The sequence below is a fragment of the Cnephaeus nilssonii genome (assembly GCF_951640355.1).
Source record: "Cnephaeus nilssonii genome assembly, chromosome: 3".
Classification (NCBI taxonomy): domain Eukaryota; kingdom Metazoa; phylum Chordata; class Mammalia; order Chiroptera; family Vespertilionidae; genus Cnephaeus; species Cnephaeus nilssonii.
In genome coordinates this window covers 65,931,418-66,003,506 of record NC_137074.1, presented here as the reverse complement: position 1 = coordinate 66,003,506, position 72,089 = coordinate 65,931,418, and the positions used below count along the sequence as shown (strand labels likewise).

Below are 72,089 nucleotides of genomic sequence, written 5' to 3'. Positions count from 1 at the left end.
ACTCCACTACATAAGCCAAGCCCACCAGCCAATCAGGGCAAATATGCAAATTAACCCAAACCAAGATGGCTACAGCCACAGAGAGCAAGGTTTCCCAGGTAACAGAGCAAGCCAAGCTTTCCATAGCCATTGCAGGCCTAAGCCTCCACTCAAGCTACAAAGTTTCAATTATAGAAGGTAAACAAATTCAAACAAATGGCGGCAGAATGGAGCTTGAGAGAGCAGGCCAGGGTTGCCGGCGGCAACAGGGGAAGCAAAGCTTTCCTCACACCCTGGCCGGGCTCACCCGCTTAAGGCTACAAAGTTTCAATTGTAGAAGGTGAATTAATTGCCACAGAAATGGCTGCCGCCCGGAGGGAGCAGCAGGCTTGGCTCCACTCCAGGCTACAAAGTTTCAATTGTAGAAGGAAAATAAATCCCAGATACCAGGGCCTCCACTTGGGTTGTCAGGGGGCGTGGCTGGCCTGCAAACCACCACAGGCCCCTCGCTCAGGCCGCCCCACGCCCCAAGGGAACCCCACCCTGATCCGGGACACCCTTCAGGGCAAACCAGCTGGCCCCCACCCATGCACCAGGCCTCTATCCTATCTAATAAAAGAGTAATATGCAGATTGATCATCACTGCAACACATAATATCGCTGCCCCCATGTGGTCAAAGATCCTGCCCCCATGTGGACACAAGATGGCCACTACAAGATGGCCAGCAGGAGAGGGCAGTTGGGAGGCACCCGGCCTGCAAGGGAGGGCAGTTGGAGGTGATCAACCCTGCAGGAGAGGGCAGTTTGGGGTGACCAGGCCGGCAGAGGAGGGCAGTTGGAGGTGATCAACCCTGCAGGAGAGGGCAGTTTGGGGTGACCAGGCTGGCAGAGGAGGGAAGTTGGGGGCAAACAGGCTGGCAGGGGAGCAGTTAAGCATCAACCATGCTGGCAGCGGAGTGGTTAGGGGGTGATCAGGCTGGCAGGCAGAAGTGGTTAGGGGCAATCAAAAAGGCAGGCAGGCAAGCAGTTGGGAGCCAGCAGTCCTGGATTGTGAGAGGGATGTCCGACTGCCCGTTTAGACCCGATCCCACCAGGATCGGGCCTAAACGGGCAGTCGGACATCCCTCCAGGAGTCCCAGATTGGAGAGGGTACAGGCTGGGCTGAGGGACAACCCCCTGCCGTGCACGAATTTCGTGCACCGGGCTTCTAGTATATATATAAAAGGCTAATATGCTAAGTGTCCATCTGACTGGTAGCTATGATGCGCACTGACCACCAGGGGGCAGATGCTCAATGCAGGAGCTGCTGAGCTGCAGTGATTTGGCAGTGGTGGCTCTCAGGTGACACACCCTGAAACCATAGAGGAGGGAACCTGATTCCTCGCAGGGCTGCACAATTCCAACTTCGGCTGTGGGTTATGTTGTTGCTGGGGCACTGTCGGTCCCAAGAATTTGGTTTACTGTACACTTGTGTTTGTGTTCCACATCCTGTACGACAGCAACTTTGTGGAATGCTCTCTCACACTCCAGGACCCCTCAGGGGATGTCGGAGAGCCAGTTTCGGCCTGATCCCCACAGGCCAGGCCCAGGGACCTCACCTTCTGGAGGGACCCTGCTCACTCTGAAGATGTTTTTGAGCCACAGCACCACCTCAGGTGCAGCCAACTTGGGAGGGACCACAGGAGGTTGACTCCAGGGTGTGTCTGGCCCATCTCACCCAGTCCCGCCCTGCTGGTCACCTTCTAATTCAATGTGCACAAACCCATGTACCAGGCCACTAGTATTAATATAAAATTCAGATATCTTGGAGCTTAGATATGCATGTAATATCATTACTAATGTTGAGGAGGGATGGGGGGGGGGGGGGGTAGGAATGGCACCAAGTGTTAAACCCATTTGGTTAGCCAGGACCTGGGTTCGGCAACCTCAGTACTTGGGTTCTGGCTAGGAAAGAGTTGGAGCCATGGCTCAAACTGTAAGAGAACATTACTTATAAAATTACAGAAGTGGAAGAAGTAATTTTTAGAAGAAATAGGCTTAAGAAACAAGGTGTAGGGACAAAGGAAGGGAGGGCTCTTGGAACTTGGGAGTGAGGAAGGTACAGGTGACACCCCCAGGGGAATGGTGTAGGCATGCTCCTGGGAGGGAGAGCTCACTGAGTCCTTAGTCCTAGGGTTTTAAGGGTGTAGTTTTTAGGGGAGGTCCTAGGGGAAGATTTTAATAAAATATTTAGCAGTTTTCCAAGCGTGCCCTTTCAGGGTCTAGGTCTCCACTGATTGATTGGTCAGCACCAGAGCAGGGGATCAGTATTCAATGTAGCTGGTCCTGAGGTCAGCCATGGCTTTTCTTGCCTGGTTTTGCTGCTTTTCTGGGCCTGAAGCTGAAATACAACTGAGGCCTAAAAGTTATCTCTAGGAAGGAAAAATCAGGGGGTCTAAATCACATGACCAGTGAGATGCTAAGGGAGGAAAGGTCATGCGGGGGCAAGGTTCCACCCTACAATTGTCCTTTGCTAGGCACTCAGGGCTTTCTCCTTGGCCCATCCTCCTTGCTCTGCTCCTGTCTAACTGCTTACCACAATAAGACTCTATAAAGACATTCCTAATATCTTGAATCTAACAATGCCCAGAAGTGGGATTTCTCCTGTGTGTTTAATCTCTCTCCATCAGATAGAATTGGAATGTGAAGTATTTCCTCTGCCATTTTTCTATCCCATCAATGACAACAGTATTCTCTATATTTAGTATTGAATGGAGACTCTTATTAGAAACTCCTAGAAAAGAGGAAAGAAGAAAGAAGAAACATACTTGTATTTGAGGCAAGTTATTGGGTAAGGTTTTGAAAATCTTCACTGGAGGTGATTTTAATGGACAGGGTTGGGATCTAGATAATTCTCTTCCTCTCCCTTTGGATATAGGCTGTTAATTAGACTCATAGCGAGGCTGATGGAGATCAAAATATCAATATACTCTAGCCAAAAGCTGGATTGGAGAATGTAGATGAAATATGCAACTGCGACGAGTTGCTTAAATACTACACTGTCGATGTAAACTGACCCTCCCCCACAGAGGCTAGGCCTGCTCTACCACTGCCAGGAGTAGGAGAGAAGACTAGAATGAGCCTGTCTGCAGCCAGGCTGATCTAAAGTGAGAGAAACCCAGAAGTTCAGTTTTGTCTCACCAATTCACCATTCCTCTTCTCATAGGGAAGTGTGAGGAAGGGGTTGAGAATTAGAAGTGTTTTGTACATAATGTTCCCTGTTTAATGAAGTAAAAATTTATTCTCATTTTCATAAATATAAGGATCAGAGGCTGTATTTCTCCCCACATTTTGCAGTTTACAAAGAATTTTCTCATAATTATTTCCTTAGGTCCTAATAAGGTTCTTCTGGGATGTAACAAGTTGGAGGCTTGAAACAGGAATTCTATAAGTAATTATAAGCCTTGTAACACTAAGATCTATATATAGGTTTCCATGACACTAATGTTACACGGTTTGGGATTAAAATAAATGTCACATTTGCAATAACATTTCAGACCCATTTTACTTTAGTTTAGGATACTATAGTCCAAAAATAAAAATAAAACGGCATTAAAAAGTAGAGGGTGAAAAATAAGTGGAATTAGATGGGAACAAAATGACAAATGAATCACCTTCATCTTCTACATTCTTCTTTCATTAACATCAGTATTCACCCTGGTCACAACCTAAGTGTCCTTTCTCTCCTTTTCCTAGTCTCTCCTATCTAGTGACCATGTTCTGACAAGTATATACCTCCACTTTATCACTCATACATTACCTCCTCCTCAATGCCTACCACCACAGGTTTAGTTTCAGCCTCATTCCCTCTCCTCTCACAACTGCCTGCTAACTGATTTCCCTAGCTCCAGAATTTGCCTTTTCTTCTCCATCTTTTACTCTACAGATATAATGACCTTTCAAAAATATAAATCTGATCACCACCCCTGCTCACCCTCAGTGGAAGATACCATTAATGAGGTAAACCCACAGCCATTTCAATTCCCTTTATTCTTTTTTTTCTAATTTTTTAAAATTGAGATATAACTGACATTTTAAAAAATATCTTTATTGGTTATGGTATCATATAATTGTCTTCATCCCTCTATTCCCATCCCGAACCCCTCCTCACATATTCCCCCACCCCCCTGTTGTCCATGACCACTGGTTAGGCTTATAACTATCGAGACAGTTGAGTTCCCTCAGCTCCCTTGCACCTAATAATAGTCATAAGAAATTTTGTTGAGTAGTTTCCAGGAAAGTTTTACTTTTTAATAAAAAGGATCTATGAGTTAAATCCTCCCAATACTAGCCAGTGTTAGCTCTGAGATAGTTATGAGTACTATTCTCTTGTTCCCGAATGTCCTAATGGAAATAGCATGGTATTGTTATCCCCTTGTAAGTACCCTTTCCTTCTTCTATGATCTCTTACTGATTTTGATTATTACCTTTTGACACCACACTTCCCTCCATGGTTGAATTTTTTGACTCGACAGATGTACCTTTACCCACGTAGCCTTTAAGAACAGCATTTATGCTCGTGGATGCTCCTTGGCCCCACCTCCAGGAAGAAGAGTATTTTATTTTTAAAACATTTTCTCCAGCTTTATTGAGATATAATTAACATATAACATTGTGTAAGTTTAAGATGTGCAATGTGATTATTTGATATATGTATTCATTGCAAAATGATTTCCACAAGAAGGTTAGTTAATAAATCCATCCCCTCATATAGTTACAAATTTTTTTTGGGGGGGAGGGTAGTGAGAACTTTTAAGATCTCTTAGCAACTTTTAAATATACAATACAGTATTGTTAACTATAGTCACCATGCTGTACATTTCATCCCAGAACTTATTCATCTTATAACTGGAAGTTTGTATTTTTTGACTACCTTCACCCATTTCCCCAACACCACCAGCCCCTCCCCACCCATGGCAATCATCAATCTACTCTCTGAGTTTGTTTGTTTTTAAGATTCCACATATAAGTGAGGTCATACAATATGTTTTCCTTTGTGTGACTTATTTCACTTAGTATTCATGCATATTGTCACAAATGGCAGGAATTCCTTCTTTCATGGCTGAATAATATTTCATTGCATATATTTACCACATCTTCCTCATCCATTCAGCCATTGGTGAACACTTAGATTGTTTCCACATCTTGGTTATTATAAGTAATGCTGCAATTAACATTTCTTTAAGAGAGTAATTTGCTGGATCATATGGTAATTTTATTTTTAATTTTTTAAAACAATGCCATACTGTTTTTCATAACAGATATACCAATTTACATTCTCATCAACAGTGTACATGGATTCCCTTTTCTCCACATCCTCCCCAGCACTTACTCTCTCTGGTCTTTTTGGTACTTGCCATTCTGACAGGTGTGAGGTGATATCTCACTAACGTTTTGATTAGCATCAAGGAAATGCAAATCAAGTTGAGTATCTTTTTGTGTCTTGGTTGACCATTTTTTGTCTTCTTTATGTAATCTTTATTGTTGAAAGTATTACAGATGTCCTCCATTTTTTATGCCATCACTCCCCTCCACCTAGTTCCTGCCCCACCCTAGCATTCAGGGTTCCTGGTTATGTGGGGCCAGAGTCTATACTAACAGTTGGGCAGTACCCCTGTCCTGGCTCACTAACCAAGCACAGCTATAGATTCTCTGGTCAAGCTTCTTGGTTGGATGAGGCTACAGACTATACTCATCAGTTGGGCAGGACTAGGGATTTGCTTCCCTGACTGAATGGAACATAGAATGGGCCCCCTTGCTTGTATGGCTTGTTAGCTGGGGGCCAGAATGAGATAGAACTGCCTCCCAAGCTCCCAGGCCAGATGAGGCCCCCAGGCTCTGCTCTGGCACTGTTGCAAAGAAGAAAAATGGTCCCTCAAGATCCAGTTGCTATAAGCCTCAACCCTTTTCTGTCTCTATGTGATCCCCAGTGATCAAGCCTTGAAGATTTCTCCAGTGATCTCTGTGAAGAAAGACCTAAGTGGGCCTTCTGAGAAGTGCCCCACAACACTGGAGGAGCTAGTTGTATATGCACCTTGTGTGTGCCAGAAGCTAATTCCAGCATGTCAGCAGGGCTGAATCATCTGGAATGGCTGAGGGCATTTCCCCAAACCTGAAAAGGATGCATAAATGATTGCTTGAGGACATTTTAATCTACATGTTATTGCCTCCTACTGGCCAAACACCTGAACAGCCGTAGGCAGTTTCTCCAATCCAACAATGCCTCTGTATACTAAACCTTGGCCTTTGATATGTATATCTACCTTGCTTTAGGACAATTTGTGTTAATAAAAAGCAAGGGCTCCAGAGAGACAGAAGAACTTGGTTTCTTTAGCTAAGTTTTCTCTGGCTCCCCAAAATGTCTTCCAAAATTATGTTTCCTCACTGGACTCTTGATTAATTTACACACAACACCTTCTCCAAATTCCTGAACCCCTTCAAGATGCTGGATTAAGACAACCGACATTATGTGTACTCTTTTTCCCACTGGAGAAACTGTAGCCCAGGGGGACCCTCTCAGTTCCAGGAGGTGGGAGGGGAGGTATGGCCAGAGTATAGTGGTTCCTCTTACCTTTTCATGGAGTACTCCTGGGTCCCTGTGGTCCAGGGTTGTGCTTTAGCCTCATCCCTGGAATTCTGGGATTTTCTCAATGCTAGCTTTTCTATGAATTAGAAGTCTGAAGCAGCTGTCTTAGTCATAGCCCAAGCCAGAAGCTATCTTGGTTCCTGAAACCCATAAGCATGAAGAAACTTAAGTCATGCACTAATGGGCTTACAGATGACACATTACCTTTGTATCTACTGATTCATGTGAACAGAAACTACATCTTTGTCTAAAACAAGGGTGGGGAACCTTTTTTATGCCAAGGGCCATTTGGATATTTATAACATTATTTGTGGGACATACAAAATTAGCTACTTAAAAATTAGGCTGCTATATTTGATCAAACATTTAATTAACTCATTCCTAATGCTTTGGCAGGGCCAGACCAAATGGCTAGTTTATCTTCTTGTGAGAGAAACTGAATTCTGGAATAAACTGTTACCAACTTCTCAGTGTCTGTTCCAAATGTCATAGTATTTGAAAAGTAAAGGAACATAAAACTATCCCTGCTGCTTAGAAATGAAATCATATTTATAGTTAACCCAAACTTGGTTGCATAGAATGAAGTTCTGACTTACCCAAAAGTACCTTTGGGAATACACATTGTCAAAATTAACAACATGGATATTATATTACCTTTATAAGGCAATTTTAAACCCAAGCCTGGTATCACCAGATAAGCAATATAGAAAGGGTTGTGCTTTAGCCTCATCCCTTTCTGATGAGGAATTTATAAAGAACTATAAGTACATTCTCTCCATTCACCATTCCTATCTCCAGATTTTAGAAATAATTTCAGTGTAGTCCTAGCTTTACTTCCCTTCATAGCCAATCTTTTGAATAACTAAATTCAACATTTATGTTTTCTTTCAACATTTTTTGTAAAACAAGGGTTTCAGATACCATTCCACTTTTCCATGAAGCCACTGCTGTAAGAGTGAAAAGGAATGTGGAATAGTCATGCAACATTATTTATTTTTCTTTGTTCATTTCTGTATATTGGTAGAAGGAAAACCCATCTTATTCAGAAGAAATATACCCAACTGAGCCAAACTGATGGATAATTTGTTCTTCCAGGTCTTTAATTGTATTCTCCAATGTTGCTTCTGTTACAGGATGAACAAACCCATTATAGTGTAGTTTTAACCCCAGTTAAAACCCACTTGTAGCCTCCTGGGACCGCCAGTAATGGAAGAATACAGTCCACTTGCCAAATATGCACAGGGCCTTGCCCTCGATCAAACTTATTCAAGGCTTTCTTTCTTTTAGACCAGGGGTAGGGGACATCCAGCTTGCAGATAGTACAAGGCCCACAAAATCATTTGGTCTGGCCCTGCCAAAGCATTAGGAATGAGTTAATTAAAAGTTTGATCAAATATAGCAGCCTAATTTTTAAGTAGCTAATTTTGTATGTCCCACAAATAATGTTATAAATATCCAAATGGCCCTTGGCATGAAAAAGGTTCCCCGCCCTTGTTTTAGACAAAGATGTAGTTTCTGTTCACATGAATCAGTAGATACAAAGGTAATGTGTCATCTGTAAGCCCATTAGTGCATGACTTAAGTTTCTTCATGCTTATTGGTTTCAGGAACCAAGATAGCTTCTGGCTTGGGCTATGATTAAGACAGCTGCTTCAGACTTCTAACCCTCACTTTTGAGCCAGCAACTGAGAACTTTTAATAGACATGACTATACATGGATATTCTTTCTATTAAGTCACCTAGGTATTATTTGCCTGACTATATGGCAAGGCCACTGGCTATAGCCATGGAGTTTGTAAATATCCAAATAACTGCCTGTAGGTAAGAGATTTACATCAAGTCCTATGTTAAATAGGTAATCCCTAGCTCTGCCCATTGTACAGATTTTTGTTGACTTCTTCCTTTAAGGCTTCTCCTCTTCAGGATGCTGTTGATTTCCATATAGCAACATGGCTTCCAATTCAGCTAGTGAACTAGGCCTTGCTCAGCTGGGAGAAAAATCACAAGGTTCAGTGATGGAGCCAGGAAGATCCTCAGAGGCCTCTATCATTGTCCCTATAGATAATAAATCAACTTGCTCCTATATGTGCTGGATGCCCCCAGACATCCCCCTTTGGCATGCTCTTGAGTATACCACATCTACTTTATGTAAAAGAATCTGCTGAGCTAGTTCTTTTCTACTGGGCAGTCTCCTTGGCATCACCCAAAACTCAATCTGTATTACCAGCCTCAAATTAGATGATGCCTTGCCCGGCTGGTGTGGCTCAGTGGTTGAGCATCTACCTATGAACCAAGAGGTCACAGTCAGATTCCAGTTAGATTATGATCAGGGCACATGCCTGGGTTCCATTCCCCAGTTGGGGGTGTGCAGGAGGCAGCCAATCTGATTCTTCCTCATCATTGATGTTTCTCTCTCTCTCTCCCTCTCCCTTTCTCTCTGAACTCAATACAAATATATATATTTTTAAAAAATAGATGATGCTTTTCTATGGTGAGGGCAGTGTCTGGCAAAGGCCAAGCAACAAGCTAGCAATTGTTTTTCAAATGGGCAGTTTTTGAGGTTAAAACTTGAGGGGTATCATTGAGTAAGGTATTTGATTTTTGTCAAAAGCTGCAGCATGAGTATATTGTGGTTGTAGATATTTCTGATATCATCTGAGCAGTTGGTTCATAAGAACAGAATAAAACTACATGTGCCACTGCCCTTTGTAAAATTTTCAACACTTATTTCTGCTCAAAAACTCATTAAAATGCAAATTTCTTTTGGTGATTTGTGAATTACGTCCAACAAGATTTCTAGATGAGCAATATGATTTTTGCCCAAACATCTGAGAAATACTTTGCTTCTCATAGTCTGAGGAATATTGCTAGTTGCTTCTGCCCACATAGTTCCCAATTTAGAAGTGGGTCAAATTTCAGCTGCAGTTACTATTTACTTATTATAATGTTGATCAAGGCTCATAGGGCCTCTGAGCATCCTCCAAGGAGCAGGTCTCATGAAGTCAGAAATGTGGTGCTCTGACTTGCTCTTAATGGTTATCGAGTCAAGTTGAATCTCATTAAATTATGACAATACATCAGCAAATTCAAATATTTCTGCACAAAAACATATCAGTGTCAATCCGTGAATGTCACTATGCTCTAGGCTCGAAAATTGAGATGGAAAAGAAATCATTAATAAAACATAAAATGGCATACCAATCTCCTTTAGCCTTTCTGCATAGTTTTTACTGTATCAAATATTACTGAAGCTAACAAAAAAAAAAAAACAAAAACAGTTTTTTAAATCCTCCTCAGACTACTATTAATGTCCAAAAACCATCTGCCTTATGGGCTGGAGCCAGATAAAACTGTTAAGGGAGCTTGTAAGAATCAACACTTCTACCTCAATTATTTGCTTTATTAGAGCAGTTATCTCTTGATGCGTCCTGGAATTCTGGGTTGCTTAATGTTTAAGAAGGGCTAAGATAATTCCAAAGGTTTCCCATGAGGCATGGCCAATTAAAATTGGGCAAAGAATGAGGGCACCATAACTCAATCATATATAATATCATCCTAGCTATAGACTCAGGTTAAGGTGACAACTATCAAATAATCTCTCCAGTCACACTTTTCAATGTGCCACTTCCCCCCCTGCCTTGGTTCTCTCCATCTATGGCACCTTCATACCCTCCCAGTTCTGTCTTCAGGCCTTTTAGTGCACCTTCTCTGTCTCCCATGTTTATCAGGGGATTTGTCCTGCCTACCTTCTTTCTTAGTTGAGGATTCACTAGTAAATGGAGATTATGGACTGTAGGTTCACTGATTATTTCCTTCCCAAGCAGCAAATAATCATGAGCTACTCCCTTGCTCTCAGCCTGCTTCTGTCTATAAGACAAACAACACATAACCTTCAGTTATGAGATTAACTGGGTTCGGTTATATTGCCTAGGAATGGAGCCTGAGAAAGGGATCCGTATGCACACGATTTATTGAGGGAATGCTGTTCAGATGAATCTCTAGAGAGTGTGTGAAGCAGAAGAGGGAAGTAGAAAGAGGTAAACAGGATGTGACCCCTGGTGCAGAATAGCCTTGGTTGGATCCCATGGGATTGGGTGTAACCTTTTAGGATAAGAGGTTAATCTATCATATCTAGTATCAACTACTCACTCAGGCATTAGCTGTAGGCTGTGGTGGGGAAGTTGATAATATTCCCGAGAATTGCTGTCATCTGAGGACAAATTTCCCAGGAAGTAGGCAGGTAGGCAGCTGTGAGCCATTAGCAGTTCACAGGTATAGCAGCTGGGGGATGTGTGTAGCTGCTGATAAAGACAATTTGGAAATTGTGGCAAGTCCATCTAGTATACATACTCTCTTCCACCTACTTCTCAAACACATAATTGGCTGAGAATTATAAATATGTATTAAAGAGGGAATGAAATATAGTTCAGAAATGCCACTGATGAAGTGACAGGTGTATAATATGAGGGAAGCTAATGGTGTGATTTTTAAAACAAAATAGACTATTCTCTGGGTCCCCTCAGACAAACGGATGCACACGGTATGGCAGCTCACCATTTAGAGCAGAATTTTAAAAATTCTGGTGGCAGAAAAATTGTACAAGGAATTTATATAATTTGAATTTTTTAGCAGCCATTTTAAAAAAAATAATCATTACCAGTGCCCAATCAGAGATGATCTTGGAATAAAATCTGGAGCCAGCATTTCTTTGTTTCTATATAAAGATGAGAAAATTGGTCTCCAATATATACATATGCACTACACATACTTCCATCACTATGCCTCTAGTACTCTTGTACTAAATTTTCTCCACATCTCTCCTTCTCTCTTGGACACCAATCTTTTTTTTAATCTTTATTGTTGAAAGTATTAGAGATGTTCCCTTTTTTTCCCCACTGACCCCCTCCATCCTGTACTCACCACCACCACACCAGGCCTTCACTAAGCTATTGTCTTGTGTCCATGGTTATGCATATATGCATATGAATTTTTTGGTTAATCTCTCCCCTGCACTCCCCACTCCTGCCTTCTCTCTGAGTTTCCTCAGTCTGTTCTATGTTTCTATGCCTCTGAATCTATTTTGCTCATCAGTTTATTTTGTTCATAGTGAGAACATGTAATGACAACCTTTTTAAAGGTAGGGGTCATATCTTATACATCTTTCTACTTTATTCACAGTTGAAAGTCAGTATACTTTACTTGCATAAATGAAGAAATGGAGTACTGAGGAAATGTTCTAACAATTCACAGTTCCATTGGCAATAGAATCATTGCTGTGGAGATTGTGTGTAGGATCTTATAATGCTTTTAAGTTTCTCAGGAAGTGATCTCTTCTCTTCCAGTAAATATCCATCATAATTCATGGGAGCAGTTTCAGTTTTCAAGTTGTTTGGCTCACCCCATTTTCACTCTCAGGATAATTAGGGCAGATTGAGTTCTAATTATGGTTTTGACTCTCAAACACAAAGGGAAAAAGGTAAAGCCAGGAAATAAACAATCAATGAGGCTTCCTAGCTCTGGCAAAAATAAATTCTTTGGAAAAAAATAAACAATACTTAACTTTTATGACTGAAAGAATGAGAAGTGAAAGTAAACCTATTTATATTATTGAGAGAATAGTTTTTAGGGTTATTGCCACTGAATTATAGTTGTCTTGGGAATTTAATATTTCAGCTTCAGAAATAAAGTAGCAATATTGAGTGCTTCTTTAAAAAAATACACTATGTTAAAATACCAAAATGATTTGTTTCTGGAAATCTGCCTGTATTAATCTGGATTCACCAGAGAAACAGATACAATAAGAGATGTACATTTCTCTATATATGTTAAGAGAGACAAAGAAAGAGAGTGATTTTAAGTAATTGGCTTACATGATTGTGGAGGTTGGCAAGTCCAAAATCTTTAGGGTGGGCTGAAAGGCTGGAGACTTAGGGAAGAGTTCATGTTGCAGTTCTAAGCCATAGGCCATCTGATAGTGGAATCCCTCTTATTCTAGGGAGGTCAGTCTTTTCTCTTAAGGCCATCAACTGATTGGATGAGGCCCACCCTCAACTTATGAAGTGCAATCTGCTTAACTCAAAGTCTACTGCTTTAAATGTTAAATGCATCTACAAAATACCTTCACAGTATTTTTAGAATAACGTTTTACCAAATAACTGGGTACCAGGGCCTAGACAAATTGACACATGAAATGAATCATCATATTGCTCCAATCCTTTATAACCCTGTTAAGTATTTTACTCCCTCTATTCTCAAATATTCGAATGATTTCTTCTATTTTGAGCCCTGTGCATTTATTCACCATTTTATTCCTATTCTTAAATCTTCCTGTTGCTTCAGAGTATTTCACATATCAATTACTTCCACCCCTAAATTAGTTGAAAAGTAAAATTAAATACTTTTCTCCCTCACTCCCTATAGTTGAAACATAGTTATTTAGTGAATTGTGTTTCAAGAAGGCTGAGGTTAAGATGAAAAACTATGAATGAACAATCATTCTTTTCATCTGACAATGCAAATAAATGATTCACAGGCTAAAGCTCACACCACACATCACCACACACCACTAGAAGGGGAATGATTCAGAAATTTATTTGGTATGTAATTTCAATGTTTTCCCCATTCCAAGAGTTTCATTTGAGTGGGTTGCATTGGTTTAGATGTTTGAAGGTCTTTTTAAAACTATAATAAATAGAAAATAAGAGATGTTCATTTCAGTCTGAGTCTGAAGGCCTGATAAACAGGAGGGCCAATGGTGTAGTTCTAGTACAGAGGCTGGCAGGCTTGAGACTCAAGAAGAACCAATATTTCAGTTTGAGTCTGAAAGTCAGGAACAAGCCAGTGTCCTGGGTTGAAGGTCACCAGGAAGAACCCCCTTTTATTCAACGGAGGATAACCCTTTTAGTTGTATGCAGCCTTCAACTGATTAGATGAGGCACAGTGCATTCAGGAGGTCAGTCTGCTTTACTCAGTTAAATGTTTACCAATTTATATGTTAATCTCATCCAAAATATCCTCATATAAACACCCAGACTAATGTTTCACCAAATGTCTAAACACCCTGTTGCCCAGGTGAACTGACACATAAAATTAACCATGACAATATCATAGCTCTACTAAACTAAATGAACACAGACAATAGTGCAGTGAAGGCCTGGGGTGGTAGGAACCAAATGGAGAGGGAGAAAAGAGGGAAAATGGGGGACATCTGTAATACTCTCAAGGATAAAAATAAATTTTAAAAAAGAAAAAAGAAGGAAGATACACATTAACATATTAGGATGAAAAAGGGAACTTAAGTATACACTGAGTGGCCAGATTATTATGATCTCTGAATGCATAATAATCTGGCCACTCAATATATATATATATTAGAGGCCCGGTACATGAATTCATCAGTGGGTGGGGTCTAGCCTGGCCAGGGGGAGGGTATATGGGCGGTTGGCTGGCCTGCCTGCTGGTCAAACTCCTGGTCGAGGGGACAATTTGCATATTAGACTTTTATTATATAGGATATACACTGAGTGGCCAGATTATTATGCGTTCAGGGATCATAATAATCTGGCCACTCAGTGGAGATGCAGTGGAGATGTGAATGGTAAGAATATATTATAATTGTTTTAATAAAGTCTTACAAATTTGGGGAAAAAAAGAGCATATGACCTCAACAATAGATGGATGCATATGAAATTCACAAAATGTCAATATTAAATGGCAGCTTCCAATCCAAATGGGGTATATTAAATAGGATATACATATGATTCATATATACATAAAGTTTTTTGTATGATTTTAAGTATAATTTACAATCCGTAATTATTTAAGGATATGTTAGAAATGCTGTTACTGTTGTATGTAAACCACAAAACCCTATCTCTCAAAAAATGTTAAGCCATATATATGATTGGAAACTGGAATGGTGCTTTGAGTATTTATAAATTGGTAGCAATATTATACAAACCTCTATGAAAGCAATGACAATAATTAATGTCTTCATTATCCATATATTGTAAGCATAGTGATTGATATTCTTAGTATTAGTGGATATGATCCATTAATAAAAATTTATCATAGCTGGCCCAAAATTTAGTAAAAGTTGGTCAAACTTTCATTTACTTTCTAATTCGCATCCCTGGAATACTCTGGGGATGTGGTTGAGCCGGGTGTAATGAACCACTTCAAAGAGGGCCTGAGGTCAGCTCCATTGGTCTTCCAGGGTATTTTTATTTTTACAGAGAGGAAGGGAGAGGGATAGAGAGTTAGAAACATCAATGAGAGAGAATCATTGATCGATGCCTCCTGCACACCCTCTACTGGGGATGTGCCCGCAATCAAGGTAGTTGACCAGAATCAAACCTCGGACCCTTCAGTCCGCAGGCCGAAGCTCTATCCACTGAGCCAAACCGGTTATGGCTCCAAGGGTATTTTTACTAGTAAAGATGATGGACACTGAAAAGTCATATCATTATTAATAAAAGAGTCAAGACCAGGCTTCTATATTTATAGGTATAAAATAGCATTTTCAGTACCTAGCTTCAGATTAAGCTATATTAACTCATTTATTTTAAATTATGGAAAAATCCCTTTAATGAGGACTTTAAGGACTTTAAGTGGTATGTCAATAATGACAGAATAATACATTTAGTCTGTATACATTTAAAATTGTTTGGGAGTAAAAGTACAACCTATCCTATATAATAAAAGCCTAATATGCAAAATTTCCCCTCTACTGGGAGTTCGACTGCTCGCTATGACATGTGCTGACCACCAGGGGGCGACGCGGAACATGGAGGGTGTTGGCAATGTGGTGCTGGCAGCGGGCGGCAGTGGAGGCGCTGCAGGCCCCAATGGGCCCCGATGAGAGTGGGACTGCGGCTGCATGGTGGAGCAGGTGAGTGGGCGGCGCCAGGCCAAGGTGGGTGCAATCACCCTGCAGACAGTGACTGGAGGTGACATGGGGGCACCCGGCTCCATCCGGCTTTCAGGCGCTGAGGGAGCTGGGTGGTGGTCCAATGACTCAGGCGGAAGGGGGCGCATGGGGGTCCCAGGGTCCAGGGACTACCCAGGGTCCAGAAGTCAGCCATGGCTGAGATTGCCCACACTATTTTATTTATTTATTTGTTGTTGCTGGTTTAAAATGAAAATTTTATTTGCTCAGTATATCAAATAAGATGCAAGCACTATTATGACAAATATACAGAAATATGCAGGTCAACGTAAAACAGTAATTTAGTTTAAATGAAGGGAAATCTCTTTAAATGTTATGACAACCTACTCCCAAGAAGAATTTTTTCTTTAGTTAATTGTGCATTTCAATAAAATAAAGGGTAATGGATTAAGTAGAAGTTACTATGTGAATTTTTCTTAAAAATAAAACTCCAACTCTATTAATCCATGCCAGTTAAACACTATAATTGTTAAATAAGTGCAAAAGGAGATGAAGGAGTTCGTTATATTTTTTGCTTGAACAGTACAGAGGAAAATGGTCTCTTACAATACAAGAGGCAAACTGTTAAGACTGATCTAGAACTGTACTAAATTTCAGTCTCAGTGCTGTCATTGTGCTACCAGGTAAATGCTCATTAGTATAGCACATTTTGTTCCATGATATAGTTTAATGCTAAGACAGATCCCAATTTGTTACAGATACACATAGATTGCCATTGCTTGTTTTGTGTGTGTGTGTGTGTGTGTGTGTGTGTATGTGTATATATATATATACTAGAGGCCCAGTGCATGATTGAATCATGCACATTTAGTGGGGGAGCTGGGTGCCTGTCCGCTGGTGCACCAGGCCTTTCAGAAGCCTCCGGCGCCGCGGAGGCTTCTGAAAGGCCTGGTGCCTGAGTGGACAGGCACCCAGCTCCCACACTTTTGCTTTTGATCTTGGGGGAGCTGGGTGGTCTGCGGTGGGACGTGAGCTCGCTGCCCCAGAGGCCCCTTCTGTGCCGCAGCACAGCCATGGCGCAGACGCTGAGCTCGAGCCGCCGCTGGCGACGCGAGCTCAGCGTCCCGCCGGCCCAATCAGCCACCCCGGCCACCCCAAGTCCCGCCCCCCCCCGCGCCTCCTGGCCAATCGTGGGCATAGCGAAGTTATGGTCAATTTGCATATTTGTCTATTATTAGGTAGGATATATATATATATATATATATATATATATATATACACATATATTTAAAAAGGCAGTATACATCTGCATACAAAGGCAGGTTTTCCCAGGAGGAATTTATAGGAAGCAGTCGGAGGTGTGCCAGGTAGCAAAAAGCTCTGCAGGAGGAAGTGCTGAGTCAGACTGAAGAAAGTAATACTTTAAAGTGTCATCTAATTCCATAATAGCCACCTGGTTCCCACAAGATAATAGTAATTAGGTGCACTGAAAATGGAAACCACATTCCGATCATGACCCCAGTTGTATCCCTCCATTACAAGTTGGTGAGTGCGAGAAACCAGTGTGAGACCATTGGCATGATTTTTAAAAAAAGTCCTGTCGAATGTGTAGCCAGCACCACATGGTGAAATACCCCATCCACTCCATCATCCGGATCTGGCCATAACACATCACACGTTGGGCCCTCGTGTGGAACTTCTTGTAAAGGATCCAGGCTCTGACATGAGCCAGTGTATCTATGGGTAGAGAGAGGCCACCGTGGAGCAGAATATCTGTCTCTCTATTAAAGCTGTAAGCGGAAGATAATCAGATAGATCTGCAAACTATTTCCAAACATTGGCATTTCCATACATTCATAGGCATTCATCTTAAAAGCCATATGCGTGGGTAATTTGCCGGCTTTCGTGGTTCCCTCTCAGTATTGTAATGCACTCTGGATAAGGCATCTGGAATTGCTACAAGAAGAGTCAAGTCTCCACTGAATAATAACCTCCGTCTACACAGTGGCTCACGAACATAGTTTATGTCTGCTGATTTTCCTCCAATTCTAAAGATTCCAAAAGGTCATGGAATTGACCATGCACATCTCCACAGGTGGTAACAGGACAAAGAACCTCTTGCACGTTTGAATCTTTTGTTAACATTTCCTCAGCCTTTTCGCACCGCGTCCGCACTTGATTCTCCTTCAGCTGTTTACACTCATTCACTGCTCAACCAAATGGTCAGCTCCCTGGTAAACACCCGGTCGTCCATGGCAACCGATCCCCATCCCTGCAGCGGCTCTCTGCCCTTACTTTTCCTCTCTCCCCTCCCCTCCTACCGCCCCCCCCCCGCCCCTCACCCCCCCCCCCCGCCCCTCACCCCCCCCCCCCACACACACCACCACCACCACCACCACTGCAGGGGCCCTTGAGCCCAGCAGACAACCTGGGCGCAGGGCCTCCAGGAAACCCACAGCTGAACTCGCCCACAGGCACGTAATCGCTGAAGGGGTGGGGAATGTGGGGCCCCCTCCTGCCCCAAGATGGCCACCCACCGCCCGCAGCCTCCCGCTGGTGGGCCTCTCCCGGGTTCCTCCCACTTCTCTCTGTGTTTTTCTCTCCATACCAAATGAAAGCCACTACAGTTGTGTTATCCTTTACCACTTGTCATTAGTCCATAGTTATGTCATAGTCAAGAGAAAAAAAAAAAGAGAGAGAGAAATTGTAAATGAGAAGTCCCAGAAGAAAAAACCAGATTCCACTTTTTGTTATAAATTGGGGAAAAGGGGTCTTATGTGAATGGCTTGCTTTGTTTTGTGATGCTTGGTTATTAAAGAATTACATTAGAAATAATATGCAAAATGATGAGTGTAGTGAACCCCTTTCACGTCCCGCGTGGTTCAGGGTTCAGGTTCAGGGTTCAGGCTCTGGAGGAGGCTGCACGCAGATGAAAGAGACTAGAAAATATTAATTTGGAAATATTGGGGGCCAGGCAGGAGCCCAACTCAAGGGGAAGGACTCCACCCCACTCTGGCCTTGCTATCCCTTTTATTAAGACTATGGGATACACCCATAGCCTTGAGGCAGGCAATTCCAATAATAGCCAATCAGCAAGGATTTACATAAGATTAAAAGGTGGAAGTTGCTTTAGCTACCATTGTCTCAACTAGACAGTGGGTGGTTGGCTCTGACCTTTCAGAGCTTCAAGGTTGACCAGCCTTCTGGGTTCCTTGTCCACACCTCTCTGCTAGTGAAGGCAATGGGCGGCTTCCAACAGATGAGGACTTTATAAAGGTATATGATGTGTACAATGAAAAGTTTATATCATATGCAGTACTTTTAAAGAAAACTTTATTCTAACTACATAGAATTTAGAAATCTTAAACAACAAAGAATGTCAGAAATGAAAATGCAAAGATTAAATAGAAATTATAAAACAAGAAACAAAATTGTTCCAAAATCTCAACATTCGTAATCTATGAGTGTAATGCTAAGCTAATAAAAGCACTAATAGATTAACTAATAAAAATGCTAATAAGTGGTGGTAGTGATGTTTTTAGTTTTTCATTTGTGTGTGAGTTATTTTTAAAGCCAATCAAATTTACTTAAGTACATGTTAAGTTACTTTTAATAACTCATAGCTTAGATTAATGGTCTTTATTGTTTCCAAATACCTTCACCTGGCTATGTCAAACTTTAATTATGATTTAAGTAACAATGGACTGATTAATTCAATCAGAATATAGTACTTATAGTATCCAATTCTAGCAGATCCAATGTAAAGGAAATGAATTCACAAGAATTATATTTAAACTAGACCAGTGCACAAAAATTCGTGCACTCAGGGGGAAGGGGGTGTCCCTCAGCCTGGCCTGTGACCTCTTGTAGTCTGGTTCCCTGGGGGATCGGGCCTAAGCTGGCAGTCAGACATCCCTCTGGCAGCCTGGGAGCCCTCGGGGATGTCCGACTAATGGCTTAGGGGAGCGGGCCTAAGTCATAGTTGTACATTCTTAACACTGCAGAGGAGGTGGGCGTGGGAGAGGTTCCCGCCACCGCCGCTGTGCTCACAGCCCATCAGCCTGACTTGTGGTTGAGTGGAGCTCCCCCTGTGGGAGCACACTGACCACCAGGGGGCAGCTCCTGTGTTGAGCGTCTGACCTCTGATGGTCAGTGTGTGTCATAGTGACCAGTCGTTCTGCAGTTAAGGTCAATTTGCATATTACCTTTTTATTATATAGGGTCATCTGTATTCAAAAACACTACTTTAGGAAATATAATTCTAGCAAAATTCATTAAGAGCAGTTGTAGAATCAATTAAATAAATACAGTTAAACTCAAAAGATATAAATCAAATTTACTCTGAAAGACAGATAACACAGACAAATGTCCTGATGTGATTTTGGGTGCTTAGGTATTTGGCTGCTTTGAAAGCTGAATGAGACCTGCTGTGACTCTGGAACCCTGAGACCTCACAGCTTAGCTCTCCTATTCCTTTGAGACCCAAAGATCCAGGGGATCCTCTTGATGCTCTAGGGCCTGTGTTCAGGGCTGTGTGGGAAAGAGCAGAGCCAAAAGGGCCACTACAGGAAAGCTGGAATTTAAACTCCACTCCAGTCAGTTATGTTTGTTGTGACCACTTTCTTTTCTTGGCCCATTGAGATTTTTCTCAGTCAATAGAGCTGCCAAAAAAAACAAACAAAACCAACACACACACACACACACACACACACACACAAGCAAGCAACAACAAACCCCTCTAGAGCCTTTACTCTCATAGGAGTTCAGTTTTAATTTAAAAAAAAAAAGTGAATTTTTCTAATTCTTTTCAAGGTCTTGTATTTCATACCATCTTTCCCAGAAACTTTACATAGCAAAAAGCCTTTAAAATAGAGGTAATGTCTGCCTTAGAGAAAAAGGCAGTCCTGTTTACTACACAATAAAAAAGATCAATTTGCCTAATTTTGGAATTCCTCTCCTATAACGCAAGTTACCATTTGGGCAGGCATTCATCTGGGCTCATCCTCATCACTCCAGTGGCACTTGAGGGGCAGGGAAAAGTAACACAAACATGCCCATTCTCATGCTGTTTGCTTTACCATCTATACTAATAAGAGAGAAATATGGTAATTAACCATCACTCCGGAACGCCCACAGCCAGTCAGGAGGAAATATGCAAATTAGCAGGACAAAGATGGCTGCAGCCACGGAGCCAGCCGGAGCAGGCGGGAGGCTTGGGTCTCCCCTGGCGACAGAGGAAGCCAAGCTTCCCGCCCACCTGGGCCGGCCGTCGAAGGAGGGGCCTGTGGGTGGCAGCCACAGAGTGGGAGGCTTTGGTCGCCCATGCAGGTCGCCAAGGGAGGGGCCTGCAAATGGCCCTCAGCCCCTCACCCAGGCTGGCCACGCCCCCCCAGTGGGGACCCTCACCCCATGGGGGTGTGGCTGGCCTGAAAACTGCCCAGCCCCTTGCCCAGGCTGGCATCGTCCCCAGTGGGTACCCCCACCCCAATGGGGGCATGGCTGGCCTGCAAACCACCACAGGCCCCTCTCCCAGGCTGCCCCATCCCCCAAGGGAACCCCCACCCTGATCCGGGACACTCTTCAGAGCAAACCAGCCAGCCCCCACCCATGCACCAGGCCTCTATCCTACCTAATAATAGGGTAATATGCAAATAACCATCACTCCGCTACGCCCACGATTGGGCAGCGGAGGCTTGGGGGTGGGACTCGGGGTGGCCTATCCCGTCATTGAGAGGCGCAGGGTGCAGGACTCACGAGTCCCGCCCCCCGCGCCACCGCCGATCCGGCTGTTGAGAGGCAGGGGGCGCGGGACTCTGCGGCCGATCAGGCTGTTGAGAGGCTCGGGGCAAGCACTAGGGCGGCCGTTCTGGTCATTGAGAGGCGCAGGGCGTGGGACTTGCGAGTCCCGCCCCCCCTCCCCCCCCCCCCCCCGATCTGGCTGTTGAGAGGCGCCTCTCAATGACCGGATTGGCCGCAGAGTCCTGCTCCCCGTGCCTCTCAACAGCCAGATTGGCGGTGGCGCAGGGGGCGGGACTCGCGAGTCCCACGCCCTGTGCCTCTCAATGACCAGAACGGCCGCCGATGGGGCTGCTGAGAGGCGCGGGGCAAGCACTTGGGCGGCTGATCCAGTCATTGAGAGGCGCGGGGGGCGGGACTCGCCTCTCAAAGACCGGATCAGTGGCCGCTGAGGGGGGCTGCCGCGGATACCCGGCTCCCCTGCCATCGAAAGCGGGGAGACGGAGTGGACACCCAGCTGCCCTGCCATCTAAAGTGGGGAGGGGTGTCTGCTCCGGCTCCAAGGCCAAAAAGCGGGGAGCCGGTGTACTTGCCAAAGTCCATTAAGTAGGCCAAGGAGCTGGACCTTGCAGGGCTGGGCCTACAACCCCTCTTCAGCTTGAGCTTTGAGGAGGAGGAGCTGCAGCAGTTGAGGCTGGTGGGACAGCATCAAGCAGTACTGCTCACAGGTGACTATCTTTGAGATCAACGCCTCCAGCCAGGACCTGAGCAGCCAGGTGATGTGGGCCAAGCGGCAGAAGGACTTCAAGGCCATCGCCAGCTTCCGGCAGGGCCAGCAGGAGTGGCAGGAGGGCCTGGCTGGTCCAGCCCTGAGCTGCCAGTGTGGCAGGCAGAGCAGCCTGGGAAAGAGGAGGAGGAGGAGGAGGAGGAGGAGGAGGAGGAGGAGGAGGAGGAGGAGGAGGAGGAGGAGGGAGAGCGCATGGAGGATGTCTCATAGAGGTTGTGGGCCGAAAACGGCAACAGCCAGGACCTGAACGGGGAGCCAAGAGGTGGAAGGAGGAGGCCCGGCAGCTGGACCAGGATTTCTATGTCCCCTATCAGCCCAAAGATTTGTGAATGGGTCCTAAGCGTTGGTGGGGACCAGAGGTGCCTTTGAGCAGCAGGTGGCTGGTGCTGTCCTGGACCTGATGGGGGGCGAGGCCCAGAACCTGACCAGGGGCCGGCAGCAGCTCAAGTGGGACTGGAAGAAGAAGCGGTTTGTGGGACAGTCAGGACAAGAGGACAAGAAGAAGATCAAGACAGAAAGTGGTGGCTACATCAGCAGCTCCTACAAGCGGGACCTCTACCAGATGTGGAAGCAGAAACAGAAAATTGCCATATGCTCAACATCTGAGCCCCAGTGGGCTGCCAGCAGTTGGCCCTGTTGGCAGCGCTATTTCAGCCTGATCTGGTCGGGGCATGTGCAGGAGGCAACCAATTGATATGTCTTTCTCACATCCATGTTTCTCTCTCTGTCTCTCTCCTTCCCTTCTACTCTAAAAATCTATGAAAAATGTCCTTAGGTGAGGATTAACAAAAAAACCAACAGTGCATACATACACACATATACAAAAATACATGAATATTGGAGGGTTGGGGAGCAGGGCCCCATAAGTGCACAAATTTTGTGCACCAGGTCTCTAGTCTATACTAATAAAAGGGTAATATACTAATTAGACTAGGAGACCTTCTGGACGTTCCTCTTGACAAGGCCATGGTGGCGGTGCAGAGGTAGAGGCGGTTAGGGGCCAAGAAGGGAGGGCAGTTGTGGGTGATCAGGCCAGGATGGGATGGCAGTTGTGGGTGATCAGGCCAGTGGGAGGGAGGCAGTTGGGGGTGATCAGTCTGGCGGGGGCAGTTGGGGGTGAGCAGGCTGGCAGGCAGAGTGGTTAGGGGCAATCAGGCAGGCAGGTAGGTGAGCGGATAGGAGCCAGAAGTCCCGGATTGAGAGAGGGATGTCCGACTGCTGAATTGGAGAGGGTGCAGGCCGGGCTGAGGGACCACCCCCCCCCCCCCCGTGCACGAATTTTGTGCACCGGGCCACTAGTCTACACTATAAAAGGGTAATATGCTAATTAGCCTGGACATCTTCCAGACATCCTTCTGGACAAAGCCATGGTGGCAGGGGCCAAGGCAGAGGCAGTTAGGGGCAATCAGGCCAGCAGGCAGAGGCTGTTAGGGGTGATCAGGCAGGCACACAGGTGAGTGGTTAGGAGCCAGCGGTCCCGGATTGCGAGAGGGATGTCCCGGATTGGAGAGGGTGCAGGCCAGGCTGAGGGACCCCCCCGCCCCCATGCATGAATTTCATGCACTGGGCCTCTAGTACATAAATAAAATCCTTTGTCTCTGATCCAGGAATCTCATGTCTTCTCCCAGCATCCATGGCAGCTAACTTGTCAGCTTGCAAGTAAGATATACTATCAAGACTTTTACAGTTCTCAACATTGAACTAAATTTGCTTACAGTTCTTGACATTAAATTAAATTAGGGAAGCTCCTGGTGTGGTGGTCATGTTTGTCTCTTGGTCTAAAAGGGTGCTGATTACATAAGGTATTCGATTCAGTTTCAACAATTTTTTGCACTTATTTGTGTGTTTTTCCTCTATAACTCTTTTACTTCTATAAAATTTCTACTTAAAAATTTTAAAAACCAGCAGAGGTCAGAGGTAGTGATTAGAATAGGTCAGATTGCCAACTCAATAAAATACATTTGGAACTAATTGTTCATAACTCAGATAAAAAGAAAAAAATAATTGAACATTATTAGCCAAAAGATAAGGGAAATGGAAGAGAGATCCAAGAGCTGCTTCACATATTTTGTCCAGTTACAATTTTTTTTAATATTTAAGGGCTAATCTGGTATAATGTTTTTCATCATGACTTGAGGCAGAAGACCTTTAGCAATATTTTTAAGTTTTTTTGTGTGTGTTTTTTTCTATACATTTAAGAATATCCAGTAAAATATGTACCTGGATATTTTAGTTATATATTTATTACTAAAAAGTGGACCTGCCTTGAATTTTGTTTCCTAGAGCCCGGCCATCATAGCTCAGTGGTTGAGTGTCGACCTAGGAACCAGGAGGTCATAGTTTGATTCCTGCTTGGGGCATATGTTCCCATTTGCTGGCTTTGTCCCCAGTGTGAGGCGTACAGGAGGCAGCTGATCAAGGATTCTCTCTCATCATTGATGTTTCTATCTCTCCCTCTTCCTTCCTCTTTGAAATCAATAAAATTATATTAAAAATTTTTATTTTCTAACATTTTTATTTGTTTATAGCAGATAGAAATTGGTCAACCATAGCACAAATCTAGTCTGCTCTTATGCTCTAGTTGGCTTTCACAATTTAAAAAAATTTGCTTTTAAGATTTAAAAATTAGATGTTTCCACATAGAAACTGGGCTTATTTCTTCTCTTGAAAACTTTGGAAAATAGACAACTATTATATGGCAGCGATAGATCTATCAGGTGTCTGATTTAGACCAAGCAGGTGTTAATTAGCTTGCTGCAATTGTCTATCTGGTCTTTACTAGTGTAATCTATTTGATCCCTTGGTATTTGAGAAGCTATCATTTAATATTTATGGTTCTGCAATGTATAAATGAAGTTATTTTTGTATGTTTTATAACATTTCACCTTAATTTTTAAAAATAAATTTCCGATTAATTTCTGGAGTTTATCAGGCTAACAATTATATAATCTAGCCCTAGCCGGTTTTGCTCAGTGGATAGAGCATTAGCCTGTGGTCTGAAGGGTCCTAGGTTCGATTCCTGTCAAGGACACATGCCTGGGGTTGCAGGCTCCATCCCCAGTAGGGGGCGTGCAGGAGGCAGCCGATCAATGATTCTCTTTTATCATTGATGTTTCTATATCTCTCTCCCTCTCCCTTCCTCTCTGAAATCAATAAAAATATATTTTAAAAATTATATAATCTATGAATATTTATTATTTTGTTTCTTTTAATTTGTTTAGATTTGATAGCATTAAAATAATTTTTAATAGGGAAAATCATGAATTTATGCTTATACTTCCAATTCGAAGCTTGGATTGTAGGATTCTTAACATTTTTAATTTTATACTTGAGTTAAATTTTGTTATGTAAGAAATTTTTATTTCTAAATATATTAATAGTTATATATTTGCTTTATCCTTTATTAAACTCAAATTATTTTTTAAAAAACAATATCAACATAACTGTGAAAAATACCAAGTAGAGATTAAAATATAATTATGGTTCTTTTTGTTCTTATATTTCTACATGGATAGATAGTTAAAACACAGATTAAAGTTACTTAATGCAATTATTATATATACATGGTTAATAACCTGATAGATAGTTAAGCTTGTTTTTGATTTGGGGGGATTCCTTTTTTATATAAATTATTATTATTGAATTATGCAAATAATTTTCATGGTTCCAGTTAAAACTATACCAAGATACATTCATTAAAATCTCATTTCCATCCTGAGTTTTCCACACTGTCTTTCCTCTCACCAAAAGGTAGCCATTTGGTTTAAGTTAATGAATAATAACATTAAATACATTAATTTTAGCTTTTATTTTTAATTAAGATGATAATATATAAATTTATATTTACATGTCTGTGTGTACGTATGTGTGCAAATATATCTTTTAGTAATATTATTTTTAAGGTGTCCCAGGATCACAAATTCTAATACAGTGAATATAACATGTTCCTTACAGGCAAAGAAAAATATAGTTATGGTGTTTCCATAGTACTTTGTACCCACCTTCATGATAAAATTCAGCTATCAGATTGTAATTTTTGTTTAGTTTCTACCTCTTCACCTATAGTGTAAGCAATGATAGGCAGGAATGGAATCTTACTCAACCCTGTCACCTCAGAATTTAGCAAAGTGTTAGGTGCCTAGTATGTGGTCTTAGATTGCTTGCAGATAAAGTGATTCCCATGGAATGTTTACCCTGACTAACTTCAGAATAGGCCCAACTTAAAGATCAATCCCTAGAACTTGCTTTTTGAACCTGCACCTTGATTTCTAGCACAGAATTTTCAGTTCCTATTATCTCAATTTTAGCACAAACTTTCTGTAAGCTAGTAATGTTTCCTTTCTCACTTACCATTTTTACTCTCTGGGTTGGGTGGTGAAACCCTCCCTGTTGCAGCGTACAATAGAACTTTCCAAATGAGTGACTAGCTTCTACCACACTTAACTACTGTGGGGCAGATGTGGGTTCATAAAGGCTAAGTGGATCACAGCTTTACAAATCACTTAGGGGATCTTGTGAAAATGCAGATTCTTATGTAGTAAGTAAAGGCAGAGATTCTACATTTCTAAGAACTGCCAGGGGAGGACCATGCTACTGACTTGAAGGCCATCCTTTGAGTAGCTTCACACACACAATCATCCATTCCTTAAACATTATTTCATTCTACCATGTGCCAAGCACCGAGCTAAGAAGCTAAAGAGCAATGTGACATAATTCTTGCCCATGAGAAGCCCCAGTCTAGTGTGGCAGCAAACACAATAACAAATAAGTGCTATAAATGATATGACCATTCAAAAAATGAGAAGACAAGCTGTAGACTGGGAGAAAATATTTGCAAAAGACATATTTGATAAAAGATTGCTATCCAAATTAGACAAAGAAATCTTAAAAATCAATGACATGAAAACAACTGGATTAAAATGTAGGCCAAAGAACTTAACAGATACCTCACTAAGAAGATACACAGGTGGCCAGTAAACAGATGAAAAGATGTCAACATCATATATCATTAGGAAATTGGAAATTAAGACAACAGGAAACCACTACATATCAGAATGGACAGAATGGACAGAAATGACAGAATGGACAGAAACCACTACATATCAGAATGGACAGAATCTGAATCAATTGCTGGTGAGGCTATGGAGTAGCAGGAACCCTCATTTACTGCTGATGGGAAATAACATGGTGCAGCACTTTGGAAGGCGGTTTGACAGTTTCTTACAAAACTAAGCATATTGTCATCATATGATCCAACAATCACCTTCCTTGGTACTTGCTTGAGTTGAAACTGATATCTGTACAAAAAAAGCTGCACACAAATGATTATAGCAGCTTTATTCACAATTGTCAACATTAGGAAACAACCAAAAATATGAAAACGGTAGCACATCCAGACAATGGAATACTATTCAGTGCTAAAAAGAATTTTAAAAGGCTATATACAGTATGATTTTCCAACTATATGACATTCTGGAAAAGGCAAAAACGTGGAGACAGGGAAAGGATCAGTATTTGCCAGGTGTTAGAGGTGAGGGAAGGACGAATAATAGGTGCAACACAGATTTTTAGGGGAGTGAAACTTTCTGTACATTATTATAATAAAGGATACATGTCACTATACATTTGTCAAAACCTAGCAGGCTAGAAGAGGTTAATGGGGGGAAAAGGAGCACTTATGTAATACTTTCAACAATAAAGAAAAAAATTAAAGAATACAGCAAGAGTACATCTTAATATAAATTATGGACTCACTGATTGTAACAAATGTACCACTCTGGCACAGGATGTTGATGACAGGGGAAGCTGTGCATGTGTGGGGGTAGGGAGTATATGGAAATTCTATGTACTTTCTCTTCAGCTTTGCTGAACCTAAAACAGCTCTTTTAAAAAATGTGTATGTGCTTTTATAGATTGATAGATATGATCAAGCTAGAGAATCAATTCTGGGACCTAGAAAGGTTTCATTGATGGCCAAAACAAATACACATACACACACACACTGAGTGGCCAGATTATTATGACCACCTGATGTTTGTAGGCAAATTAGCCGTACTGTACACTGCATCATATGGGATATGGAAGCCGAAGGCCTGTTCGAACACCTTTGCTGTCTGCAGTTAACAAGATAAAACATCTCCAATTCGCACAGGAACACAAGGATTGGACAGTCGAGCATTGGAAAAAAGTCATGTGGTCCAATGAATCATGTTTCCGGTTGTATCATGCAGATGGCAGAGTGAGAATGTGGCAGAAACAGCATGAAAGCATGCACCCCACATGCATGAGTACAACCCTTCAAGCTGGTGGGGACAGTGTTATGTTTTGGGGCATGTTTTCCTGGCACGATTTGGGCCCTTTAATTTGTGTGGAACAACGTCTGAATAGCATAACATACCTAAGTATCGTTGCTGATCAAGTTCATCCTATCATGTTGATGGCGTATCCCAATGGAGATGGCTTCTTCCAGCAAGACAATGCACCATGCCACGGTGCTCATATTGTGCAGAAGTGGTTTCAAGAACATGAGGGAGACTTTACCTTGCTTAGGTGGCCCCCACAATCATCATATCTCAATCCCATTGAGCATTTGTGGGACAAAGTTAAAAGAGCCATCAGGCAGCTGGTTCCACAACCATCAAATCTCACAGAACTGGACAGTGCTGTTCATCAGGCATGGTGTCAGATTCCTCGCATCAACATCTCGTGGATTCAATGCCAAGAAGAATCGCCACAGTATTGAAGGCAAAAGGTGGCCCAAAGAAGTACTGATGGGGTGGTCATAATAATCTGGCCACTCAGTGTGTGAGTGTGTGTGTGTGTGTGTGTGTGTGTGTGTGCTTTTTAAAAAAACAGCATTTGTGTACAAGGACAGGCAGTTGTTTGGACAGTCCATCCAACTCTTGAAGGAAATGCACCAGCAAGTGCCCCCCTCCTCTGGCAATTAGGACCATCTCCACAATTAATTAATTAAGTACTAATGGGAGACAATGAGCAACAGTGAGCAATAGGGGTCCCTTTCTGAGGTTCTTCTTGCTCTTCCCTTCAAAGTCTTTTATTGGGACCTTTACTGTAGATAGGGTCCTGCATCACCAGCACCTTGCCCTCGTCCCATGTCCCTGCCAGACTAGCCTCTCTGCACTGAGAAACCCATATCAAAATTATCTGGGGTACCCTGGCGGGTGGCTCAGTTGGTTGAAGCATCTGTTCATATAACAAAGGGTTATGGGTTCTATTCAGGGCACATACCTGGGTTGCTGGTTTGATCCCTGGTTCTGGGGGGTAGGGGAGGGGAAGGCAAGTGATAGATGTTTCTCTCTCTCTCTCTCCCCCCCCTCTCTCTCATTCTCTCTCTCTCCCTTCCCCTACCCCTCCCTTCCACTCTCTCTAAAAACCAATGGAAAAAACATCCTCACCCCACAGGTGAAGATTAAAAAAATCAATAAAAACATATTCTAAGGTGAGGATTAAAAAAATGTATCTGGGGTGATTTTTAATGTGAGGATTCTAGAGCCATATGCTGAATCTCCTGAAGCAGAATTTCTTAGTGCTGGGAGTTGGTCATCTGCAGTTTAGCAAGTTCTTCAAGTAGTTTTTATGTGCCATAAGACTTGAGAATCACTCAAAGTTCATGTCCATGCACTTTTTGGTACAAAAGTCAACATTATATTTATTCCAAGTAAGTTTTAATAACTTTACCTTCTTATTGGGAATAGTTAACAATCTTAAAATCATGGAAAATCATTAAATTATCTATATATTCTTTTTCTCATATTTCATTAATGAAATAAGCCATGTAAGTAATACTGAAATAGATTTATTTACAAAATACATATATAACTCTGACACCTTTTATTAAGAAAAAATAAAAACATAAATGATTTGTGATTTTGGCAGCATCATACAAATATAAGTATAAATCATTAACAGAGGTGAAATCATTATCAACATTACTGTAAGACATGTTAAGAATATTGTTAACAATATTCAGAAATATATATATTTATATATGTATATATATTTAAACTCATTATGAAGGAACTGTTCAGCTTTGTGTGTTTATCTGATAAGGACAGCAAAGTGTATCCTCCCTGTTCTTCCTGTTTCTATTTTTAAGAATACCGCAAGCAGCTATTCTAATTTATCTTTTGTGCATAAGTTTCCTGTAAATGCAGCTTGGCTGAAAAAAAAATACACAAAATTGATTGCTCAAATTTCTAGGAGTAATGATATTATGCTGGGTGGATAACAATGAGTCTAAAACAATACTCACTACCCCAATCTAAGGGTTAAAATTTTAACACCAGTTACATAAGAAATGCTCCACCACAAAATCTGTTTAGTCTTTTTAGGACAAAAACTTTTATGGGATGTCATACGCCTATCCCCACAATTTCATACATTGTTTTCATACATTTTTCTATCATGATTCATTTGCTCTAGTTTTCTGAGTTTCTTTAGCAAACTGAAATGGTATGTCACTTTTGTCAGCTTCTCTTTTACCATTTCTCTAAGTCACTCACCTTTCTTTCTAGACACGAACACACACACACACACACACACACACACACACACACACACACACACTCACACATCTTCACATTCATTTGTGCAGCAGTTCATGTATTCAAATGGATTCTAACCTCTGCTGTCCACGCTGTATGAGCTCTGTTGCATTATTTAGTAGCAGCACCCCAGAACTCTGATAGCCTGAAACTGTTGAATGAAGTTGCAGGCTATTTTTGAAATAATTAGACTCAAGTACTCTGGAAATTCAGAAAACTGAAATCATATATGCTTGCTATACTTTTAAGTGGCTGCAACCTCAATATTTAAAACAAATGGTTATCCAGCTGAACTACTTCACTATGTATGATCTGCCCTGATTCCTTACTAAGAAGAACAGCAAGATACAGATGTGGTGACTGAAAATATCTTAACCCATACTGGCCAACTAAATATTCTGGACTTTTCTCCATTCCATTAATTGTGTTTTAAGTTTGACATCAGGTCAACCATAAAGCAGTTTAAGCCATCAATATTCACCTGCCCGATGATTACTATTCTCACTGATTTTTATATTTATTCAGACACCCAACAAATACATTAATTCAGCAGCAGCATAATCTCAATTCATATATACTAGACTTTGTAACCCAGACAGTTAGTCACCACGTTGTTTATAAATGCACCATACATTAAATGCTCCATCACCACAGATATTTGCTTTGTAATCTAACAGGGTGGATAGAAGCATTTGTTTCTCCGGTGTGGGGAACATCGACCCACATCTAGTTGTTATATTCCACATCTTTATTGCACGATTTATTCCTTTCATTATTTTCTTATATCATCAAGTCTAAAATGATTTCTCCTTGACATATAAGAAACCTCAACATTAGCTCGACAGAGGAAAATTTCTTATTATCAAAGATTGACTGGAAATAAACATACTATCATTTCCATATTTATGGTTAGTTAAATTGGACATTCTTTCTCTCAAGAGTGTGTAGTGAACTGATGCAGATAACACATATCTCTCTTCCCTGCATGTGTTTCTGATAGCTCCAAAGAAAATATTGACTTTATATATTGGGTAAAATGTAGCTAAGTTTAAATGTTCTACTGCACTGCTATTCATGATATCACTCAGTTTTGGAGAGGAGATGTTGTTCATGGCAATAATATAAAATGCTCCAAAAGAATTTTCTGGCAGAACTATTAGTCATTTGTCCTACTGACCTTTAAGATCCAAGCTCCAACATGACCTTCCTGAAAGTGAATCTTCTCAGGTCAAGGAATATTATTTGACATTCTGTAGGTCTCAGGTAATGGTATGGACATGCTGATCATTCATGACCACTGGTGTGAGAGCAGGACGAGAATTAACTCCTCACACATATGGCTGCATATTCTGTAGGTGCTTCTTTCACATTTCTTGCCTGCCTTGGGTTCATTTCAATGATGGAGTGGTTCAGCGAAGCATAAACAATGCCCTGTTTGTTTTCCTCCAGATTTGGGTTAGAATAAACCCCAGACTCTTCCTGGACGCTGACCCAGGGGTCATTATCATAAACATCAGTTTCTGATGGCAGTGTTTGGGGATTTTGTCTGGTGCCCACTTCAAGTTGCTCACTTCTACAGGGCCAAGGAACATCAGCCTACAAGAGAAAAAAATTGCTTTAATTATAATTTTAAGATGTGATGGTGCATATTTATTAGCAAACTATAAGTGCAGGCTAAATTGAGTCCTTATACATGGAGAGAAATAATGGAGTTTTCCTCACATATGCTGTTGACATTTATTTTTTTAATAGATTCTCCCTTATTAAGGATAAAAGCTTAAGGACCACTATGTTCGTCCCAAATAGTTACTTTGTGCTATATTATTGGTCACTTTTGAGACCACAGAACACTTTTAAATCCTTCTTCAAGATGAAAAGCAGAGCCCAAATTTATGAAAAAAGCACCAAATATTTCTCAGGGACTTCAGGCAACCTACAACATAATGGATAGTATTTATATGATTTAGAATAAAATCATTAAAGGTAAAGCATAACAGATACCCTTTAAGGTGCAGAAAAAAATAAATATTAGGATTTATTCAAGATATAGTATTATGATTTAATACCTGGAATTGGAACCTTGCTGGGGTTTTATTTTGGGGGGAGCAAAGCTTAGAAAAGGTTTAAAATATTTCAATGGTTATTTATAGCACAAGAAAATTCTTACACTTCAAAATAGAGTCAAATATCTTACAGAAAGCTTCTGTAAAAGAGGTGAACTTATGGAAACAGAGAGTAAATGGATCCCGATGCTTTTCACTCTTTTCAATTATTTGTTTGTAATTCTTAGTTATACAAGGGGACTCAACTGGTAAAAATGAAGATGTCATCTTATTCCAATTTTTTATAACCCAATTTTGTCAATCATGTTCTTGAACTTTGGCCTAGCTGCTTTAAGGTATCAGGTCCACAGTTTTTGATAGTCTACATGCCTTGTATGGCCCTCTGCTGTTTTCACTGCTATGTGTGCAGTGGCCCATCTACTTCTCCTCAGCAGAGTTCTACCACACAAGCGTGTCTGGGCCTATTCTGAAAAACTAGGTGTTAACTGCTGAATACACTGCCTCCCTCCGATGAGGAGTCTGCCCAGGAAATAACACGAAGGCTGGATGATTGAGAGAGTTAGGGATTGTTTCCAATGTCCCTGTGTCCCTGTCTCTTAGCTCAGAGGAAAAGTGCTCCAACCTTCACGCAAAGGGGCCTGGTTAAAGTCTACAGAGGAGCGGTGAAGAAGACTCCATGTGACCTAATAGACATAAATATTCAATATATCAAGTTCTCTGTCGAATTTTTCAGTCTGTGTCTGTTGACTGTCACCTGGCTTCTTCCCAAAAGCTGTCTCATTTCCATGGAAAACTGTTAGAATGAATGAGGTAAAGAAAACATGGTGTTCTGTGGCTGAACTTATCCTGTGGGCACCTCATCGAAGGGTGGGTGCACAAGGCGGGTGCGCCCTGCTGTGGTGGGCAGAGGTAGCAAACGATGAAGCAGCTCTCCTAGTCTGTGTTTGTATGGCAACGTCCAGTTTACAACATATTTTTAAAAATGTGTTGAGACATAATTCATGTACCTTCAAATTCACTTTTCTAAGTGTACAATTTAGTGGTTTTTAGTATACCAGCACTTTTACACCCTTTAAGGACCATTCTGGAATAAGATGAGAACTCTGGCTTTTATATGTGTCTGCCATGTGTTTACCAGTTTCTTTCTACTTTTGGGTTCTATTCCATGGTTCCCATACAGATTCCTTTTTAAGAAATTTGTAGTCAGTCTCAGAGATCTAATATGGCACCCTTTCTATTATTTTTTTTGAAATGTTTGATAAATCAAAGGGGAAAAAACCGAATGCCTATGAACGATATGAACACCTTAAAACAAAATTCCCATGGAGGGAATCTTGACTTTGGGTACTGAGTAGACAATACAATATACAGATGATGTATTATAGAAATGTATTTCTGAAACCTATATAATTTTATTAAGCAATGTCACCCCAATAAATTCAATTAAAAAAAACTCTAAATAATTGCACAAACAGAAAAACCCCTCTTGAATTCCAGTTCAAATCATAAACAATTTGTCCAGCTTACACAGGAAGCAATATGGCTAGCCCTGGCTGGTGTGGCTCATTTGGTTGGAGCGTTGTCCCACACACCAAAAGGGGGCAGGTTCAATTTCCAGTTTGCGGGTTCGATCCCTAGTTGGAGCACCTGAGGGAGACAACTTATCAATGTTTAACTCTCATATTGATGTTTCTCTCTCCCTCTAAAAAGTCAATGAAAAAGCATGTTTTTGGGTGAGGATTAAAAATCCTATATAATAAAAGGTAATATGCAAATTGACCCTAATGGCGGAACGACCAGGAACAACTGGTCACTATGACGCACACTGGCCACCAGGGGGCATATGCTCCACATAGGAGCTGCCCCCTGATGGTCAGTGCCCTTCCGCAGGGGGAGCTCTGTTCAGCCACAAGCTGGGTTGACGGCTGCAAGCACAGCAGAGGTGGTGGGAGCCTCTCCTGCCACCTCCACAATGCTAAGGATATCCGACTGCAGCTTAGGCGTGCTCCCTAAACTGGCAGGTGGACATCCCCCGAGGGCTCCCAGGCTGTCAGAGAGATATCTGACTGCCAGTTTAGGCCCAATCCCCAGGGGAGCAGGCCTAAGCCGGCAGGTGGACATCCCCCGAGGGGTCCTGGACTACAAGAGGGTGCAGGCTAGGCTGAGGGACCCTCCTCCCCCAAGTGCACGAATTTTCATGCACCAGGCCTTTAGTATATATATAACTACATTTTGACCAACTTGGCCTTTACTTGTATGATAAATTATTTAGATTATTGTTTTAAATGGTTTCATAGTTCTCAGGCCTGATTGTAACAAAATGCAGTTTGTTGTTGTTCACTATAGAAAGAAAGGAAATAATATTTAATAAAAATTTTTACTCAAGGACACAAAATCTTAGCACCCATCACAATGATGTCTACTGATACTTACTAAAAACTTAACACAAGTTTTTAAAGTTGAATGTATTTGAACTGATTTAAAATTAGGCAACTGGTATTGAATGCTGAGTGCCCTTTAATATTATATGTAGAATTATTGGCTATATCTGCCGCTCACATTTCTGGGACTTTCCAGGTTACTACATCTTTATCTCTACTTTGGTTTACCAACACACACAAACACACACACACACACACACACACACACATACACACACACACACAAGTTCCTTTGCAGTACCTCATTCATGACTACTGTATTTTTTTATAGTTACTATCTTTTAAAAAATTCTCACACAAGGATATGTTTATTAACTTTAGAGTGAGAGGAAAGGGGGGAGAGAGAGATCGATGTGAGAAATATCTATTAGTATGTGCACCGACTAGGAATCCAACCTGTAACCTTTTGGTGTCCCCACCACATCACCCAGCCAGGGCAGTATTTCCTTTTAACAAAGAGTTTCATAAAAAATTTTTTTTCAGAAATATATCACCTTATCTTATATTCTTTTTTGAGTTCCAATATTTATACAATATTGAAACCAAAAGGAAGGCCCAAGTTTATATTCCAAGAACTTGTTGGAAAACTTGGCATTGCCTCCAAAACATCCTTTGCTTTGTCTGGGAGGTCTCCTCCTTGATGAGCCCACACACATGAGAGACTTTTGCATAGTAGCTCCAACTTCTGCCATGCTTCTTATGCTTCTTTATCTGCTGGTGTGATTTATGAAGCAATCATATTTCATTTTATGAGGTTATTTATGGTTTGTTCTTTCATTAACTCTCAACTCTCTTCCAGAAAGACTTTAAGGTATTTGTGAGAATGAATGAATAGCGTGAAGTCACATAACAGGCCAAGAGCAGAGCCACGATCTATGGTTCAGTCTCTGTCTTTTCTGTTTTGATTCTGTACTGCCACCCATGCTCTTAAAAAAAAATGACTTAGTCTGAGACTTGTTAATCCTGAGGAATTTCTGCTGCAAACAGAGGTGAATTTAAAATAAACAAATGCTTTAAGTAAATCAATATATATATATATATATATATATATATATATATATATATATATATAGCACTTAGGACATATCTGGCACATAGTAAGTGTTCTAGAGACTCAAATAAAAAATATAAATAATAACATGAAATAACATAGATTGCATTTGTTTTAACAGATACAGTGAACATACCAGGTTAATCCCCCTTTCTGTGGTATCAGAAGGCTCCTTTTGTTCCCCTGGAATTCAAAAAGAAAAATAAGAAACTAAAAGGAGTAAAGGACAACACAAAATTCTTCCCCAAATCCCCGTAAATTAGGGTTGTGGTAAGAATGTGGGTTCTGGAATCAGACTGCTAGCTTGAAATTCAGTCCCTAGAGCCGTGGTGGAATGCCCATCCACCCATTCCCACCCACGTGCATACCAGTGAGAGCGTTATTGTTAGTTTGGCTTGTTTATTTGCTGTGACTAGCACGGCGCACACAACTCGTTTTTGTGAATTCATGCTGCCCCATTTTCTTCACTTCTCCCTCCAGAGAGCCCTCTGACATATTTATTCAGAGGCAGAGATAGCATCTAGGACATCACTTTTGAAAGGCTGGAAATCCTAGTTTGGGGACAATCTATACTCAGTGCCAGACACGTGGCTGTCCCGTCACCTGCATAGCCAGGATTTCCTACCGCCAAGTTCACTTTGGATGTGGGAAATCAAAGGATTTACCCCTGACTCTTTCTGAAGACCTGAGAGAGGTCCCAATAGCCTCAGAAAACGTGGTGAAGCTTAGAGAGGGACCATGGAAAGATCCTGGGAGTTGCGGATGTGGAATTGGGGTTACAGAAGACTCTCTCAGGATTCCAAGGAGGTTCTGGGCTCCAGAAGTCCTCACTGGAAAATACCAGGAACACCTCCGCCCAGACAAAGATTTCTCCTATGGCAGAAATAAGGGTTTCTTTGTCTGACTTAGTTTCTATAGCTACACTGTGGCTGCTATTGTGGGAAAAGAGATGGGAGTAGATGGCAGAGAGGAACAAAGGAGAGAGAAAGAATGGAGTTGGTTCAGACCAGAGCTAGATCAGAATTCTCCATACATCTGTCTTTTATGTGCTTAAGTGTTCCCTCATGGCATTGAGGGAATTCTTACAAAAGCAGAAAGGCATGGTTCAAAATATATCACACTTCCTCTATCATGCAAAATCCACATTTTTATTATTATTGTTGAGTGAGGGCTCAGTTCAAGCATGCATTTGTAATAGCAACAGAAAATGCAAGCAGATGAATTTTCTCTGAGGACAGAGGGCCCTCACATAAACAAGGGCATGTGTGACTGGCAGGGTGTGGTGTGTCTGTGAAAAAGAGAATGAGACAAACTAATTCAAGTCAGACATGTTGAGAGATTATCTCAACCTCCCTTTCAACACCCTGAACATTTAAAAGAGCTTCCCACACAGACCGAAGATTGACTCAAGTAGAATGAGTAAATTTCAGCAAGGTTCCCTCCTCACCACAAGGCTTGGCTGTGCTGTGGTGAGCATGCCTCACCGCGGCTAGAGGGAACCTAAATTAATCCATTAGACTTTTGGTGGATGAGTTGTCCCCCAGGAAAGCATTACCTATGGTTTATTGCAAAATGTTGGCAAAGAAAGCAACAGAAACCAACTACAAGTATATCAGTCCTAGTAGTTGAACCCTAAAGGTGTGGCACAGAGCAGTAGAGGGAAGATGGAACCCACCTTGGTGCCTTTTCAGGCAGCAGAATAGGTAGAAACAGGTAATGAGTAGAAGCAATCCTCCCAAAGAAAGCAAGCAATAAAGGATCAATGGTCTGTCCTCCATCTCGTTCTGGAAGGGTGGTCCTGCAGCACTGGTTGTATCTGAAATGTCAGTCAATGCTAAAGGCAGTTAGGAAATCTGAAATATATTAGGATCGGCAACACCCTATGCATTGTTAGAACTCGAAGAAAGACCTGCATTTCCCTTCCAGCAAACCTTCCCCAAGAATCCCAAGCATTAGTACTCTCTCACTTCTTGCTTTATTGCTGAGCATATGGTGGTGGTTCTGGGTTACAATTTATTTATTTTTTGCAACAATTATTCTTCATTCTGCTCAGATTAATCCCCTGTAAAACAACATCCATAAAGCTCTCAGAAAACACGTCACCAAGCCCTTTCCTTTACACTGTCTTATTTAACTCATATTTATAACTTCAGAAAAGTAACAAAGCCATTATTTTTATCTAGCCCCAAGCCTTGAGAAGAGTATTATTGTTCCAAGACTTGCCCAAGGTCAGACAGATACTGAGCACACTTGGGACTCAAGTCAACATCTTTCTGATACTTAATTCAGGTTCTTTTAATACAATGCCTTTTCATTGTCTCCTAACTCTTTATTATCTCCAAATACCAAATACTTTTGGTATCTCCAGATATTTTTGACATCTTCAATTATGGTTTGCTGGGCATATAGCTGGTGCTCATTACTTTTGAGCAGTTAACATGCATTAAGTCCATATTTGTCCTTGATAGGGTGCAGCTTATTTTTGGCTCATGAAATAATTTAATTGATCACAAATAAAATTTTAAAATTAAACATTACAGAATAAAAATATCAGAATGCATCAGAACTAAAATTAAAAAATTAAAAAATATCAGAATTAAATTACATCTTTAATTTTATAGTTGTGCTCATTTTTATGCAGAAAAGCTTTATTCGTAAATGTATTAATATAGTTACATTTTAGCTTCCCCCTATGCTTGTTTGGGGGGTATAGGAGCTACTGGAACTGGGTATAAAGTGGTTTGAAAATTCAAAATGGTAACAAATGTTGTATTATTCATGCTGCAGCTGCAGACACAGCTGTCTGGGAGAAGGGTGTGAATAGGAATAAAAACAAAGGTTCCCACAACAGATAACCTAATACAAACAAATCCATTCAATTAAGAAGATCCAACTTTTATTATTTCTGCAGCCATCAAACAATCTAGTTCCCTTCATTTTATTTAACTAGATTGATACTTACTTATTAGAGGGTGTTCTGAATTATTTTGAGTCCATTCTGAAAGAGAAAAACAAGGTAAGTTTTGAGTTTGGTTATGAAAAGAATGCGGGTGTATATCAGGTATGTCTAAAATCAGGGCTAGTATCTGAGATGACTCCTGCATTTGCACAATAACAGAGAATCCAATAATCCAGAAAAAGGCAGTTTGTGTAATTTGTGAGTAACTCTGAGATCATAGACACAAAGAACATTACTGGGTGGATTTTGAGGCTCAAAGAAAGACTGAGTAAATATGTAACAACCTTATTCTGTCTGCTCTGATTTCCTCTTCCTCATTCCTTAAGGATAAGGACACAATACAGCCTGTATGACATCTTCTGATACCGAGAATAACAACACCGTACACACACTCAGCAGGTGTTCCAAGTGAGTGTGGAAAGCCACAAGGAAAGAACGCTTTTGATGACACGTTGAGCACTCATTCTCAAACAAAGATAGTCCCTCTCACTTGCTGCCTACTCATACCACCCGTGCTTTCCTGCTAAGACAATGATCACTTGTCTTTGCAAACTTCCTAATCGGGAACTGAGCAAGGGCAGATTGGGAAGGATGGAGTTGCAGGCCATTGTATGTTCCAGTGACTGTTCCCCAGTTCTGTCAACTTTCCCTTTGGGACTTTGCTCTGCAACGTGCATTGGTTCATTCTGGAAGAATAGTTCCCAACAGTGTCCAAGCCCCTGCTTTTCTTCATCCCTGTTATCACATAGACCAATTCTTAACTTGAACATAAAAAGCAAGTGAGAATCAATAAATCAGCAAGCAATAATGTTGGCGAGGATGTGGAAAAAAGGGAACCCTTGTGCACTCTTGGTGGGAATGCAAATTGGTGCAGCCACTGTGGAAAGCAGTATGGAGTTACCTCCAAAAATTATGACCCAGCTTCCACTTCTAGGAATATATCCAAAGAAACACAAAACACTAATTCAAAAGAATATATGCACCCCTATGTTTATTGCAGTGTCATTTGCCCACATAATTTGATTAACCACTGTCATCCCAATAACTTAAGCAAATTTTTAAAAAGCAAACAGGAATCAGACACAAAAATAGAAAAATTTCCAGTATCCCCTAAGAAAGATATTTCAAAGGAAGAAAAGGAAATACTTTTTTCATAACACATCCAAAATGTATTTACAAAAAGCGTGATTCTTAAATATAATTTAAAAGTATAGTTTTCTCCTCATCTTGTACTTAGTTCACTGAATACTTCCAGGTATAAAAGAAAAGGAATGTTTCCTTGACCCTTTCCTGTTGTTTGCTTTTATAACTTCATGAAAGGAAAATTCCACTCAGTTAAAAGCCAGTTATTGAGTAATTTATTTGACTTTTCAGGTAGCAGAGATGACCCCAAGAATTATGACACAGTTCCTGTTTCCCAGGACAGTATAATCCTTGATGGGATAAAAGATATAGCCACCCATTATTTTAGTACCAGGGGATGTGTGATAATTGAGAGGCACAGAGCTTCAATAGCATAAAAGTGGCTAGAAAAAATAAACCACTCCCTCAAGGATGAACATGAAAGTTTTCATTAAGAACTTGGGAAATAAGCTGGTCTTGACAAGAGAGGAGAATTTGATAGATGGAGGCAGATGCCTGGGGGTCACACGAGTGGTGACAGCGGCATTGGAAGGACCGTGGTGAAGATATGGCAATGGCAAGTAGGGCTGTTAGGCTGGAGTTGAGAGTTTCTTGATGGAATCCAGAAACAACCCAGAAAGATAAGTGGGGATGGACTGTGGAAGGCTTTGAATGCTGGTGAACAGCCTTAAGCCCAATGTTATAAGTGCTGGGGAGTCTCTGCAGGAGGCACAATAAAAGATTGGGATTATGAACAAAGTTTATTTAAAAAATTAAGTGTATCGGGAAGATTTTAGGCTGAAATGGACAAAAATTGGAAAACACTGAAGACGAGGAGGTCATACAATAAACTGAAATCATTTAGGAGGAAGATAATGAAAATCTGAGAGGATCATAGAAGCTGTAGGAGGCTACACACGGGAGAGTGGAAGGTTGTGGATAGACAAAGATAGAAGGCCAAAGAAAAGTCCTGGGGAATTCCCAATGGGGGTCAGGACTATTAACAGAGTGATAATAAAACAAGTGAGACTGGCCCAGTGGTTTAGCATCGACCCAGGAACCAAGAGGTCATTGGTTGGATTTGGGTCAGGGCACATGCCCGGGTTGTGGACTCCACCTCCAGGACAGGGCGTATAGGAGGCAGCCAATTGACAATGTTTCTCTCTCGTCAATGCTTCCATCTCTCTATACCTCTCCCTTCTTATCGCTTTAAAAAATCAATAAAAATAGTTTTTTTAAAAAATAAAGGAAATGAAAAGAAAGGAAGGAGAATAGGAAATTAGGAGAGTAGAAGTCCTCAAAGAGAAATGTAAAAGGCCTTTAATGTCTCCTACTTAGCTCTTAGACCACTTCATCCTTCATATTCTTCGTCCCAATCTGATCCTAATAATAATAATCACATCCCCTCAGGGCACAGGGTATATGAGGGGCTGCTGCTTCCCTTTTCCTCTGAAGTTAAGCTCCCTCCTCCACAGGAGAGACAGATTATTATAGAGACAGATTATTAACCCTAATTTTAGCTTTGACTTGATTCCCTAGAACAGGCACTTTACCATCTGTACAACCATCTGGAGTGGTCAAGGAAAGACCCAAATATGGGAGAGACATTTGGCTAAATTCCTCTCTCTTATACAGAAGTGGATTGGTCTCACAAGGAAAGACTAAATTGCACAAGAAGGCTCTGTTCCAAAGGAGGTGGACTTGATGTCACTATATTTAATTTTCTTATATACTACATTAATATACATTATATAAATTATCTAGTAGTGCTTATTTTATATTTAACAGTATAATTAATATCATCCAGGAAGTAACATATTTGCAAGTTTTTCTTTTTGTTGTTGTTGTTAATCCTCACCCAAGGCTGTTTTTTTCCATTGACATTTTAAAGAGAGTGGAAGGGAGAGAGAGAGAGAGAGAGAGAGAGAGAAACATCAATTGGCTGCAACCCAGGTATGTGCCTTTGACCAGAATTGAACCTATGACTCTGGGCTGATGCTCTAACCACTGAGTACACTGGCTAGGACAAGTTTTTGTTTGTTTGTTTGTTTTTTGTTTTGTTTTGTTTTTGAGAGAGAGAGAGAGTGGAAGGGAAGAGACAGAGAAAGAAACATCAATGTGAGAGAGACACATCAATTGGTTGCCTTCTGCACGCGCCCTGCTGGAGCTGGGATCGAGGCTGCAACCAAGGTACATGCCCTTGACCAGAATCAAACCCAGGACCCTTCAGTCCGAGGATCAACGCTCTAGTCACTGAGCCAAACCAGCTAGGGCAAGTTTTGCTTATTTTTAGCATTTATTTTGCCAGTTAAAAAAAAATTACTTCTTTAAAATTTTAGTATTTTATCGTATTATGTGAATTAATAGTACAATTCTCTCCAGAAAGCATTAATTCCATACATCCTCAATATGGGCTTCTCCAGGTTATTAAAGGCATTTTTTTCACTTACCATAGATTATATTTTTTAATTCATTTACAAAGTAATCTTTATTGAGCCATCCACTATGTGCCAGACACTATGCATGCCATCTATTTGTAGAGAACCAAAGATGTTTGAGACCAGTGCACAGATGGTTACAGGCAACTAGCATTGAGTTTGACCCCAAATTTGCAAAAGTAGAGTCTCAGGGTTGCAGCTAGCACCAAAATATTGTACATTTCCTCATTGGCCTGCTTTAAAAATTTTTTAAGTGATTAAAAAAATTTTAATTGGAATTTAAGTGGATTCCTTCATTGGACCACTTTAAGGGAATTTAAAGATTGACTCCAAAATGTGTGTATAAAGAAATAAATTAATTAAACACACACACAAAATGTAAGCAGTTAAGTGAATGACATCCTTTGAAGTAACTGTATGAGACTACATGTAGATTTCAGACATGCTACTATTATACCACATCTTTTAAATTTTTATCTTTTGTAATAATCTTCAAGGTCAATTTATGGCTACAAAAGAAACTCCATCTCATTTCTTATAATAAAGGGAGATCTTCTTTGATCCAAATATATTTTATGTGGTAATGCAGAAATTACTATTTTAATCGTTTAAAGTATACAATTCAGTGTTATTAAAATATTCACAATGTTTATTGACTGCAATCATCATCACTATCAAATTTTAGAACATTTGCGTCACCCAAAAAGAAACCTCATGCCCATTAAATTGTCATTCCCTATTCTCCCTTTCTCCCAGTCCCTGGCACATCATTAATCACTTTCTAGTCTATGGATTTACCTATTCTGGGTAGTTCATATAAACAGAATCATACAATATGTGATCTTTTGTATCTGGCTTCTGTTACCTAACATAATGTTTTTGAGGTTCATCTGTGTTGTAGAATGTATTAGTACATTATTATTTTTTATGGCTGAATAATATTCTGTTATATGATTTACCACATTTCCTTTATTCATTTATCAGTTGATAGACATTTGGGTTGTTTTGATTTTTTTGGCTGTTGTGAATAGTGCTACTATAAACATTCATGTACAAGTTTATGTGTGGACATATATTTCTGTTTGACTTGGGTATTTATGAAACAATGGAATTGTTGGGTCTGTGGCAACTATGTTTAACATTGTGAAGATCTGCTAGACTGTTTTCAAAAGCAGCTGCACCATTTTACATTCCCACTGGCAATGTATAAGGGTATCGATTTGTCCACATCCTTGCCAGCATTTATTTTTCTTTAAAAAAATCTAGTCATTCCAGTAGTTGTAAATGGTATCATCATAATATTGATTTGCATTTCTCTGTTGATGACTGACACTGAGAATTTTTCCATGTGTTTATTGGCCATTTACATATCTTCCTTGAAGAAATATATATTCAAATGATTTGCCCATTTTATTTATTTATTTATTTATAAATATATTTTTATTGATTTCACAGTGGAAGGAAGAGGGAGAGAATGATGTGAGAGAATCATTGATTGGCTGCCTCCGGCACACCCCCTACTGGGGATCGAGCCCCCAACCCAGGCATGTGTCCTTGACCAGAATCAAACCTGGGAACTGTCAATCCAAAGACCAATATATCCACTGAGCAAAACTGGCTAGGGCTGCCTATTTTATTTTTATTGATTGCTTTTCTATTTGTGAAGTTGTAAGTATTCTTTATATATTCTGGGCACAAGTTCCTTATCAAATATGTGATTTGCAAATAGAGTCTCACGTTCTATATGTTGTCTTTTCACTCACTTGAGAGTGTCTTTTGATGTAGAAAAATTTTTTAATTTGATGAAATACAAGTTACGTATTTTTTCTTTTGTTGCTTATGCTTTTGATATCATATTTCAGAAATCATTGACAAATCCAAGATCATGTTGAGTCCTCCAACACGGTTCTTCTTTTTCAAGATTTTTTGGCTATTCTGGGCTCATTGGAATTCTGTATAACTTTTACAATCAGTTTTTCCATTTTTGCAAATAAAAGCTTGTTGGGATTTTGGTGGGGATTGCATTGAATCTGTAAATCACTCTGGGAACTATTGCCATCTTAAAAATATTAAATCTTCCAATCCGTAACACAGGATGTCTTTGTATTTATTTATACCTTCTTTAATTTCTTTCAGCTACCAGTATGTTTTATTCAGTGTATAAGTCTTGTACCTTCTAGGGTAAGTTTATTCTTTTTTACTATTCTAAGTGGAATTTTTTCTTAATTTTTTTTCAGATTGCTAGTTCATTGCTAGAGGATAAAAATACTACTATTTTTCTGTTGAGAATATAACTTTGTTGAATTCATTTATTAGTTCTAGTGGTTTTTGAGGGTTTTAAAGGATTTTCTCTATATAATATCATGTCATCTGTGAAAAGATATTTTTACTTCTTCCTTTGCAATTTGGATGGTGTTGTTTTTTTCTTGCCTAGTTGCTATGGCTAGAAATTCCAGTTCAGTGTTGAATAGAAGCTTGCATCCTTGTCTTATTCTTCTTCTTAGGGGAAAAGCTTTATCTTTCACCAGTAAATATGATATTAGTTGTGAGAGTTTTATAAACCAAATGTTTTTTTACTGTCTCCCAATCCTCTTTTTTATTTTCCATGTTTCATTCAGTTTAGTTTTGCCCAATTTAATGTCAACCTGTCTCTCCTCTGTAGTTTGAGCCTATTGAGATCCTCTGGAGAGACTCTGTGGAGACAGCTAAATCTATAACTATTCTTAAAACTTATCAGGGAGTCAGGTTATTTGTGTGCTGTTTGCCCTCTGTGCAAACATGAACTATTAACATAAATTCAAGGATTTATTAATAAATGTATAATTTTCTGACTACTACAAACATATCTTCAAGGAATTATTATCAGTTAAAGCCAAGGACAGAAATACGGAAGAAAAAATAAAAGAAAAAGTAAACAAGGATAGGGAATACAAAACTGTCTACTAATATTGGTATTCACTTTGAAACTTCCCCCACGTTTTAGAGATCTACTTTTGGACTTACAAAATAAATTTTATTCTTCCTTAAGGCAAAACAATAAATTTTATTTTATTTTTCTACTCTTCTCTAATTCACTCACCCCAAAACACACATATACCTACACACACATGTGTGCATACATGTTACAGTCTATGATGTGTAGCACCATTCTAGTGTTTTACATAAGTTCAGTGTCTAAAATAGTTACTTAAGAATCTGGGTTCTTCTTTTCCTAGAAACATAATGAGAAAAATATTAGATAGTCTCATTGTCTAGAACTCACCTATCACATTAAGAGCTATTGAGTGACTTTCAATGAGTCCAGATGAAACATTCAAAGAACAGCGGTATGATCCATTGTCACTAGCCAATGCTTGATCAAAATGTAGAATAAAAATGAAAATATTATTTCTCTTTTCCCACTTCATGTGTTCCCGATGGCTAGCCTCCAGAGGCAAACACTGTTTTTCTTTCAACTTGCACCAGGTCACGTTAGGTCTGTTAGCGCAGTATACCACAGGACATTCCAGTTGAAATGGATTCCCTGCAAAGACGTTCTGCATTGACTTACTCTTAACACGAAGTTGTGCTGTACATGGTTTTTCTCCTGAAAGATGAAAACAAAATTAAAATCAAATCTGTCCTGGAAGAACCAGACCTTTGCCACTTCAACAGTTTCTGCCAAAGATTTCTCAAGCACCATGCTATAATTTTTTGAGATAACATTTTCCAGTAATTAACCCTCACTAGCAGAGTGCCTGGCACATGGTAAGCACGTAATAAATGTTTGTTGAAAATAAAAAAACCAAATAAATTATTTCCTCAATTATTCAATAATTTCCTAAATTTCCAAAATATTTTTATTATAAAAGTATATTTTCTTTTATTGTTACTTATTTTTATCCTACCTAATAATAGACAAATATGCAAATTGACCATACCCCTGACACACCCACAAGCCACACCCACCATCCAATCAGAGAAAGTATGCAAATTAACCCATCCAAGATGGCTACAGCCACAGAGAGCAAGGTTTCCCAGGCAACAGAGGGAAACAAGCTTTCCGCCAGCCATTGCAGGCCTAAGTCTCCACTCAAGCTACAAAGTTTCAATTATAGAAGGTAAACAAATTCAAACAAATGGCGGCAGAATGGAGCTTGAGAGAGCAGGCCAGGGTTGCCACTGGCAACAGGGGAAGCAAAGCTTTCCACACACCCTGGCTGTGCCCACCCGCTTAAGGCAACAAAGTTTCAATTATAACCCCAACACAAATGGCTGCCAGCCGCGGAGGGAACCCCAGGCTTGGCTCCGCTCCAGGCTACAAAGTTTCAATTGTAGAAGGAAAATAAATTCCAGATACCAGGGCCTCCACTTGCGTTGCCAGGGGGCATGGCCAGCCTGCAAACCACCACAGGCCCCTCGCTCAGGCTGCCCCACACCCCAAGGGAACCCCCACCTGATCCCGGACACCCTTCAGGGCAAACCAGCTGGCCCCCACCCCTGTACCAGGCCTCTATCCTATCTAATAAAAGAGTAATGTGCAGATTGATCATCACTGCAACGCACAATATAGCTGCCCCCATGTGGTCAAAATCCTGCCCCCATGTGGACACAAGATGGCCACCACAAGATGGCCAGCAGGAGAGGGCAGTTGGGAGGCATCCGGCCTGCAAGGGAGGGCAGTTGAGAAGGATCAGGCCTGTAAGGGAGGGCAGTTGGAGGCGATCAACCCTGCAGGGGAGGGCAGTTAGGGGTGACCAGGCCGGCAGAGGAGGGAAGTTGGGGGCAAACAGGCTGGCAGCAGAGTGGTTAGGGGGTGATCAGGCTGGCAGGCAGAAACGATTAGGGACAATCAGGAAGGCAGGCAGGCAAGCAGTTGAAAGCCAGCAGTCCTGGATTGTGAGAGAGATGTCCGACTGCCCATTTAGGCCCGATCCCGGTGGGGGTCCCAGATTGGAGAGGGTACAGGCTGGGCTGAGGGACAACCCCTCTCCGTGCACGAATTTCGTGCACCAGGCTTCTAGTTATTATATACCTTCTTTAATAGGAAGCAAATAATAACAGCATTTTTTGGTCAATTACTTATTATATTCCAGGGGCTGTTTAAAACACATAAGTATTTTAACTCATTTACTTCTTACAACAAAAACAATACACATCAGAAATTTTCAACTGGTGTGCTGTGGTAGGTACACTGGTGTGCCACAAGAATTTTTAAAACATGCAATACCTATTTAGTCAGAAGCATTGACTTCTTTTCCCTTAGGTTGTCCAAAAAAATGATGACAGCCAACACAACATTAGCCATCTGCTGTGAATGAACCAAAATTACAGTATACCTATTTTTTGTCAAATCAGCAAAAAAAAAATATTTTAGATGTGCCACAGAATTTTAGTAGTTTATGTGTACCATGAGATTAAAAATGTTGAAAATCACTGATGTATGGTATTATGGCCCCACATTCCCCATACTGCTCTACCTAGCATAATTTTTCACTTTTTTTCTATACCCTTGGCAGCATGGTATAAAAATATGCTCTTTTTCAGCTATTTCCTAACACCTGATAAACCTGTCACCATTGTAGAGAACACCTGGGAAAGGCCCCTGAGCTGATTGTCTTCTGAAACCAGTGGCACCTGGCAGAGCCATGCCCTGGAAACATACCTTGCCAGAGGCAGGTGTGTTGTCAGTCTGACCTTTAGCTCAGGCACCATGGGGTGGATTTCATTATCTAAATCCAGCCAGGCACCAGGATCAAACACAATTATCCGGGCCCACCCAGAAGTGACGATTACAAAGAAGCCACAAGAATGCACATCTTGCTGGAACCGGTTTGGCTCAGTGGATAGAGCGTCGGCCTGCAGACTCAAGGGTCCCGGGTTCGATTCCGGTCAAGGGCATGTACGTTGGTTGCGGGCACATCCCCAGTGGGGGGTGTGCAAGAGGCAGCTGATCGATGTTTCTCTCTCATCGATGTTTCTAACTCTCTATCCCTCTCTTTTCCTCTCTGTAAAAAAATCAATAAAATATATTAAAAAAAAAATAAAAAAAAGAATGCACATCTTTTCTTTAGCTTAAACTTTAGTAAAACTTCCTGGTATCTTATTGTATAAAATAAATTCACTGTATCGGCTCTGGATCCCTGTCTCTCCATCAGAGGACAGCTGTCCCACCCAGTCCCAGCTTTCCCTACTATCTTTGTGTCTGTCTTTTTCATTTTCTCAATCCCCCATCGCCCCTACTCAGGACTCTTGTCTGCTCTCTAGCCGTGCTGGACACAGAAAAGAGAGAAATATTTATACACCATAATTTCTGCTCACATATAATCAATCCTTGCTCAGAATAAGTATTACCTGATTGAGTTTTCAGGAATCAGATTGAGACAAGATACCTGTAAATAACTTTTAGAACCTCTGAATATTTATAATTAGGGTGTCCCAAAAATATGTATACACACTTTAACAGCTGATAACTCACTTAATTTTGAAAATGAACTGTATGTTAATAAACACTGACTTTATAATCATTCAAAGTGTGTATACATTTTTGGGGGACACCCTGCATTTATAACTGCTCTGAGATCTCAAATAAGTGCACAATAAGGTTTCCCAATTCAGTTGCTTCCAAAAATTCAGAATAAAAATGAAAGCAAACTAAAAGTGAAGTTATGAGAATGAAGTTTTCAAAAAATTGAAGAGAAAGGGTAAGATAATTTACCAAAAGGAAGTACTGACCTGGATGTGGTTAGACTTATGACAAAAAAGCAAGGAGGCAGAGGCAGAAAGACCAAGTGAAACCTTTGTTTCCAGAAGTCCAATGCTCCCCCTAACGTTAGTAGTTCTCTCAGACTCCTAAGTTCCCTTTTCATTTACTTGGATAAGTCAATCATAGTTTATGGAGCCTGTAACTCTGTGCCAGCATTATGAAAAATGACATGATCATTATAGACAGAGGCCTTCTGTTTTCAAAAAATTTCTTTTTTTAATCCTCATCAGGGATTTTTAAAATTATTATTATTGATTTTAGAGAGAAGGGACAGGGGAGAGATAGAGAGAGAGAGAGAGAGAGAGAGAGAGAGAGAGAGAGAGAGAGAAACATCCATTGGCTGCTTCCCGTATGTGCCTGGACCTGGGATTAAACCTGAAACCTAGGTATGTGCCCTGACCAGGAATAGAAACCAAAAGCTATTGGTGTAGGGGATGACACCCCAACCAACTGAGCCACCCAGCCAGAGTGACAAAGACTTTCTTCCCTCAAGGAACTTACCATTCCATTTGTGAGACAAGATTAATTAACAACAGGGTATCTTTTCTGAAATAATTTTACGATCTACCACTCTTTTTTCTTCAAGCTCACCTGGGCTGAAAGGAGGGCTCAGAGGGATCTCTTAGAAATAAATAAGACATGGTATCTGCCAGCATGGGGCTTGCCTTCCAGTGGAAAATAAAAACACTTGACCAATGGGAGAACAAAACAACACTGGTAAAGAGGTGCAAACTTTGCGTGGGTGTGCAGCAGATTCACTTCTGCTGGGGCTATTGGAACAAGGCTTATGGAAAGGTTGTGTTTGAGCTGAACCTTATGAGGTGAACGAGGAGCTCTTTGCTATTAGAGCAGTGAGTGGGCATGGGAGGTCATGGAAGGGGCAAAGGCAGAGAAGGCAGGGATCTCATGGCAGATTGATGAACTGATATGCACTTGGGTCATGGTTTTCTGAAACAGTGACATGGAGACCTCTAGCTGCTTCAGAATAAATGGAATAGCATTAGGTGGGAGAAGTTTACATTTTGCTTATCAACCATGAGAAAATACAGAGCTTGATTCTTTTGAGATACTTACAAAGGTCATGGAGATAGCTAAAAATTAGAATATTCATTTGAACATGGTTGTTCAAATGCTAAAACATTGTGTGATATTGAGAGAGCCACCCAGTCTCCCTGGCATTCCATTTCTTTAAAATAAAAATAAAAGGATTGGATGGCAAAAAGAAGAAAATTATCACTTACCACCTTCTCCCACACAAAAATACATGCACAACTTCACCTCCCTCAGTGTGTGACTGACACTACAAAATTGCTTGTAAGACTCACTTTCTGTTATATTACATTTAGCCATCGAGCTGTCACCCAATGCTAGTAAGTACAGTTGATCATCCCTTGTAGTTCCAGCGTTCTCTGACTATATGCTTGGGAGGAGTGTACAGAGTGGAGAAGAGAGCAAGCTGACCACATCGCTGACTTGCAATGGGATTATGGGAACACTCCTGCAGTTCCTGCATATTCTTATCAGCAGAGTGGGGATCATTGACTGCACATTGTCTAGCATGAGAATTTTTCTTGAATGGAGGAATGAATAGATAAATGCAGGCTTGCCATACGCTCTAAAAGTCATCAAGAATACTCTTCTTTGTACAAAGAAGGTATTATATTCCCCATGTCTCCAAAACAAAAACTAATGTTTGTAGTGCAGGAATGATGCAATGAGCTCAATGGCACCATTTTAATTTTCCAGCTAACAAGTATATTGACATTTCTTTGCTGCTTGTCTTGAATTGTGCATATCCCTCTTATGACACTCAGGACATCCAAACCTGTCCCCAATGAGTTTGTCTTGTCAAAACAAAACATTTTCTGAAGAGAGATGAAGATCACATTTGCTTTTGGCTGGGATTTATAGGCCAATGTTAGTTATGGTTGTTCCTGCTATTATTGCACCTGTTGTTTTTCTCAAACATTCACATTTAATGGTATGAAGTTCTCAATGCTAAAAATAATTTAAATACATGCAGTAAAAGGATGAAACCTCAACCAACCTTTTCTAAGTCTTTATAGGTTTAGGAAGCTTCTCATTTTAAAAATTCTTATGGAGGCTAGAAGGGGTAAATAGGGGGAAAGGAGGGCATATGTAATATTTTCAACAATAAAGGTTTAATTTTTAAAAATTCTCATGGAAACCACTGTTGTATTATCACAATGTGTATAGCCCAGGACTAAGCTGTACCTGGCATATTTGATGCTCAGAGAACATTTTTAACAATCCCCTTTTCTATATGGAAACATATTCTCAGAAATAATTGTGAAATGAAACAAATAAAATGAAAAGAAAAGACACATAGCCAGTGAATAATTTTTACTGAACTTTGTATATATAACCATGCAAATTAAAAGATATTTGAAAAGTAATGTTAGAATTCAAGAAAGTAAAAATGTACTTAATAATTTTATATCTACCTAGTATGAACTTTAATTCTTTAGTTATAGCCTGATATATTAGTTTATATAAATAATTTTCTAGTAACTAATAAGTGAAATATATTAAAAACTGAAATGCTAAAAAAGATAAAATGTAGGTAATTACTAAATATAAAGTTTTTTTCTTGATTCATTTTTTAATTTAAAAATATTTAACACTTTAAAGAGAAGAATATATTTCAATTGTAAAGATATTAATCAAACAAACATTTCATGTATGAATGCACTTTAGTTCATACATGAAATTATACTTCATAGTCTGTACAGTTTTACTGTTTCAAATTTTAAACAAATAAATGTTCAAAATGGTTGCATAGAATGAAAGAAATAAAATCTTTCACATTCTGCCTCTTTGTCTCTATAATCACTGTGGTATTATTTGTTTTTAAAATCTACTGTTTAAATGCAGGAATGTGAAGAACCACAGGGACTGGACATACACACTGTGCCTGGAGCATTATGAATTTACTCTTGAAATGTAGCTGAATTTGTATATGTCCAGGGCCAACTTTATAACTGGGAAGTTCTCTGAGTTAATTTTCTTTTTTTAATTATTAAAAAATTATCTTTATTGTTGAGAGTATTACAGATGACCCCATTTTTCCTCCACTACCACCCTCTACCTAGTTCCTGCCCCACCTCAGGCCTTCACCACATTATTGTCTGCATAGAATGTAATGGTTATCAAAGAGGAAGTACTAAAAATATGCTAATTTGAAGCTTTCATACATATTATTAAAACTCAGCAGTAACCATAGTAATTATTTAGAACTTTAAACCAAAATTATTTTTAAGGGGAGGAATATTCTACCCTGATGCTATTTAGAATTGCTGGGACGTGGTGATAATTAAAAATAGACCAACTTTTATTTGTTTTTAAATTCTGTACAGACAATGTACCCCTGACTGCCACACCAGGAGGGTGAATATCCCATTGTTCATGTGACAGTTTATTTAGTAATGTGACTGCTTCTAGTGCAAAGGGGATGCAGAAAGAAGCTTACATTGCTCCTTAATTTTCCCATTAGATTTTTCTTTGACTATCTTGATTATACAGTCTCTCAGAGCTTTCAAATCTCAAAGAGGGAGAGAGCCCTTGTGGCTGGATCAATCAAGAAAGGCTTCAAGGAGGAGATTGAACTCCCTCCTGCCCCATACTCCATCCTGGGGCAAATCTGGTCTTCCTCCCATTATCATAGCATAATACCATCATCTACGTAGCAGCATGGGAGTCATCTTGATATCTTTTACCTTTACTGTTCCATTCTATCAGTCCCCAAGTAACTTGATTCAGCATGGAAAATTTGTTTTCATGCCACTACTTTAATTTGTGTCTTATTATGCTCCATGTGGGTTATTGTCACAGCTTACCAACTAATCTTCTACATTCCAAACTTGGCCTTGCTCCCCTCCCCCTACTTCAATCCATTCTCCACATTACTGATAGTTTGTATTCTTAAAATGAAAATCCAATCATATGACTTTTTGCCTAAAACCCTCCAGAGACTCTTTAATACTTGCAGGGACATGTTCAGATGTCAACAAATAAAATTTACCCCCTGCCTCCTTATGTAAACTCAACCCACCCCCATATTCCAGCAACCCAAGTTTACTTGATATTCTCCCTGGTGAATGTCCCATGTTATTTTGTGTGATATACAGCATTCTATTATAATTAAACTAGAGGCCCAGTGCACGAAATTCATGCAAGGGGTTCGGCCCTCCCAGCAGCCCCTGCTGCCTTGCGGCCCCGCCTCCCACCCACTGGTCATTCTGGAAGGTCGTTCTGCTGTCTGGTCTAATTAGCATATTAGCTCTTTATTATATTGTATATGTGTTTATGCATCTGTCTTCCTATCTGCTCTACAACCTTTTTGGTGGGATGGTACCTGCCTCTACCCAGGAGATGGCCTTAGAAAAGGTACAAAAGTGAGACGGCATGATATACCCTGAGACTTAACAGAGACAGCTTCATGGAGAAAAAAATCTGACCACAACTCTGACTAATGCTCTGTGTGTACTAAGGACACAGAGCAGACACAGCTAAACTCCCTTAGAGAGGCCAGTCAAAGGCATTGAGGTGGAGGATGTATGCACCTCAACGTGCCCTGCAGTGGTTAAGCTTTAACCACTAAAGAAAAACTAGACCTCATGAGTATGCAGTGTGGAAAGGCCTGATTTATGTTGACTCAGGTTGATGTTCAAAATATTTAATAAGTGACCACTCTGTGGTCATCCAGATACCCACATCAATCAATCAGGAAGGCATGCCAGCCTCAAACAACTGCCTGGTCCAGTACCTCTCAGCTGAGCAAGTGTAGCTGCAGGTATAAATGCCATTAGGAGGCAAAAAGGATAGATAATTTGTGAAACTTAGCTCTTTTTTTAAAAAGTTTGTAATTAAAATCTTATCTGAAATAAAAAATTTTTCTTATTTTTAAAGTCCATATGCCTTGATTATTATTGTGAGGAAAATTCCAACCAAGCTTTCCATTGGAAAAAAATCTTTCCATTGAAAAATTCTTACATATTTATGGAAAGTTCAAAGTGATTATATTCACTGAAAGAAAGGAGCACCTGTAATAAATGCAGAATGTCTGACTGGAACTAAGACAACATTAGAGTTGAACATAAAAAATGTAAACACACAATTTTTGAAAAACTGAAATGATTATGAAGGGTATAATATGCTAATTTTCTGTGACATAAACTAGGATTTAGCTTCTTTCAGAAGATACTATGATAGATTACCAACCAACCAACTTCAGACACATGGTAGGAAGGCTATGGAAAGATAATTCTTCAGCCTCAGGAGGAAAATAGGTCTTCAGAGGATGCAGGTGGGCTGATCTGCTTACCTTTAGAGGATTGGAATTTGGATAGGAGAGGAGCTATGATGACCACCAGGGAAGAGAAACCAGTGCTGCTTCCCTTATAGATTGGTGTGAATTTAGTGATCCCTCGAGGCAGTGGCTTGAGCGTAGCCAAGGCCGATCCATGTACAGCAATAGCAGCCATGTAATCATCCATCAAAGATCCTGGGAGAGCATCCACCTGGACAGTCTCAGGGAATTACATGGACAACATCAGAAAGCCCATTGGGCATTCTTCCCCTCATAAACTAGCTGCCATTGACTCACAAAATCAGAAATTGGTGACATGAGATGAGGCTGAGGAGTTCCACCTCATACAGAACCACTAATATTATGTTGTATTGTGTAATGTTGATTAAACTTATTACTTTAACTCTGTGGTAAACAAACCCACTCCATAAATCAGGGTCCCAGGTTTGATTCCAGTCAAGGGCAGATGCCTGGGTTACGGGCTCAATTCCCAATCTGGGGCATGCAGGAGACAGCCGATCAATGATTCTTATCATTGATGTTTCTATCTCTCCCTCACCTTTCCTCTCTGAAATCAATTTTTAAAAAAAGTTAGCAAAGTTACAAAGTACCTGTGCCATGTCTCTTTTGAGATATTAAAGAATAGGACAAGCAGAGAGCTTTAGTGATCATTAGGTCAGATAGCACATGGATGGTTTGTCACTTTGGGAGCTCACCTCCAGAATCACTGCTTTGCATTCATTGCCACTAGCCCACAAGCACATTGCATCTCACATTATCTGAGTGCTGTAGATTCATCCTAGATCCTCCAAACAGAAGAAACAGGGATATGACTAATCTTTTTTGAGTTCTTATTATGTCTTATGCACTATTAGGTACTGTGTGTGTGTGTGTGTGTGTGTGTGTGTGTGTGTGTGTGTGTTGTTTCATTTGATCCTCACAACAATTTTATGAGGTAGTTACTATTTTTACCTTTATTTTAAGTTTTAGAAACGAAGTGTTAGAGAAACTAACAGGTCAAGATAACTACTTGGTAGGAGGCAGAGCCAGGACCAGAACTTGAACCCAGGGCCAACTAACTCTAAAGTACAAGCTTTTTTCTTGCAGGGGGATAGTTGTGAAAGTCAATGAGAACATATAGGAAGGGTCCTTAGGACTCTGCTTGCTCTTAATAAACAATAAATGCCAGATATTACATATTTTGAATAAAATTAATGTGGAGAGGTTGAGTTATTGTTCAAGGTCACAAGGCATGTAGGTAGCAGAGAGAAGATGGAAACCCAGATCTGCTTCAAGTGCCTCTGCTCTGAATAGTTGTTCCCAACTGCTTTCATAGGAATCAGCAGTGATGTATAAAAATGGGTTTACTCACCAGGCAAACAAATATAATACAGAAAAGGCAGTATATCCCAGAGAAAAATGTTCTTTTATCTGAGAGATGAAATCCTACAGAAATACACTAACCAGCAAGGCCGGCCTTGGTCAAGTAAAAAAATATTTGTCTTTGAGTACTTTTCCAAGTATTTCCCTACCAGGTAACAAACGTTCCCTTGTGATTCTACCCACTGGCACTGTGTTTGCCTCCCCAGGACAGAGGATTCAGAGTCATGCCCACCCTATGTGACAAGTTTGAGTATCTGGTGGAAAGTTTGTTGGCCAATGTGTAATTATCTCTCTGGCATAGCAAAATTTTTTAGCCAATACCATGAGACCTAAAAAACAATGTTTTATGTTGTCAATTTAGAGACTAGCTCTGGCCTGGGAAAGGCACTAATTGCCTGACACAGGTGGGCCTGTCTTTCAGAAGTGATAGGCCCTTCACCTTGGTCATAGTGACTTCAGGAAGAAAAGTAGGGCAGAAAAAGCTAAGAGAATATCTTAGAAGCTGGAGATAGCAGCATCAAAGAAAGTCTTCAGCATTTTATAAGAAATAATAAATTACATAAAAGATAACATTAGGTACTAAACTTATGAACCTTGGTCATGAAGAACATTTTATGAATTTGACCCCAAAAGCTAGGGAAGTAAAGAAAAATAAATAAATGGTTGGGAATATATCAAACTAAAAGGCTTCTGCACAACAAAAAAAAAACAAAACAAAAAGACATCCAACTGAATGGGAGATAATATTTACAAATGATAATTGTGACAAGGGGTTAATATTCAAAATATATAAAAAACACATACAGCGCGGCCGGCGTGGCTCAGTGGTTGAGCATCGGCCGATGAACCAGGAGGTCACAGTTCGATTCTGGTCAAGGGCACATGCCCAGGTTGTGGGCTCGACCTCCAGTGTGGGGCGTGCAGGAGGCAGCCAGTTGAGGATTCTCTCTCATCATTGATGTTTCTATCTCTCTCCCTCTCCCTTCCTCTCTGAAATCTATAAAAATATATTTTTTAAAAAAGCACATACAACTCAGCACCAAACAAACAATCCAATTTAAAAATGGGCAAAGAACCTGAACAGACACCTCCCCAAAGAAGACATACAAATGACCAACTGATATATGAAAAAAAATGTTCAACCTCACTAGTTATTAGGGAAATGTAAATCAAACCTACAATGAGATACCACCTCACATCTGTTAGAATGGCTATTATCATCAAGGCACGTAATAACAAGTGTTGGAGAATTTTGTAGTAAAAGGAAACCTCATTTGCTGGGAATGTAGATTGGTACAGCCACTATGAAAAACAGTATGGCAGTTCTTTAAAAAGTTAAGAATAGAGTTACCATATAACCCAGCAATCCCACTCCTAGGTATCTACCCCCCAAAAAACTTCAAAACTTTTATTTGCAAAAATATATGCACCCTTATGTTCATTGCAGCATTATTCACAGTGGCCAAGACATGGAGACAACCAAAGTGTTTTTCAATAGAGGATTGGATAAAGTAGTATGGAATATTACTCAGCCATAAAAAAGACAAAGTTGAGATTATTATACTAAACAAAACAAGTGAGTCAGAAAAATCTAAGAACCATATAATTTCACTTATATGTGGGATATAAAATTGAAACTATTTGACACAGGCAACAGTATGGTGGTTACCAGAGGGAAGGGGATTGGGGCTAGTAAAGGTAAAGAGGGCCACAGAAGGTGATTTGACTTTGGGTGGTGGGCACACAATGTAATATACAGATCATGTATTATAGAGATGTATACATAAAACCTATATGATCTTATTCAATATCACCCCAAAAATTTAGTAAAAAAAAGAAACCAACATGGGTACCGGTATTTTTAAATATTGCCTTCAGTGATAGAATGGTTAAGTGTGGTGCTCAGAATAAGTTTAGGTTTATGTGTTATCAGAAAGACACAGGGAAAGTTCATTTTCACTTCTTTCCCAGATACTTCCTGGGCTTCCTAATACATTCTGCTACACTGAGATTCACTGGCATTTTCAAAGCCCTAGAAGATACTTAACAATATCTATGTGGGCAGAAACTGCCAATTGTCCTCTCCCCCCCCAAAAAAATATTAATTATTCTCTTCTAATATCAGAGAAGTAAGTGAAATGGAGCCATGACCATCCAGCTAGAACCTAAATGCCCCAACCTTCCTTATAGCCACTTCTGGACAATGGTTTGTGATATATTCAAATTCCAGGTTGTACTCATAAGATAAATGTGGCTATCAGGAAGGAGGAGAGGAGTTATAGAGCTCTACCAGCTAAACCTGGTGTTTCCCTACTACTGGCCAAGATGGCACCTCTAACACTCTCTGCCCTGATTCAAAGTGAACCTCAAAATGTACATATTTGCATTCTGAGCAAACTAAAATGATACCCCTGCTTGTGTACACACAGAAATATGCATGTAAGGAATTTCTTCTATGGGATAAACACAGAAGTAAGAATCCATGAGAGGATACCATAAAGGTGGATAATACTGAGCTTATTTTAAGGTAAGAGAATGGAGAATATTAGAAAAGTGAAGCAAATTGCTTATGATACAATGTGATGACAGAATATAACGCAAATCTCATGACTCCCAAATTCTATTATCATTTCTTGGTGACTGGGGATGATAGCAGGTAATGATATCAACAGTTACTTGACTTTGATGACTTTGTCAACCCAAATAGGTTAATATCATTATTGTCCCCATTGTTTAGATGAGGAAAGAGAACCAGGGAGATTATAGTCACAGAACCAGTGAATGGCAGAGATGGGATAGTAATCCAGTCCTAGCTCTAGAGTCCCACCACTGCCTTTCCAAAGAACAAAGCAAAAAGTTGATTTCAGTTTTAGACCTGATTACAGATACCTGTGAACATTTTCTTTCAACAACTCTGAACTCTCAGCAAAGGTGACATTCACAAATAATAGAAAGTAAGTAGGAGAGTCCCAGTGAAGCAAGACAAACAGCACTTGACTTCAACCTTACAATAGAGGAAATTTTGATAGTGGGAGAGAGGAAGCAACAGTTAATTAAAGCGCTTTTCAGTGTTTGGAAAGTATCTTCAAGGCGGTAATCAGCAGAGGGGTTAACCTCTTCACACCTTAATTCAGGAAATCCTGCAGCTGCAGAAAGTATTCCTAGACGTTTACGTCCAAGGTAGTCATATTTAGTGGCAGGCATTCATATAATAACAATACACAGGCATTTGGCAGAAGGCAGAGCTCCACCTCCTGTGCCCATGGCAATAGGAACAAATAGATACAGTCTTAGAAATAAGCCTGATGACGACCCCGAAACTTCAAGGAATGAGAAACACACGCAGAGCACTTTCTGCCCTAATGTTTCTGCTCTGACCTAACATTATGGCCAGTTCACAGTGAAGCAACACCATCTTTGTGGGTGGGAGGTGGAGTGTGGATCCATGGTTCATACCGAAGTATCACAGCACAGGCTAAAGAGGACACGGGCGAGACCCAAAGGAGACTTGGCCATAACCACTGTGTTCTCAAAGGAGCCAAACTATGAGTGTTCTCTGCTGCTAGACCAGATTAGGATTTTTTTTTTCTCTCACAATAAGCCGTGATCAAGCAAAGATTTCCTACAGCCTTCATTCAGGATCTTATATAGTGCCAAGGGGTGTAGCCAGGCATTAACTGCGGTGCTTCTGCCTGCTTGAAGGGGGGAATCCTAGGTAGACCCTCAACTGAACAAGTGGCCCAGGGCCTCATAGCTGGAGCTGCTCACGGGCAATGAGGCAGGTGACTGACTGCAGCCTAGTCCCTGCCAGCGTGTCTGCCCATATACTTTTCATTGGAATAGAAATTCTACGCCAGGTACCCAGGGGCAGAGTGCCTCCCTGATGCATTTTTGAGAAACACTTAAGCAAGCATGATTTCATGATAGGGAAGGAATTTTATAGTGAATGTTACATTTTTCACAACCGTATTCTCAGTGCAGCCTGATTCCTGGGAAGAGGCACACCCATCTCACATTGCATTGAAGTGGAGGATGAAAAATATATTTTTAAGTTATTTTTAAACACTTTGAAACTGTGCCAGTAGTAAAGAATTCCGTGATTAACTAAATCACAGGAAATCTCCAAGATATAGAGGTTGTGTGATTTTTAAGAAATAGCCATAAGCTCTGTCTGGGAGAACAAATCTCGCCAAACATTCCCTTATCTCAACCTGTGTCCTAATTTAATGCAAGAAATGCTGTAATCCATCAACTGTTGTGTAAGATACCTGGCCAGGACTTTATCCAAGGCTTTCCCTTTCATTTTCCAAAGAATTTGGTTCACGATGTGGGCCAAATATATTCATTCTATTTTAGCTTTAAAAACTCAACTATTTTAAATAATAATGTTAAAACTTGCTGCCCATTTAACTGAATTCTGTGGGGGTTGCTTGTGAAAAGAATATTAGCAAAAATGCCATTAATATTTAGCAAGCTTCTATTGTGTGCACTTGTTGTGCCAGTTACTTTATCCATATTACTGCATAGGTACTGTTCCCAAAGGCCCATAATTTAGGTACAATTATTATCTCTATTTTACAAAGGAGGAGACTAAGGATAAGAGAAGATAAGAAACTTAACCAAAGGCACACAGTAAGTGGCAAAGCCAGTAAATTAACCCTATTCTAACACTCAAGTTCTTTTTTGTAAGCATGTTGGGAGGGGGAATAGAACTTGTAGCCCAATCCCAGTCTGATACAGCACTAAAAATTCTTTTATTTCATTTTACAGGGAATTGTCTATATAGTCTTCAAATTGGTATAAATTATTTTTAATAATATTTATGATAGTTGGCTCCAGTTGTAGCTATGTGATTGAAGGCATCTTATGGAAAGTGAAAAATCCAGTCATCCAACTAAACCCCCTTGTCAACATAATACCAAATATACACGCATAAAAATATACAATCATGAAAATACTTAGATGACTAAAGGGAAATTTTATTTTGCTCCTGGAGACAAATTCCAAATCACCCCGTTCCAGAGTTGTACATGCCATTTTATAGGTTTTAAAACTGGAAAGAGTATATGTGCTTGTGGGTATTATAAAGTAGGATATTTGAAACCAGACCTGAGAAAAATCTAAAACCGCTACTAGCTATTTATAGCCCTTCCCCCTATATAATGTGTCAAAGTTAGGGAGCAAGTGAACTCACATAAAATCTTTGCAAAAGTGGCCGAACATCATTTATGCAGAACCCACGCTGTTTTCTATGTCAAATGACACCCGAGTAAGAACCATTTTCTTAGACGCAATGACAGAATGCTCCAACCCTATCTTTCTCAGCATTTTCTCAATCAGTATTCTCCAGGCACACACTCCATGGAAGCAAGTAGTATGATTTTATTTAGCAACATTATTCCAGAGTAGCCATGGAGTGAGGTATCCGATACCTTTCCTACCCAACCGAGTAATACAACACTCACTCTGCCAAGCTTCGGTTTGGAAAGAACAAGCCATTCACCATCAGTATGACATTCAGAGCCGTTTTGCTAGTAGTAGTGCTAAATTTGTCCCTAACTATTCATAACATCTACCCAATTCCTTTTCTTACTATTAGAACATGTTTTTAAGAAAATCCGCCAAAGTGACTTGAATACCATGTTCTAATGTGGTTAATGTCCTAGACAGTGGTCGGCAAACTCATTAGTCAACAGAGCCAAATATCAACAGTACAACGATTGAAATTTCTTTTGAGAGCCAAATTTTTTAAACTTTAACTTCTTCTAACGCCACTTCTTCAAAATAGACTCGCCCAGGCCGTGGTATTTTGTGGAAGAGCCACACTCAAGGGGCCAAAGAGCCGCATGTGGCTTGCGAGCCACAGTTTGCCGACCACGGTCCTAGAATGTCTTCAGTGAGCAAATCTAACTACTTCGTTTTATCTACCATTGCCTTCCACATAAACGCCACATCCTAGTAAGATCAGCAAGGAAAAACATTACCTCCAACACGCCCCTGAGGAAAAAAAAAAATAATAATCTAAGTAGGTGTTTTACCGTCGATACTCCAGATGCCCAGAGGTGCGATTAAGAAGAGGACCCAAAACAATCTCCCAATTCCAAGCATGGCAGGCAGTATCTTCATTTCCTGTGCCCATCGGGAGCAAAATCTTCTCAAGTAGAAGGCTTCCCTTCCTCCCCTGAGCTCTTCAGGGTTGGATCAGGTTCACTACCCCAGCGACATCTGTGACATACAGAGAGAGGATGTAGGTACAGACACTAGGAAGAGCGTGAGTAGTTTGAGAAGCAAAATGAACAGAAAGAGTACGTGGTATCCTGTGGTTTTTGCTTCTTGTCACATTGGGTGTTCACTTTCAAATGCTCTGATCTGCAAAGCAGCTCAGTCCCTAACTTCTCCTTCTACTTATCACCCTTTGTGTCCCACATTGAAGTTTTTCTCAATCAAATTTCAAGGAAATGAACAAACTCTAAAGAAATCTATATTGTTGCAATGTTAGGTTGAGACTTTAATGAAACCAAGGTCAAGAAATTCATGGTAAAAAGTACCTGTGGTAAGTGTCTTATTTCCCCCCTTTTCATAGCATGTGATTATGAAACTTCTTTTATGTAAAAGATTTTAGATTTTTCTTCCCAAACAGCATGTCATGGTAAAATAAGAACGCTTATTGTCATTAAACCAATGTAGGTTTGCTTGAGGTTATGGAGAAAATGAGTGGCAGGAAGCACTTCCTCAACAGGTGAGGGAAGGGCAATTGCCTTTAATCTGTAGATAAATATCAATGGAACAAGATCATCGTTAGTATTAGCTACATGTTCTCTCCAAATAATAAAGTTTTGAGCTAAATGACATCTTGAATACCAATTAAAGGAAACTTTCATTTTCAACATTCTTCATGTGGTTATTGTCTGGATTAAATAGAATTGAAACAATAAGGGAATGAATGGAAAAGTTCAAGATCAGATAGCTCAGGGTCGATGTGAGACTGTTTGCTCTAAGGCCACTTCTAATAATTAGCTTCTAATTATAAAAGTTAATTAAATTCACCCACTTGAGATTCCAAATGAGAAATCTGGATTTGTGACATCTCTGGTCATTGACAGAAGTTGGTTTTGTGAGTCTTTCTCTCAGAGGCTGGCAATTTTCTTCCAAGGCCCAATTTCAATGGTTTTAAGTGCATAAGGTTAAAAAAACAGTTTTCATGTACTTACTGATCCAAAGAAACAATTGTGCACAGGTTGGAGGCACAAAGATGAATGAGTCACAGTTCCTGATTTTATTTATTTTTTTTTTTTTGTCACAGTTCCTGATTTTAAGGAGCTCAGTAATCAGTACTGTAATTTTTTCATATGAACCTTTAGTGTTGAAACTTAGGTATTCATGCATTTCAACCACCACAGTGTAACCCACAGCAATTATATATAACTTCTTAGAGCTTCCGATACTTACCCAGTAAACACCCTGTGAAATATTCATGCAGCATTTACACAGCTCTCCATGCTCAAGGTGGAGTGCAAACTGTTTATGGCAGCTGAGGCAAGGCTCATTACCCCTTTAAAATGGCCCCCAGGAGTCAAAAGCCATGGACCATAAACCACGGATCTCAGGATTTTGTCACAAACTGGGGAGAAGTTATATAAACTTTGTTTATCTCGGAACAAAAACTTTATGATTCACTATTTAAAGTTTTTCTTCACATAAAAAGCCTATGCTAATTAGGTAGAATTTGTAAAAAATACCTTTTGCAATATGTATTTTTAAAATATATCTATTTTGTTACTTTTGTCAGCATGATTGGCCCTTTATCCTTCCATAGCTGGAGTCCCAAGAGCTCCACTGGAGACAGGGCCCGCCCTCAGAATCAGACTTCTTGTTTCATTTTGGTAAAGAAGAGTTCAAAGAAGCCTGTCTCACAAGCCAATTTTGCTTTACATTTATATCTCCTCTAGTAATTAAACTTCAATCTTGACCCTTGTCTTATTATAATCATGTATTGTTTGATCATAAAATTATACATTTATTTAAATGTGCAAATTTAAAGAATTTACTACAATCTTAAAGGTCATTGCGTTGTATTTTAAAAAACCAGTTTAAAACTATCTCCAATTTTATGATGAAAGACAAAAGGCAAAATAGAATCTGGCATCTTCCAATTCATTTTGCAGACATTGTAGGCACTACTTAGAAGGCAAATTCTTTAGTTCATTTACAGACTCGCTTGCTTTCATGAATTGTGAAACAGCTATACTTTCTCCAATACTTTTACAGCAGGGTGATCAGAGACCAGCAATCACAAAGCAAGATGCAGAGTCCTGGCTTATTTAATACAGGGTTTCCTGGTATCCATCTTGTCCAAATGAAAGCCCATCTTTGGTTCAAGATTTTAAGCCAATCTTTAAAATTTTGCCACTGACATTAGACATCAGCCCATAGGGATGAATCCTGGATCTGAATTTTTATCACCCCCAAAACATTGTATAGCTTTTACCATAAATGTAGCCCAGTATTTAAAATGTTTCCCATTCTCTGGTGTCAGTGGTTTCTGTATATAACTGTACTTTAGAATGAGCCTGGACACTTTAATAAACTGGGTTTGATTCCAGGATCTATCCACATCCATTGAATGTAAATCTCACAGGATTAAGGCCAAATGTCCCTATTTTAAAGAAATCTCCTAAGGTGATTCTGATTCAGTTGGTTTGAGTAGACATTTGGAAACCAATTATGAACTGGTGAGGTGCATAGACTTTTGCGTCACAAGAGACTTGATATCAAATCTTTGTCACTTACTAGCTATAGAATCTTTCATAGATTTCCCAGATTCTTGGAATCTCAGTAGTCACAGAAATGTACCACTCAGATCCCCCTTCAGGGACAGATTTGCTCTTAGCTTTGGAGAATGCAGTCAGCAGATAGCTTCCAGGTGTAAACTTCTTCGGGGTGTACTCAATTAAGACTCACCTTGTCCAAGGTCGTGCTTTCCCATGACAGCCTTCATCCAGCAATGGAGCTAGGAAAGTATATAAAGGGCTGGCCATCTCAGCCTTACATGGGATGTGAACGGGTAATACTTGACCCAGAGCTCCTGGTTGAGTCAGCCAAGGTTACATTAGGCCTATATCACAGTTTGATTTCTTCCTCTTCCCCCTTCCTTTCAGAGGTATTGATCCCTAATCTATTTCAATGTCTGCTTTTATGGCACCAAATGTGCTCCACATCTCAATTTTCTATTCTCCACATCTCAATTTTCCTGAACACAGATGGTGACAATACCTGTTACGTCGGTTAACTGGGGTAATGTATGAAAAGTGCTTAGTAAATTGCATCTATAATTATTCCTGGGTTTTCATTTGGACAAGATGGATACCAGGAAACCCTGTATTAAGAAGCCAAAAATAATGATGGGAGAACAAGTTAAAATGTCTATTTGCTAATGGGAGTCATTGTTGCATAGAGATAGAGACTCCGAAGTAAGTGGCATAACAAAGCTTTGATTAGTAGAGAAATGTAGCAGACTATGTGTTACCTAAATTCCAGAAGATTCACAAGGATGAATCTGCCATGCAGGAAAGCCTCAGAGGTATAGGGTATAAATGATAAGAGGCCTGAAGACAAGAAGTCTAACAAAGGGCCCAGCCATTGCGACTGTCCCTCATGCAAAGAGCTCTAACCTTCCAAAAGACTGGAAGGAGTTCAAACAGCTGTGCAGTCACAGCAAGACTGGAGGAATGAACAGGTAATCAAGGCAAGGACCACTTACTGAATCTGGAATACGGAAAAGGATCACAATCATTGGCACCACACCTGAGTTGGGTAAAGATGCTGATTTGATATTAAGATCCTCCCCTTGACTCCTAAGATATCCCTTTGGTGAGAGGATTGATACCATACTGTAAAGTGGATAGGGTTGATCCAAAAAGACGGTATAAAATACCCTCAGTTGCAAAAGTTAGAAGATTGAAGATGCTTTGGGGGGAAAAACTCTCTTGCAATAAAAAACGTATATCAGAGAACACCCAAGAATGCCCTTCTCTTACTTACCTATTGGCAGACTTGAAGAGTACTGTAGTTCTATCATTTCATAGATGTGAAAACTTAAGTTCTTTAACTTTCCCCCAAGTGATAAAGCAGATTTATTTTTACTTATAGATCACAGTAAAAAATAAATAAACATTAATTTATCAGAGTTTTTTAAAAATCCAAAAGAATGAAAAAAAGACTATCTAATGGCTGTGGAAGCCCACCAGAGACCACTGTGAATACACTCAAGTTCCAAATATTTTACTTACCTATTCATAACTTTTAATTTATGACCTCTTTGAATCCCATTACTTCATCTGTAGCAGAAATAATAGCACCTACTAGAAGGTTGTTATGAGTATTCAAAAAGGGACATAAATAGTACTATATATTTTAAGTTAACATACGTGAAACCACCTACCGCAGTGACTGGCACAAAACTAGAATCCTAATAAATGCATTTTCCTTTCTTTCCTCCACTCAGAAAAGTATAGGCTTCCTAGGTCATGTTTTTGTATATTTGAAGCATGGACAGAAAGAGATTTGGCTTTATCCCATGCACCTGTGTGTATTTGTGCTATTGTATATGTTTATCTCAATGCATTTCTCATGAAACCAACTTATGCGTGCATCATTGTTTTGCAAAATGTTTTCTCTTTTACTTTTGTGGGTGCATACATGCTTTGAAGTGCTTGCAGATTCACATCTCAGCAAAATGTTAGGGTCTGAAAGCATCAACTTGTTCTTCCAGGAAGAACTACAGGGGTTACATGAAAAAAAAAAATGGGAGGGGGGGGGGTGGCATTCCTTGTAGATTTACTACTACACAAGGGGTGTCATTGACCAAGATCCCCAAGCCCTGCTTCTGAAATTCATCATCCCATTGTGCCATGAGGCCTTGCTTCCTAACCAGTGACTGAGCACAACAGAAACATCAGGCAGGTCAACTTCTGGGAGACACAGACTCCTCCAATGACCCATTTTGGCTTCAGGACTCCCCCACAGCCTTGTGAAGCCTTTCTTGGAGGACAACAGCAGTCTAGGATGCTTCTACCCAACCTACTTCCTGCTCTCATCACTCAGTACCAAGCTTGTTTTGTGCATACATCCCATCTCTCCTATGTATTTTAAGTTAACATACATGAAATATGCCATTTTTTTCTCACAGGCATTTTATTCTGTTTTGGAGTCTGCTTTTGGGAAAGCCCAATCTAACACATTAATTTTGCATAGTTATGAAAAATTGAATATACAAACTTTTTATATTGTTTTCCCTTTATCCTTGCTCAATGGGCAATATTGTCTCATGGAGGAATCTATTTTCAGAAGGTAGGAAGGCATGAAAGCTAGTTGGTAGAAATAGCAGGGTTCAATTAGTCAATTTGGGAGAAACTATGAAGATCAACCAAATCAACGGAAAAAAATGGTGGAAAAAACCAGCATTATAAAAGGGGCAGAAACAGGCAAAATTTATATTTTTTAACTATAAAAGTGAAAGTAACTAAGAGAGTAGAGGGAATCAGATCAAATAAGGTGAAAGGCTTTTCAGAGCTGCATGTCACAACCTCTACTTACATTTGTCTCAAGAGTAGAATCCTCTCCTTATTTAGATGGACCTATGAGAGAAAACAAAGATGAAATAAATAATAATAATTCAAAGCAAAACTAAATGGAGTTAGCTTTATTTTGGAGTAAGGTCAAAGAAAGAATTTGGGAGAAGTGTGTCCTGGAATGGAAAATGGATATATAGACAAATATATATACCAGTATAGCACCTGTCAGATCACATGCTTGCCACACAGCTGGAACAGCATCCTGGAAGCCTCAAATGTGCCAGCCATTTTATTTTATTTTATTTTATTTTTTAATCTTCATTGTTGAAATTATTACATAGGTCCTCTTTTTCCCGCCCCCCCCCCCCCATAAACCTCTTCCAGCCCTCTCCCTTCCTCCTCTGTCCCTCCCCCGCAGGCCCTCACAACACCATTGTCTGTGTCCATGGATTATGCATGTATGCATACAAGTTCATTGGTTGATCTCTTCCCACCCACCCTCCCCTGCCTTCCCTCTAAAGTTCAACAGTCTGTTCATGCTTCTATGACTCTGGGTCTATTTCTGATCATCAGTTTATTTGGTTCATAAGGTTCCACATAGGAGTGAGATCATGTGATACTTATCTTTCTCTGACTGGCTATTTCTCTCAGCATAGTACTCTCTAGGTCTATCCATGCTGTTGCAAATGGTAAGAGTTCTTTCTTTTTTATTGCTGCATGGTATTCCACTGTGTAAATGTACCACAGCTTTTTTATCCACTGATGGGCAGATGCTGATGGGTACTTAAGGCTGTTTTCAAGTTGTAGCTATTGTAAATTGTGCTGCTGTGAACATAGGGGTGCATATATCCTTTCTGATAAGTATTTCAGGTTTCTTAGGATATATTTGTAGAAGTGGGGTGACTGGATCAAATGGGGGTTCCCTTTTTAATTTTTTGAGGAAACTCCATATTGTTTTCCACAGTGGCTGCACCAGTCTGCATTCCCACCAGCAGTGCACAAGGGTTCCCTTTTCTCCACAACCTCCCCAATACTTGTCCTTGGTTGATTTGTTGATGATAGCCATTCTGACAGGTGTGAAGTGATATCTCATTGTCATTTTGATTTGCATCTCTCAGATGATTAGTGACTTTGAGCATGTTTTTATATGTCTCTTGGCTTTCTGTATGTCCACTTTAGAGAAGTGTTTATTTAGATCCCTTTGACCATTTTTAAATTGGATTGTTTGCCTTCCTTTTGTTAAGTTGTATGAGTTCCCCATATATTTTGGAGATTAACCCTTTATCAGATGTATCATTGGAAAATATGTTCTCCCATGTAGTGGGCTTTCTTATTATTTTGATGATGCTTTCTTTTGCAGTGCAGAGCTTTTTATTTTCATGCAGTTCCATTTGTTTATTTTCTCCTTAGTTTCCATTGTCCTAGGAGATGTATTGGTAAACATATTGCTACAAAAGATGTCTGAGATTTGGGTGCCTGTGGTTTCTTCTAGGACTTTTTTCACATCTTATACTTAAGTCTTTCATCTATTTTGAATTTATTCTTATGTATGGTGTAAGTTGGTGGTCTAGTTTCATTTTTTGCATGTACCTGTCCAATTTTCCCAATACCACTTATTGAAGAGACTGTCTCTGCTTCAATGTATGCTCTTGCCTTTTTTATCAAATACTAGAGACCCCGTGCACAAAATTCATGCACTCAAGGGGGTCACTCAGTCCAGCCTGCACCCTCTCACAGTCTGGGAGCCCTCGTGGGATGTCCAACTAATGGGGAGAGGGCCTAAGCTATCAGTCGGACATCCTCGGACTGCCACGGAGGCAGGATAGGCTCCCGCCACCGCCTCTGCACTCACCAGCCATGAGCCCAGATTCTGGCTGAGTGGTGCTCCCCCTGTGGGAGTGCACTGACCACCAGGGGGCAGCTCCTGCATTAAGAGTCTTCCCCCTGGTGGTCAGTGTGCATTGTAGAGACCAGTCATTCTGCTGTTCGGTCGATTTGCATATTAGCCTTTTATTATATAGGATTAATTGGGCATAGTGGTTTGGGTCGATTTCTGGGTTCTCTGTGCTGTTCCATTGATCTATATGCCTCTTCTTGTGACAGTATCAGGCTGTTTTGAGTACAATGACTTTGTAGTATAACTTGATATCTGGTATTGTGATTCCTCCAATTTTGTCCTTTCTCAAGATATCTGGAGCAATTTGGGGTCTTTTTTGGTTCCACATTAATTTTTGGAGTGTGTGTTCTAGGTCTGTGAAATATGCTGTTGGTATTTTAATGGGGATTGCATTGAATTTATAGTTGTTTTGGGCAGTATAGACGTTTTAATGATGTTCATTCTACCAATCCATGAACATGATATATTCTTCCACTTGTTTATATTTTCCTCTATCTCTTTTTTCAATAGCCTATAGTTTTCAGAGCACAGGTCTTCTACCTCCTTGGTTAAGTTTATTCCTAAGTATCTTAATTTTTTTTTGTTGCAATGGTAAATGGGATTGTTTTTTTAGTTTCTCTCTCTGGGAGTTCACTATTGGTGTATAAAAATGCTATGGATTTTTGGGTGTTAATTTTGTATCCTGCTACGTTTCCAAATTCATTTATTAAATCTAGTAGTTTGTTTTTTTATAGATTCTTTAGGGTTTTCTATGTACAATGATTAAATTGAAGCAGTAATAATAATAAATAAAAAAAACTCCCAGCAAACAAAAGCCATAGTCCAGACAGATTCACAGGGGAATTTTACCAAATATTCAAAGAAAAACTAACACCTCTACTCCTCAGACTATTCCAAAAAATTCAAGAGGAAAGAACACTTCCAAACTCTTTCTATGAGGCCAGCATCACCCTAATTCCAAAACCAGATAAAGACACAACAAAGAAAGAGAACTACAGGCCAATATCCCTGATGAACATAGATGCTAAAATCCTCAACAAAATTTTAGCAAACGAGGTCCAGCAATACATTAAAAAGATCATACATCATGACCAAATGAGATTTATTCTGGGGATGCAAGACTGGTACAATATTTGCAAATCAATAAATGTGATACAGCACATAAACAGATTTCAAGACAAAAATTACATGATCATATCAATAGATGCAGAAAAAGCATTAAACAAAATCCAACACCCTTTATTGATAAAAACAAAGTGGGAATAGAGGGAGTATATGTTAACATAATAAAGGTCACATATGACAAACCTACAGCCAACATCAGACTCAGTGGGCAAAAACTAAAACAATTTCCCCTAAGAACAGGAACAAAACAGGGATGCCCTCTTTCACCACTCTTGTTCAACATAGTTCTGGAAGTCCTGGCCATTCTGATCATACAAGAAGAAGAAAGAAAAAGCATCCAAATTGGAAAGGAGGAAGTAAAACTCTCATTATTCTCAGATGACATGATATTGTACATAGTGCCAGTCATTTTAGTTGCTCAGTAATGAGGGGTCCTGCCTGGCTGGTGTGGCTCAGTGGTTGAGCGTTGACCTATGGAACCAAGAGGTCATGGTTCAATTCCCGGTTGTGGGCTCCATCCCAGAAGGGGGAGTTCAGAAGGCAGCAGATCAATGATTCTCTCTCATTATTGACATTTCTCTATCCTTCTCCCTTGTTCTCTCTGAAATCAATAAAATCATATTTTTTTTTAAAATGAGACTAGGGAAGCAGGGAGTACCTGAGGGCTCAGGGCAGCAACCAGTTGCCATTCATCAACCGGTTCAGAAATTCATATTTCATATTTTAATATCTGGTAGAGTCATGCCAATGGTAACTGACTGGATTTTGGTCTTATTTATCTCTTAATGTTAATTGTAATCAGTATTAACAACCCAAATAATTATATATTTAAATTGCCAAATATAATGGTTTGAAAGGAAACTCAGAAAGCCCAGGCCTGGGGAAGGCCTGTTCTCCTAACCTTGGAGCAGATTTTTAGCTGTCTGCTCAATGGCCGTGTAGGATTGCTCTCCCTGCCCTTACAGGCATTTCTCCAAGTTATTTAGAAAGAATATTCTCCAGTGACATATACTTATATAGCAGAATAATATATCCCAGCTTATAATTATAGGACTATTTATTTAGCCATTTTCCTATTATAGGACATTTAGGTTTTTCCACTTTTTCACATAAAGTTGAACATTTTTGCTCTGCTGCATTTTGGATGATTTCCCAAAAGTGGAATTACTGGGTTGAAGATATAACATTTTTAGCATTCTGATACCTAGAGCTACATAACTTCCAGGAAAGACCAATGTGTATTCCTTGAGGCAAGTTACAAAAATATCCAGATATGGTTAACTACATCATTAGTAATACCTTGATATGATCATCATAATTTAAAAAGTAAAACATTCAATTTATTCTAGATTTTAGGGTGTTTATCATTTGTGAATTGTTATTCA

At 40.0% G+C, this 72,089-nt stretch overlaps 1 protein-coding gene and 1 pseudogene across 2 annotated transcripts; both read right to left on the bottom strand.

The window, feature by feature from the left end:
* Nucleotides 1-16,830: 16,830 nt before the first annotated feature.
* LOC307096705 (serine/threonine-protein phosphatase 2A catalytic subunit beta isoform-like) lies at nt 16,831-18,144 on the bottom strand (annotated as a pseudogene). The gene is made up of 2 exons: nt 18,135-18,144; nt 16,831-17,698 (listed from the first exon to the last, which is right to left on the bottom strand). The product of its transcript is annotated as a serine/threonine-protein phosphatase 2A catalytic subunit beta isoform-like (transcript).
* Nucleotides 18,145-31,898: 13,754 nt separating this feature from the next.
* Nucleotides 31,899-62,269, bottom strand: BTLA (B and T lymphocyte associated; the record flags this gene model as incomplete). The annotated part of the gene is made up of 6 exons (XM_079763227.1): nt 62,148-62,269; nt 45,915-46,238; nt 39,096-39,131; nt 37,809-37,949; nt 36,270-36,316; nt 31,899-32,174 (listed from the first exon to the last, which is right to left on the bottom strand). The coding sequence occupies exons 1-6, from the start codon at nt 62,233-62,235 to the stop codon at nt 31,899-31,901; spliced, it is 912 nt and encodes a 303-aa protein (XP_079619353.1). The 5' UTR covers nt 62,236-62,269.
* Nucleotides 62,270-72,089: the final 9,820 nt, after the last annotated feature.